The 60013-nt window shown below is 46.3% G+C and overlaps 1 long non-coding RNA gene across 1 annotated transcript; it reads left to right on the forward strand.

Annotated features, from left to right (window-relative positions):
- The first annotated feature begins 6560 nt into the window (after window positions 1-6560).
- Window positions 6561-11797, forward strand: LOC146041755 (uncharacterized). The gene is made up of 3 exons (XR_014463576.1): window positions 6561-6630; window positions 9142-9441; window positions 11753-11797. It is a non-coding gene; the product is annotated as an uncharacterized LOC146041755 (long non-coding RNA).
- Window positions 11798-60013: the final 48216 nt, after the last annotated feature.

A 60013-nucleotide genomic window follows, 5' to 3' on the forward strand; every position in this document is an offset into this window, starting at 1 on the left:
TTGGACACTAGGGGGCAGCAGAGACAAAATTATACACAGAACACAGAAAACGCTGCAATTGGCTGTCCACATTTGAACAGCCAATCGCAGCGATCGCCGATGGGGACGGGCATCGCTGCCCCCCCTGGGCCACGAGGGAAGATGTCTGCTGTCAGGGACAGCAGCCATCGTCCCTCTGTCACCGCGTCTATAGACGCGGTGACACTTTAAAGTCATGACGTACATTTATGTCATGCGTCGGGAAGTACATCCCGACCATGACGTAAATGTACGTCAAATGTCGGGAAGGGGTTAATATTCTCATGGACTCCAACTGGGAAGTGTAAAGAGCATTTTTGTTTTTAGAAACAAAGGGATACATTGTTTATACCTCCAACAGCATAAATTGTGTCCCTTTGTTTCTAAAAACTACAACCGATTACTTTATTTACAGAGGAACCTTAGCCCGGTGGCTCAATCCCATCCCCCGCACCCTCTTGAAGTTTTTTTTTTTCAACTGTAACTGACACCAGTGCTTGAAGTGCCAGTTTGAGCAGTATGGTAATGTTCAGTGTCCTCCAATGGTGCACACAGGCATCGGCACCATTAGCAGCCGCGCCTGCACCTTCACCTCCGGCAGCCAGAATACCAGGCAGCAGCCCCATTCCACTCCTTCACCAGTGGCAGCTGGGACCTTGGGCAGTAGCCATCCCGCACCTTCACCGCCGGCAGCTAGGACCCTGGGCAGAAGCCATCTTGCACCTTCACCGCTGGCAGCTGGTACCCCAAGCAGCAACCATGCCCTGCACTGCCGGGGCAAGAGCACACCAGCAGCAGGGCAGCAGCAGGTGAGTCTCCAGTCTCAAGCGCAGTCACTCCTGGGGCTTTATGTTTGTTATCAGTGCCAGGTCACCAGTTGCGCCAATCCCCATAGTCATATATATATAGACTGGCAGACACTCAGTTAGTTTAGTGATATCACTCAGGTGTATGAAAGGGGGGGGGGTTGATACTGAGTAAGGGAAAAACACCTGGTTTCCCCCAGCACATAAAATTACATCAGGGCCCAGATGTAAAGACTACAGTACATGGTAATAGACTTCAGAGATCTTGGTTACTGCACCTAGCACCTAGATATAGCAATAGGGACACCCAATACACAGAGAAGCCTTGAAAATGGCTAGGTGGCTTGTTCATATAATTTGCCCAAGGGGATAGGAAAGGTTTATGAGGTGTAGAGCACGTGAGGGGTACAGGTGTGATATGGGGAAGGAGAGGTGGATGGGGTGTAGCGCAGAGGAAGGGAGAGGTGTAGGGTGATAGGGGAAGAAGAGGTGTATGAGGTATAGAGCAGAGGAAGGGAGAGGTGCAGGGTGATAGGGGGATGAAGAGGTGTAGAGTAGAGGAAGTGAGAGGTGCAGGGGTGATAGGGGGAAGGAGAGGTGTAGAGCACAGGAAGTGAGAGGTGCAGGGGTGATAGGGGGAAAGAGAGGTGTATGAGGTGTAGAGCACAGGAAGTGAGATGTTAAGGATGATAGGGGTAAGGAGAGGTGTATGAGGTGTACAGCAGAGGAAGAGAGAGGTGCAGGGGTGATAGGGGTAAGGAGGGGTGTATGAGGTGTAGAGCACAGGAAGTGAGATGTTCAGGGTGATAGGGGGAAGGAGAGGTTTATGAGGTGTACAGCAGAGGAAGAGAGAGGTGCAGGGGTGATAGGGGGAAGGAGACGTGTAGAGCACAGGAAGTGAGAAGTGCAGGAGTGATAGGGGGAAAGAGAGGTGTATAAGGTGTAGAGCACAGGAAGTGAGATGTTAAGGATGATAGGGGTAAGGAGAGGTGTATGAGGTGTACAGCAGAGGAAGAGAGAGGTGCAGGGGTGATCGGGGGAAGGAGAGGTGTATGAGGTGTAGAGCAGAGGAAGAGAGAGGTGCAGGGGTGATAGGGTTAAGGAGAGGTGTAGAGCACAGGAAGTGAGATGTTCAGGGTGATAGGGGTAAGGAGAGGAGTATGAGGTGTAGAGCAGAGGAAGTGAGAGTTGCAGGGGTGATAGGGGGAAGGAGAGGTGTATGAGGTGTAGAGCAGAGGAAGTGAGAGGTGCAGAGTGATAGGGGGAAGGAGAGGTGTAGAGCAGAGGAAGTGAGAGGTGCAGGGTGATAGGGGGAAGGAGAGGTGTTTGAGGTGTAGAGCAGAGGAAGTGAGAGGTGCAGGGGTGATAGGGGAAAGGAGAGGTGTATGAGGTGTAGAGCACATGAAGTGAGAGGTGCAGGGTGATAGGGGGAAGGAGAGGTGTTTGAGATGTAGAGCAGAGGAAGTGAGAGGTGCAGGGTGATAGGGGGAAGGAGAAGTGTTTGAGGTGTAGAGCACAGGAAGTGAGAGGTGCAAGGGTGATAGGGAAAGGAGAGGAAGTGAGAGGTGCAGGTGGAGGAAAGAAAGGTGTATGGGGTGTAGTGAAGGATACAAACCTTTCTCATTCATGGCCAATGGTGGACGTTTGACCAAGACAAGAGGTAAGAACATGGGGGTGATAACCTGGGAGTATATTCATCTGATTTGATGAGCTGCTTTTATGGCAGTAAAGATATAAAGTGTGACTTTATGAATAAACAGGAGATCCGGAAGGGATAGGAAGCAATTCTGCATCTTTCACAGTGAATCACAGACATAGGTTGTTCTGTAGCACTGGCCATGGTTGTTTGGTCATTTGCCTCTGACATACCTCCCAACACTCACGATTTCAGCGGGACAGTCCCGATTACCGGGTCCTGTCCCGCTGTCCCACCCGCGGCCGGACCCGCGAGTGTCCTTATTTCTGCAGCTACAAAGTTGGGAGGTATGCTCTGATAGTGTCCTACTTCCTCAGTACACATTGGATAGTGTTATGTACATAAGATGTGAGTTATTGGCAGAGCTACCAGGAAGCTGTGTATAATATTACACTGCATTATCCCTGTAATCTGCTTTTTAATTAATATCTCTAAGAATTCCCTTCAGAAGAAGTGATCCAGACCTGGTGAAAGGTTCCAGTTTGGGGCACAGAGGCAGAGACAGCAGCACCAGACCCAGACAGGAGGCATCGCCAATGGGTCTCTATACGTGTATCCTCCCCTGTATGCTGCTGCTGGGAGCAGTAATTCCAGGTAACATTCACGTAGTTCTCCTGTGTTAACCTATAATTGTCTTACAGTATATGTGACATGGTTCTGTCAGTGTATTACTGGGAACTAAACAAACATCAGCAAATGAATATGTTATGTGAGCTTGTGACAATCATATGGACACAGTCATTTGATTTATTTGTGTAAGCGCAGTGATGCTGATGTGCTGCATTATCCCCTGCAGGTGCTGCCGCTGATCAGGTGGTGGACGGAGCTCTCGGGGATCGGTTATCTTTCATGTGATTATACCATTCCAACCATATACAATAATATGGAATACTGTCAGTGCTGCTGGAGGCAATGTCCTAGTAGCTAACCTGGTTCCTAATGGAGATCCTCGGTGTTATGGTCAGTATGTGGGAAGATGCGAGATGTATAGGAATGGAAGCCTGAGACTGGATAGTATCACATACGCTGATCAGGGGATGTACACACTGACTGCTCAAAATGCCGAATTTACCCAGAGTTACACACAACAGATTCAGCTGAACATCTATGGTGAGTACTATGGACTATAGGTTCATTGGGGAAGATGTATTAACAATAAAAAATGCAAGGGTGATAAGGAGAGATAATCGACCAGCCAATCAGCTACTTACTGACTTTTTTAAAACACAGCCTGTAACATGGCCGTTAGCAGGTGATTGGCTGGATGTTTATCTCTCCTTATCACACTTGCATTTATCTCTTGTTAAGGCTTAATACATCTGCCCCATTATTCCTCATGTTACAGTCGAGATAGCCTTCACAATTGAACCCTAGGAGGCTTAGCGTTTATGGTATAGATGATAGACAATGTCTAGCTCATTAGGTCCACGTCCACCTAAAGCTTGAGCCAACCTACTGTCAATGTCAACCTACAGTATGTCGACCATTCTTAGGTGCCTACATAAGTGGTCAACCTAGTGATTGTCAACCTAGAAGTTGTCTTTCATCTATACCCTAACCCTTTGCCCTGTAGTATCTCCAGCACATGTGTCCCTGTTTGGGTGCCAAATGTGACAAGGTTTAGATAGCAAGAATAAAAGGTTGAAAACAAAACTTTTATTTTTCCAGCGGTTGTTTGGGCAGGCACAGATTTTCCAGCAGGAGCAGGTTACAGCGTTCTCTTTCACAATCAAAATAACAATTTAGATAACATATCGTAATCTTGGACCCCAGCCTATCACCTGGGCAGCTAGGTAACCTTCAGGAGCATTTCACCTGTCTACAGAAACCATTTCTAAAGGCAGCTCACTGGTGCAACTCATCAGCTTAGCTTCAGTTGATTTCTGAGCTGCAACCAAACGCTGAAGAGTAGTGCTAATAATAATTTGAAAATGAATCAATGGAATATTGGTAATCTAATTTATTCATACATGATATAAAAAACTTAATAAAAATAATGAGAATATGGTTCTATAATGGGACACATAGAACCATAACAACTTGCTGGTGACCAACTGATCCACACCCCTTTGAGTGAAGAGTATATATGTAATTCCTTGTATTTCTAGGGTGTAGCCAACTTTATATATGGTAAGTTTTACTCATTGTGAATAATATTTCCTGCAGTTGTGCTTCCTAATACCATTGCCTTATTAGACTTTGTTAAAAAAAGAAATCAACGCATCAATAATTCTATGCTTTTATTACACTACGTTTTCTTAAATACTGTTATTTTTGATAATTTTATAAATTCTATAGACTTGAGTTGTGTGTGCTTGCAGAAGCGTGATCAGTACCACAGATCCAGGTAAAGATTCTGGAGGATTCGGCCAAAGGACACCCCAAGCACAGAATGGATCTTGCTTATGCACAAAGTTCCAGTAATCGGTACTTTGCAACGGATGTCTGAACTCACCAATTAAACACCCCCTACTGCCCTTTCCCTTGAGAATCTCATTCATTGCTATATTTTAATGTTTTTTGTAGAAATTAAATCAGAATTAATTAGCATAACATTTTGTCTGATATCATTGTCCGATGGGAGAACCAATGTAATGTCCGATGGGAGAACCAGGTTTTCTTGTACCCCAGAAGAACAGATCAGAGGCTTCAGCAACCACCACTGATGTTCTTTTGTGTTCCAGCTGCCCTCACTGATCCACCAGTTCTCGGGGTCAATGCACCAGATGGTTGTATCGCCGGCAGGGATTTGACCCTCCGCTGTGACTCTGGCAGACAGGATGTAACCAGCTACACTTTTCATAGCGACAAAGAGGACGTCTGCTCTAAGCCCCATGTGACCTGCAGGGGGTCATTCCTGGACTTCCAGCCAATCACAGGGGGGGACACTGGTACCTACACCTGCACCATCCAGAACCCGGCCAGCACCAGGAGCAGTAACTCTGTGTATATGTATGTAATAGGTAAGAGTCTGATGAATGAGGAACATAATAAGGGGATTTATGTCTTACCTGTAGAATCCTTTATTCTGAAGCCATGACTGGGACCGTGAGGTGGGATTAGAGGACTGCAGCAGAGATTTCCGTTAAGCGCAGGCTAGAATTCCCATAGGGGAGCCACACCAACTGCCACTGAGTCCTAGCCGATGGCTGTCAGTGTTAGAGGTGTCAGTAGGTTTGACTTCTCTATTTGAACTGCAGCTTCTGGAGCCTCCACTGGCAAAGTCCAGCAACAAAGCCTTTTGTCTGTCCTGGAATGGGTCATGTTGGGAGGTATGGTTACATAACAATTCTAGGTAGAGTGGGGGTTATTCAGACCTGATTGCTTTTGTGCAAATTCGCAATCCTATCAATTATGGAACGACTGCACATGCGTACAGATTGTTGTACGCATGTGCGACCAAAAACAGCGCCAGAAATATTGAAAATATCTCATTGCGATCCCTTAGCAATTTGATGGACAGGAAGCCGCCATTTGTGGTGGACACCAGCCATTTTCTGGGAGTGTTAAGCTTTTTAAGGGAGGGTGTGTGACATCAGCGCCGGGCTGGATCAGCCGGTCTCTGTCGCAGAGTTGTGTAAGGGTAGGAGTTACTGGGAATGCTGCAGACTGGGAAAATCATTAGATGGTGAGAGAATTGCATGGGGATGCGCGACAAGATAGCGCATTGCTAAATTATTGCAATCCACTCGCAGAATTGCACAGGGTGAGTTTTCTTTCTATATGAAAGGCGGACATCTGCAAATATTCAGATAGCAATCAGGTCTGAATTAGGTTCAATGTGTTATTCTTTGTGCAATGTGACCTTTGTGATGTCATCACCAGTGCCGGTCTCCGGGGTGATCCTGACCAGTAACGCATCAGACTCGCTGGTCTGGCCAGGAATTAATTCAACTTTGCTGCACTGTTCTAGTGCCGGTACAAACGTCAGCTTCTCCTGGAGCCTACAGGGGGCAGCACTGCCTCAGGACCCCCGATACCTTCTCATCCAGGATAACTCCACCCTCATTATCAGCCCTGTCTCAGCCAATGATAATGGAAACTTCACCTGCACAGCTACAAACCCTGCAAACAGCGTTACCAGCAATGGCGTGCAGCTCAGCCTGGCCGGTGAGTGATACATGGAAATGGAGAATGTTAGTAAATAGAGGACATTACTTTACGATGTCTCTCTGCTTTGTGGCTACAGTGTTTGCTGTTAGGTAACTGCATCTATGCACAAACTACTCTATACAATGATGCAAGAATTATATCATAAATCCCCTTCCCGCCACAGAATAACCAATGCCGGTATACCAATAATACACTTCCACCCTGATGCAGAACTGGAATTAAGTACAATTACTGCATACTGTATATTAATTTGGATACAGATGTATATCAGTGCTGCACAAGGGTAAGTGCATACACTGAGTGAGATGCATCTCTCCAGGGCCGAAACTAGGGTTTCCGGCGCCCGGGGCAAGGCAGTCTTTTGGTGCCCCCCCCCCCACCCTAGTGATGCTGCGCGCCGGAGGCGCGTCGAAATTTTCGGGGGCGTGGCCTAATTTGGGGGCGTGGCCTATAATCGCTGCTCCCCCGCGAGGCCACGCCCCCATTTTGCCGCTATGGGGGCATGACCCAGAGGCTCTGTGAGCCTCTAGCCATGCCCCCAGCCCCCATGCCCCCAGCCACACCGTAATGCCCATTACATACTATACAACACTGCAATGCCCATTACATACTATATAACACTACGCAATGCCCATGACATACTATATAACACCGCAATGCCCATTACAAATAAATACTCCGTAATGCCCATGTCATACTTTATAACACTAAGCAATGCCCATGTCATACTATATAACACGACGCAATGCCCATGACATACTGTATAACACACCATACACATTTGACACATAAGTGCCACTTACCTATATGCTCAATGCCAGGGGCTTCATGCCGATGCCAAGGTGGACTGAATTTGCTTGTTGCCGAGGGGGATAGATCTGTGCCTCTGTGCTCGTTGCCGAGGGGGATAGATCTGTGCCTCTGCTCGTTGCCAAGGGGGATAGATATGTGCCAGTGTGCTCGTTGCCAAGGGGGATAGAATGCCAGTGTGCTCGTTGCCAAGGGGGATAGAACCCCCCCCTCCCCCGCCTGCGGGAGGCAGACAGGCAGGCAGGCTTGTCAGTGTGCCTGTGCCTGCCTGCCCGTCCCCTCACGTCTCCCCCGCTGTATTCGCGGGAGAGACGTGCTGCTGCTGTGCTGTATGATTTTAACATTTCTAACTCCCGCTGCTGGACCGCTAGCCAATGGCCGTTCGCGGTCCAGCAGCCAATCAACTGGTGGCTGCTGGACTGCGAGCGGCCATTGGCTAGCGGTCCAGCAGCATATGCAATACCGCAGCAGCACGTCTCTCCCGCATACACAGCGGGGGAGACGTGAGGGGACGGGAGCAGGGCAGCGGGGAAGCGGGGAGACGAGGGGGCGGCGGCGGGCGGCCATCTTTGATGTGGCAGCGGCTGCGGCGCTAGCTCCCCGCTGCTGCCGCTGGTCACACCAGCGTCCCCCTGCCTCCAGCGTCCCCCTGCCTCCAGCGTCCCCCTGCCTCCAGCGCCCCCTGCCTCCAGCGCCCGGTGCGCGTGCCCCCCCAGCCCCCCCCTAGTTACGGCCCTGATCTCTCACACTTAAGATGACCATAGACTTATGCGATTTGGGCCGATTTCACCTGATTCTGATACATTGGGCAGAGAAATCGGGTGAAATCAGGCAAAATCACGTGTTTTAGATCTGATCTAATGCATGGTCCCATGCGCATAGGAACTGAGCCCCCAAATCCCAAGAAACACAAAGGGTTTCAGAAATACCCCTTTTACATCCTACAAATAACCCAGGTCCAACCCGGGTTGTTGCTGAGTTGAACCTATTGCGGTGTGAATGGGCCTTCTCATAATAGCTGGGTCCAGTAACCGGCATTCTAACCCGGGATAAAAGAAGGGTTAAACCTGGGTCGGACCTGGGTTGCTGTGCAGTGTGATGAGGTAACCCGAGTCGGGGGATCTGGGTCCCGTTCACACTTTAGGGAGTAGGCAGTGTCTGCTCCAAGTGCTGCCTCTTCCCCCATCCCCCCCGATGACACGTTGCCGCTCCGTCCCATGTTGTAAGCCAAGTCGCTAACGGGGACCCGTGTCCAAATCCTGGATGAGACCTGACATTCGTGATGTGAAAAGGGGTATAAAAGACACATATTAATGCTGAAAGCAGCGGACAGCAACGTAGAGAAGTCACAACGCAAATTACTTAATTACAGCCAGTCATTCTAACCAGAGCAGCTGCACTCTGATTGGACGGCTCCGTAGAGAAGTCACAATGCAAATACAGCCAGCCATTCTAACCAGAGCAGCTGCACTCTGATTGGACGGCTCCGTAGAGAAGTCACAATGCAATTACAGCCAGTCATTCTAACCAGAGCAGCTGCACTCTGATTGGACAGCTGAACATGGGGTTTGTCTCCTATGAAGTACATGATACATTATACTACACTCATGTACTGAATAAAGTACATATTATGTATAAATTATTTACCTATTAGTTATCTACTTTGTTCTGCCATCTTATTCTGTCTCTGGATTGCAGCTGCGGTCTCCGCGGTGACGCTGCGCAGTAACACATCAGACCTGCTCTGGGAGGGAGAGGATTCTGTGTCTCTGCATTGCTCCGCCCAAGGCTCAGCCGTCACATTCTCCTGGCGACAGAATGGAGAACTATTGGATGGGACCCAGCATCCATCATATACCATTACACAGAGCGTCTCTCCCCCGAACTCCAATCTCACTATCAGCCCTGTCTCCAGGAAGGACAGTGGACAATTCACTTGTACAGGATCTAACTTGTCAAACAATGAGACCAGTCCTGCAGTGACATTGGACCTGGCTTGTGAGTATTGCTGCATGCTGCAAGGTGCGTCTAGTCCAGTGGTGGGCAATAAGCGTCCCTCCAGCTATTAATGAACTACACATCCCAGCATACCTTGCATCAGTTTCAGCATGGCTAAATAGCAAAACTAAGGCAAGGCATACTGGGATGTGTAGTACATCAACAGCTGAAGGGCCGCTCATTGCCCACCTCTGGTCTAGTCTATCAATGGCTTATTGATATTTGGGGTATTAGGAACAGTAATCAGAAGCTTCAACTTCAAGGCGGGCAGCTGACATCCGCGGAGCGTTCCCATGTGCGCGACTACCCGCCACCACCCATGCCCCTCATCTGCAGTGTTGGGTCTGTGCGCCAAGTGGACACCCTGTTCGTCGTGGCCGCAGGCACCCAGCATGTGCACATGCACAGAAATGCGCATACGCACTTCACAACCATCGAGCTAGCATGCGAATTCGCATGTGAAACTTATGTCGACCTTTTTGCGTGTTTACTTTTTTATGGTCGTCTTTTGCTTGCGTTGACCTTTTGACCCTTTAGACCGATTGCATGCCGACCTTTTGTCAACATCGACCTATTGTATGTCGATCTTTTGGTGTGTACCTTTTTACTGTCTATCTTGCACCGAGCACATGCATGCCGGTCACCCGTGCACGCACCTTCCCTTGAGCGCCAGATCCCTCCCCCTAGCTCAGTTTTTTCTTTAGCGCTGACAGGATCAGGACCGCCGATAGGGGGGTGCTATGGGTACAACTGACCAGGCCTGGCCGCTCTGACAGAGGGTAGGGCCCGGGCAGCAGCCCGCCAGTACCCCCATTCACTGCAGACACCTTCACCCATTCACTGCAGACACCTTCACGCATTCACTGCAGACACCCTCTCCCACTACACAGCGGCAGGCCGCAGGTCCTTTGCAGCTCGCCACACCTAGACATGGCTTACAGTGTGGGCGCTCAGCATGCCAGATGCTGGAGGAGGACAAGCCTGAGAAGCTGCTGCCACCATCGCAGGTATCATTTTAATACACAGCAGGGGAGGGGCTTGGTAGGGGCAGAGGGGCGGGATTTTGTCAGTCCCGGGCCCTACAATATCTAATGGCAGCCCTGGACAGGATGGAGGACTGTGTGTCTGTTTCTATATAGGACTTTTAGGACAGTTCCTCCTCAGAGGAATTAATTATAAAATGCAAAAAAGAGCTTAGTCTCTATCTGCTCTGAGGAGAGCAGGGTCAGCTCACAGTCTGAGAGGCAGCCATCTTGTCTCACTCAAACTTTCCTCAGAACAAAGTGAGGAAACATACCACAAAAAACAAACGTTCCGACCAAGTTGCTCACAAGAGGACAAGATGGACAAAGAGGACAAGATGGTTTTAAGAAACCATACTGGTATACCTGCTATACCAGCTCTCTTTGCTCCAGAATTTGTCCCAGCACTTAGCTCTAGTTGGGGAAAGAACCCAAAGTGATGCTACTGATAAGTTGGACTGCCACTAGGAATTTTGGGGCCCGGGACTAATTTCCAGCCAGTGCCCCTCTGGGCCCCACCATATCTTCCCCCACCCCCACCACCTCATTTCACCTCCCTCCCTTCACTTACAGCCCAACTTCTGCTCCCTTATTCCCTCCTGCTGAACACAGCAGGTCCTGAAGCACAGGCTTCTTTAATGCCTGATGAGTGCGGCCGATTAAAATGCAGCACCGGCTGGTGAGCCAATTAGAGCTTGTGTACCGGCAGTCGCTCTGATTGGCTAATGGTACACAAGCTCTGATGTAGCATTTTAATTGGCAGCCGGCGACCTTTATTGAAGAAGCCTGTACTTCATTTAGTGTGCCGAACACAGCACAGGCAGCACAGTGGAGGGAGTTGGGGGGGGGGGTTCTGTGGTGGGAAAAAATGAGCTGCCCGGGCCCTTCCAGAGGCTGGGACCCGGGACAGCTGTACCCACTGCAACCCCTATCGGTGGCCCTGCTTATAAGCTTCTGAGGAAAATACAGCTGAAGGTATCAATTGCAGCTGGTCCCCTCCCTTTTGTCCTGGATAAAGCTGAAAAACAGGGGGGCGTATGGTGGTTCCTTAGATTCCTTAATACCATCTAAGAACGCTTTCTTAAAGGCTATTAGAGCCACTTTAATGATTGGCCAATCTTTGGATTTTATATCAAATAATCGCAGCGTATGCTGGCTCGCAAGAGCAGGTTTACCTAACCTCGCTCCTAAACCCATAGAGGTATCTATCCTAGTAGATATTTGGCCCTGAATTAATCAACAAGGTTAAGATATGCTATAAGGCCCATACATCCTTCTCGCATCTCAAGGGTCCCCAATTCTGAGACCACAGTGGCGCCACCAGAGGATCAAGAGGAGACTCCTACAAGAGAAGGCTCACAAGAGGCGGACTGTCCTTAAACAGGAATCTCTCAATGAGAAACACAGGCTATGGTAAGTCACTTATACATAACCCCCACCTTGGCCTCTTTCAAGCTATAGCAGTTTGGAGACAGATCACCACAGACAGGTGGACTTTAAAAATTATAGAGAAAGATATATCCCTATCTCTTATCCATTTTCCACGTCAAACATTTATATGTACAACAAATTGCAGCCCTCTGCTAGATGAAGTGTTGTCCCCAGCACTATCTCAGGGCAGAATATAATCAGCAGACAAAACCAAGAAAGGTTGGACCAGTCATCTTTTCCCAGTACAGAAACTATATGGCTCTTACAGGCCCGTTTTGAATGTAAAAGCCCTAAACCTGTTCATAAAAAGAGGCCTTTCATTAAATACAAAAATCTACAAAAATCACAGAAGATTCAAAAGATTCTTCTGGAAGGACACAGTTTACCAATGGACGGTGATGGTCTTCGGACCTTTGAACGCACCATACATGTTTACTCGCCTGATGAAAGTGGTAGTGACTCACCTTCATCAGAAAGGGATTCGTTGCCTCATATATCCCTATGATCTACTAATAGTTCACCCAGACAGAGAGACTCTCCTCTCACAATGGAATCTCATTACAAATCTTCTCCTCGACCTACAGATGGAGCACGGCTCATCCTTTCAGGGGCTGGTGATTCCCTCGCCAGCCGCCACAAGGGGGCGTGTGCGCACGAGCTGCTCGTGCGCCCCCTTCCGATGGAGCTTCCCCCGGGTCCTCGACGCATTGCCTCTGGTCCCCAACACTTGCTATTACCTCCCCGCACCCCCCCCCCCTAACCCTGCCTGTCTCCCTGAGGCAGGGACGGGCAGGGTCCTGACGCCCAGCCACCAACTGACTGGGACACGCGTGCATGTGAGATGCTCGCGCTTCCCAGTCTAATGGAGTACCTCTCCACCAGCGCTCGCCAGCGGTGAGGTTATGGTGAGCGCCGGCAATGAAAGAGAGGGGCTCCAGGCATTTCACGTGAGCGGGGGGAATGCTGGGTTAATATTTATTGTATTTTGAATGTGTAAGAGTGGTGCGTCCATCTGTAACTGCAAGCCACAGAGGTTTGCAGGTCACTACCCAGTGACGGCATACGCTGTCACAGGCAGCAGTGCGCATAGGGACATACGGGGAGGTTGATCTGACCTCACTCAGCACACTAATTAGGCATCTGATAGTGAACTATTTAGCCCATTAATTACACTGAGATTTAGGACGTATTGTCCTCCCAGGATCTAACGGCACATTGAGCACGGTATATCTGCCTACATTACACTTATGTAAGACGTGACAGGTGCGGCCTGGACGCTGCCCTGTCTCCTAACACTGTATCCTTTTGAATGGTGTGGCAAACTCAGGGACTGGTATCAACTGCCAACCACTTATTGGATATTCCATTACTCACATTTGATGAGGGTTATGAGTGTATAAACATTCATTATTTATAACAACTGGCACGCACTACACATTCTTGCAAACATTGATTATGATAAGACCATACGTGTTCACCTCCGGTCAGGAATGGTATTTCCTTTTTAGAAAATGTCACTAGTCTTTTTACATTGCATGTTTGTTTTTTTGTTATCATTTTTTTTTTATGGAGACACTGTAGACATGATAACAGACATATTTGAAAATGTACAGTATACAGAATTTTCAGTAGCATACATCTGTAATATATAGTCAATCCTTGCGTTGAGTCCAATCATCATTCAAATCGTGATATTAACAGCAAATAAAGATTAGTTGTCACTTTAAAGAAAAAAAAATTCTCCGTCCAAAGGCACAGGTGGATCCTGAGCAGCTGCCCTAGTGAGATACCATGTAGTAGATTTTAGGCTTTCATGTATCATCTGTCTTGTGTTAAGTGGAAGGGTTGGTATATATGAATCCCATAGTAGAATTTTTTTTTCCACACTCGCACTTTTACCCCTATCAATAATTGCTTCCACTCAGTCCATCCTAAATAGGAAATTAAATTTAGTTAGGAATAAGGGAAATTGTGGGAGGGTAGGGTCAATTCAGCCGTGAAGGATGGTTTTCCTGCCCCCTGCACTCAAAGCTAGTATTAGTTTTTTACTTTCTCTTGTCATGCGTAGATCGGGATCAAAGATGCCCAATATTGCCCATTCCGGGTAAAGGGGACAAATGTAATTAGTTTGGCTTCCTCAAAATGTTTTACAAGGAGCCAAAAGGATGATTGGACAAGCCCATAGGCAATGGTAGGTATCTGCATTGTCAAGATGACATTTTGGGCAGGTATGGGCATCAGAGGTTCCCAAATGAAAACGTCTGATGGGAGACAAGTATGAGTTATGGTAAACATTGAGAAAGAGTTCCGTGTACATACTAGCCTTGAGTGTTTGTCGGGAATATAAGAGGCCCTTTTGTAATTGTGGAACAGTCAATGAGGGGAAGTGGTCTAACCATGTATTTATTCCTTCTTTAATTGTAGTATAATCGAGGATTTGCCTCAAAAAGGTGTAATGTATAGATACTGTATAGCCCTAGAGGTTGGAACTGGGTAAGAGAGCATGGTGTCTAGCGTGTTATTCCAGTCCATGTCTGAAAAATGAGAGAGCACATGAAAAACATAAAAACTAGCTGGTATAAATGCTAAGGGATATGGGATAATCATAGAGTATTGTGCAGATAATTCAGAAAAGCGTAGAAGATGCATTTCCTCTTTCATAACTAGTGAACTAATAGAGGTAACTCCCGCTGAATTCCAAGCTGAGAAGGGATGAGCAGCCATGCCGTTGAGAAAAGCCGGATTTTGAAGAAGAGGTAAATATAAGGAGTGGTATTGATTTAGACCAGTTGAATGTAGTAACATATGCCACATCTTTCTTGTTGACCATAAAAGAGGATTAAGTTTTGAATTTTCTGGCATTTCCTGGTCATGTTGGTGCAAAAAAACAATTAGACTGATATTGCCCAAAAAACCCTGGTCTACTAAAGTATCAATATAGGCCAAACTGGCGTGTAGCCAATCACGCAAATGTCTAAAGAGAGCAGCATGGTTGTAAGTAACTACATCCGGAAAGTTGATGCCGCCATTAAATATCGGCTACATAAGTTTCCTCATTGCAATTTAAGCACGTCCCCCTCTCCAAATAAATTTACGGAAAAGCTTTGTGATTTGTTGGGTGTCTTTTTTAGTTACTAAAACAGGGAGTATTTGTTAGGGGTATAATAGTCTGGGGATTGCCACCACTTTAAGCAGATTAGCTGTCCATGAATAAGATAACGGAAGAGGCTCCCAACGGGTAACATCATTAGTCAAAGAAACAATAGCTCTAATTATATTGAGAGTATATAAAGTAGCGGGATTGCGGGTTATTAAGATTCCTAGGTATGAGATATGTGAGGTCTGCCATTTCAACTTATATTGGGATGTCCATTGAGGGGAGGTGGTAGAACCATAAAGAAGCATGGCTTTTGATTTATCCATGTTTATGCTTCAGCCTGTTATGGATTCGAAGGAGGTTATCTTATCCAAAATTAGTGGTAATGTACGTTCAGGATCAGTCATATAAAGAAGAACATAGGTCGGGAAAGGTCGATAATTTCAATTCCTGAGTGCCTACTTTAATACCTTTAAATTCTGGCCAATTATGTAAAGTACGTAATATCGGGTCCAATGCGATATTGAACAAGAGTGATGATAGAGGGCATCCCTGTCAAGTTCCCTTTTCTAAGTAAAAACGCTGTCCCCTTGACCCATTAATCAATAATGATGAGGATGGATTATGATAAATATTGCGAATGAAAGCAATAAAATCCGAATCAAATTCCATATTTTCTAATACAGAGAATAAATGGGGCCATAGGATCATGTCAAATGCCTTATTTGCGTCTAAGCTTAGCAGCATGTTTTGAGAATGAGGGGAATTATGAGAGGAGATAACTGCTGCTAGCGCGGCCCATACCGCTTTAACAGAGTGCCTTCCCTGCACAAACCCCAATTGTGAATTGGATTGGAGCCGCAGGGCCACTTATTTTGTTAATAGTTTGTAATCAGCGTTTAATGGGCTGATGGGCCTGTACAAGGACAAAGGCAAGGATCCCTGTCAGGTTTAGGAAGGAGTGTGATAAAAGCCTCATTAAAAAGAGGGGATTGGATTCCATTCTCATAAACTTTTTGAAATAGTTCTAATAAAGTTGGGGCAAGATGGGACTGGAGCATACAGTAATCACCAGAGAATCGATCTTGTCCCGGAGACTTGCCATGTGGCAATTTAGAGATGGCCAAATTGATTTCCTCTATTGTGATTTTCCCGGATAGGGCTGATTTTTGATCCGGAGAAGGGGCATGGCTCCCTCATTAAATACAGTATTTTGAATTTAGAATCCACAGGTGAAGAAGCAAAGAGATTCTCAAAATAAGTTTGAAATTGAGCAGCAATTTCAGAGGATTTGGTTATAGCCCCACCCGAAGTCAGATGTTTCAGTAGAGTGATGATATTACGTTTTCTGGAAGGCTTAGCTATCATCGCCAACAATTTGCCAGCTTTGCCTCCCCACCTGTAGAACCTGTGTTTGGTATAGTCCAATGACCATTTTTCTTGGGTGGCTAAATACATCTCAAACAATTTTCTAACCTGTTTATATGTTTGCAAAGTATGTTCAGAAGGGTTAGCAGAGTAGTCTTGAAAGGCTGTTGACATTGCACCATTAAGATTGTCATGTTTAATCCTGGCCTCCTTTTCTTTTTTGAGACATATCCAATAATATGTCCTCGCTTTACTGCTTTAGATGCCTCCCAGAAATTTTTTGGGCGATCCCAATATGTTTTCATCGACATAATTAGTCCATTGATATACAAAATATAACTTGAAGTCTATAGAGGAAGATAAATAGGGGGAAATCTCCAAATGTTATCCGTAGGATGCATAAAAGAGTGGTTAATAGCAACCATAACCGGTGCATGGTCCGAGATCACAATGTCAAAAATATCAACCCTGCAGACCTCAGTCATTAGTTCATCAGCTATTAAAATGTTATCAATACGGGAAAAGGATCTATGAGCCATCGACAGATGTGTATGCGTTTTGTCTGTTGGATTTAACAACCTCCATGGGTCGGTAAGGCCCAATGTAGCTCAAGGGCAATAGGAAACGGCTTTCAAAATCAGAAGCTCTAGATACACATGGGATCTATCGATAGGAGGATCCTCCACCATATTGAAATCACCTCCCAAAATTAAAGAATAATTGGCTCTACTTTGAAGTACATATTCAAAATCCTAAATATATGTGTGCCTGTTAGTATTAGGGGCATATAGATTGACTAAGATATATTTAGTGTTATATAATTCAATGTCAAGGATAATGTAATGAACCTCAGACACTGGGAGGTCCCTACGGAACAGTATAGCCACACCCCTTGACTTTCTATGAAAGGAAGCAGAAAGATATTGACCTATCCAAGGGACTTTTAAAGAATTTTGTTCGCTAGAGGCCATTGAGTTTCTTGTAAGAAAATTATATCCTGGTTAAATCGATTAAGACGTGTTAAAATCCTTTTCCTATTTATTGGTCTATTTAGTCCACCAACATTCCAGGAAATAAAAGTCAAAGGCCTAGGGGGACGTGTAGTGGGGGGATTAGAAGACAGCATGACTACTCACCCTACCAGGATCAGACAGGCCAAGAGTTTTCCAAAAAGCATGTGTCTGAAGAAGGGATATTTCCTGTATCTGTGGTCTCTCACAAAGGGCAAAAGAAGTCAGTGAGCATGGGTAGTAAATCAATATTTGACAATTGGACAACAACTCAAAGAATACACATAATGCAAAGTAAATTATAGATCCACAATGTCTCACATTAACATTTTCAAACTTTTCCCTTAACACCAAAAAAAGAACTGTGGGCACCATCTTTTAACAGAGGCGAAGAGAGAATAATATTAGTAATACACTTAGAACAATAAAGTGGTCAATGACCATAACATTTCCGCCTGGCGGTATAATGTTAAACTTCAATTAGTGCCTGTAGTGTGGAGGCGGTTCACCTATTAGGGGATCTCCTATGTGATCTTTCAGACATAAAAAGAGTTTTCCCCTCTTCTGGGTCAGTGAAGATTAAAGAGGTGCCATTTTCCATTACCCTCAATTTTGCAGGGTATAGAAGAGCAAACCGTATGTTATGCCTGTATAGGTAAGTACATATTTCAGAGAATTATTTTTGTTTTTGGGCAACTGGTACTGAGAAATCTTGGAATATCAAGATTCTATGTTCCCCTACCGTGAAATGTCTGGTTTTACGGTATGCAGTCAATATACTCTCCCTCGTCCTATAATCTAGATATTTAGCAATCACAGGCCGGGAGCGAGCATATACGCCTTCACGTGTTCCTCCCAATCTATGTGCCCCTTCAATATAGGGCAGGTCAATGTTATCTATTATGCCTAGGGCCCTAAGTAGGTCTGTGCTTAAGAAAGAGAGGAGGGCAGTGCCGAGATAGATTCTGGGATGTTATAAATCGTAGGTTATTTCTGCGTGACCTGTTCTCAAGGTCGTCAAGCTTCTCTTGATGCTGTTGTATGATCCCCTCCTGAGCAGTGACCTCATCACAGTGAGTATGTGGTTGTGGCTAGAGTTCCAGGGTGACATTCTATGGAATGCGAGAAAAGCGCATATATTTATCGCACTCCACATCGCCGAACTTCGCACTTTCTGAATTCGCACTTTTTAGTCATAATTCGCATATTTAATGGGATGCGCATTAGAGGCTAAAAAGTGCGATTGAGTGCGATAATGGGCGAATTTTCGGCATGAAAATGTGCGATTTTTAGCCATGAAAATGTGCGCATTTGAACTTATGTGCGATTTTGGGTTTGTATAAAAAAAAATCCAGCCCCGGGCTCATTGAGCCAGACCTGGTTCCAAAAATACAGGGGACAAAAAGCGTAGGGGTCCCCCGTATTTCTGAAACCAGCCCCGGACTCTTGGACCGGTCCTGGTTCCAAAAATACGGGGGACAAATAATCTGGGGGTCCCCCGTATTTTGAAACCAGCACCGGGCTCCAACAGCCCGCAGTGTCATGCCACAGCCGGGGAACACTTTTTACATAAGGTCCCCCGGCCGTACCATGAGCACCGTGGCTGGTCAGCCTTGGGGGGGGGGGTACCTGGAGGAGTGGGGACCCCCCAATAAAGGGGTCCCCCCCCAAGGCTTCACCCGTCCGGGGCTGAAGCCCGGGGCTGCCACCGGCATCCCTGGCCAGTGGATGCCAGCCTGATGGTGTAAAATCTTTCAATCCTAGCATTGCTTTATACAGGAGAACTACAAGTCCCAGCAGACCTCCCCCACAGGCTGGGACTTGGAGAACCACAAGTCCCAGCATGTGGGGCATTAATGGGCCCGCTGGGACTTGTAGTCCACCTGTAAAAAGAATGTTAAAAGAAAACACACACACAGAAAAGTAAAACTTTATTACATACACATCCACACACCTCACTTTTACAACCACATACTCACCGATCCAGGATCCAGCGCTGGTCTCCCTTCTGCTGCAGAGCCGGCTACCCCCGCACTGACAGCAGGGACAACCGGCTGTCTCCAATGCAGCTAACAGCTTCTGTCGCGTTGTCCCAGTGCGACACAGGCTGAGAGTGTGATTGGGCGATGCGTCTCCATAGAGACGCATAGCTCAGCCCTCATTGGCTGAGCTATGCGTCTCCATGGAGACGCATAAGCCGAAGACGCTCTTAGCCTGTGTCGCGCTGGGACAACGCGATAGAAGCTGTTAGCTGCATCGGAGACAGCCGGTTGTCCCCGCTGTCAGTGCGGGGGTAGCCGGCTCTGCAGCAGAAGGGAGACCAGCGCTGGATCCTGGATCGGTGAGTATGTGGTTGTAAAAGTGAGGTGTGTGGATGTGTATGTTAAAGTTTTACTTTTCTGTGTGTGTGTTTTCTTTTAACATTCTTTTTACAGGTGGACTACAAGTCCCAGCGGGCCCATTAATGCCCCACATGCTGGGACTTGTGGTTCTCCAAGTCCCAGCCTGTGGGGGAGGTCTGCTGGGACTTGTAGTTCTCCTGTATAAAGCAATGTTAGGATTGAAAGGTTTTACACCATCAGGCCAGCGTCCACTGGCCAGGGACGCCGGTGACAGCCCGGGCTTCAGCCCTGGACGGGTGAAGCCTTGGGGGGGGACCCCTTTATTGGGGGGGGTCCCCACTCCTCCAGGTACCCCGTCCAAGGCTGACCAGCCACAGTGCTCATGGTACGGCTGGGGGATCTTATGTAAAAAGTGTCCCCCGGCTGTGGCATGACACTGCGGGCTGTTGGAACCCGGTGCTCGTTTCAAAATACGGGGGACCCCCAGATTTTTTGTTCCCCGTATTTTTGGAACCAGGACCGGTCCAAGAGTACGGGGCTGGTTTCAGAAATACGGGGGACCCCTATGCTTTTTGTCCCCCATATTTTTGGAACCAGGTCCGGCTCTATGAGCCCGGGGCTGGTTATGCTCAGGAGGGGGGACCCCACGCAATTTTTTTCTAAAAAAACACATTTTTTACCGCAGAACCCTGCACAGATCTCAATGATCTGTGCAGGGTTCTGGCCAACTCGCATATCAGAACCTGGTCTGAAAAAATGGCGATTATTAGACACCTTAAAAGTGCGATTTGCGAAATCCCATTCCATTAAATAAGCGAATTGTATACTTTTCTATTGGGAAACATCTGGATGCGATAAAAGTGCGAATTTTTACCGCACTTTCAGTACGCATGACTTATCGCAAAAAAAATGCGATTTAGGGACATTTTCGCATCATATTAAATATGCGAATACAAGGAAAAATGCGAATTAGCCGTTTTTTGAAGAAAAATGCGCAAAAAAAACAAAATCGCATTCCATAGAATGTCATCCCCAGTATCCAAAATAAGTAGATTCAAACCCCATTGAGAGTGATTTAATGAACAGTCTCCTCAGCTCAATCTAGCAAAGATCCAAAAGCAATGGGGGATCCACAAATTTTCTATTTAGCTTTTCAATATGTAACCTTTTCAGATGATGCCCCAACCAGACCCCAAATGCATGGAGGATTATATATATATACACAGCAGCAGTATACTAAGTAGCAACCCCATAATAAGTGAGTCAGTGGTTAGGAGGGGTTCACAATCATGCTGCACAGATCTTATCCCAATGGGACCTGCCTAAACGCAGGCAGGCAAGCAGGCCTTTCAATCAAAGGCCAGAGTCCGGCGAAAAATTGCTCCCCCTGACTCCAAAAGGGCATCGATGTGACCAGCAGAGTTTCAGATTCCTCATGGGGTAGTTTAGATGTAGCCAGGGTGCAGCTGAGTGTCGATGGTAGCAGATTTTATCCACTGCTGCAGGGATCCTTCCTAAAACGCGGCTGCACTAGGCACCCCGCCCACCGGAAGTCTCTCTGTATGTTTGTGTTTATATTTTCGCAGTAATTTTAGATGCAAACATTAAAAGTTACATTTTATATCTCTATCCTTTTGTGCACCACAAAAGAGACTTTCTGTTGTTTCCCTGGATTTACTCTCCCACTGTCTTGAATTTTGATATTGACAAGGAGGTCATTTGAATCTACTAATTTAATTTCCAGTGCAATCGATAACCCTTTTGTCTAGTGTCTTTTTAAAAGCAATAGAGATTTGGAATTGAGCTGTCCAGAGGAAAATTCTCCTCTCAGCCATTTTTTATACCAGGGGAGTTAAACGAACTAGTAGACTCTTTATCCCAAGAACACATCATTTTAGAGAGAGTAAGCCCCAGACCAGGTTTTCCAGAACATTACAAAAACTTTTGGAATTCCAGGTCTAGACCTCTTTGCGATCCAATGCACAGGTTCCAACCTTTGTTTCCAGAGTATGGACGAAGGACGCCGTGTCATTCCAATGGACAGATCTTACCCGCCAGTATGCATTTCCCCCTCCAGCTCTACTCCACAAGATCAAGTTGGACAAAGTATCTCACTTAATCCTAGTTTACCTAGTGTGGCCCTCATGGATTTGGTTCCAATTAGTCAATAAATTGTGCAAGGGGCCCAAGATCCCTCTGGGCTTATCCAGGGACTGCTTCCAAGGGACCCCAGACCTACTCCAGAAACTCCCATGGTCCATATGGAAGGCAAAAGTACTCGGTTGTTAGCCAATGCTAATCTATCAACTGCATCAGTGGCACTCATCAATGCCTCTCTGTGACCCAAACAAGAACCAGATACGAGCTATTATTAAAGAGTACAGTACATGAGTAGCTACTAGGTTACATGCTTCTTCTTACAATACCCTCAAATTAGCATTAGATTTCCTAATGGCTAAATTCCTCTGTCTTCAAGTGTAATTCAATTAGGGGTGCAGGTGTTGCTTCAGCCACAGCCGAGGGCTTACCACTGCAATCAATAATGCAAGCTGGCAGTTGGTAATCCAGCCGTACCTTTGTTAAACATTACTGGAGACCTACTGATCCTCCGAGGATCCAATTTATCAGATCAACCACCAGGTATGTGGTAGTCTACCCCCCAGCTGTTGCTAGGTGGCAAGCCTCCCGAAGAACATAGGAATCTATGACCTGCAAACTTTCTTTGTTCTAGGTAATAGGATTGCCATCTAGCAACAGCTCCCACCTAATCCACCCTAGACCTTGCTAGGTCCGTTGTTTTCTCTAATTACACTACTGTAATCCTGTAATAATTTCTTTGTCCTTTCAGACACACCAAAAGGCCAGAAGAAACAACAGGCACAGCCACCTAACAAGTAGATTCATCCAGCTTGTACATAATCCTCCAAGTTGACCAGTTGGTCCCACTTATCGGATTTATCCATTATAAACAGAATCTCTCAGTTCCAGTCAGTTCTTCCTAGTTCTTGTTTCACTAAAATGGTTTAAGATTTCAGTAAAAATCTTCATGTTGCACCTACAGTAACTGTTCTCTGTCATTACTCCTTACAAGAAGGACAAAGGTGTTTTCTACCTATTGTTCTATTTTGGGATTGTCATCTGCAAGCTTCCGAAAAAACAGAGCTAAGGGGTTGGATCTGGTGCTTGTGCAAATGACCGGCACTCCGGACCCGCTCCCTATAGTTGTGGGAAAGGTAAATGAAAATTGTCACTTTCACTTCCCTGCGCCATCAGGAGGCTTGACCAGAGACCAGAATGACCTCCTTGACCAGAGACCAGAATGACCTCCTTAGAGTATAATCACCAGATGTCTTGAACCTCTGCATGATCGAGTGTTCTGTGATGTAAAGCCCAATATTAATATGAAACAACTTCATGCTTAAACTCTTATTAGATGCCACATTGTTATCCAAAAGACACAAAATAAATAGTATCTTACAAAAAAATGTAGCAAAATGGAAGAGGAGAGCGAGATTTTGTGTTTCCTCTGGCTGTGTCCCATGGTGGGATGTCCCCTGTGTCCCTCTGGGCCTTGTGTGGCAACCCACGCCGATTCCACGCTGCATGGGCGCGTCCATGACACCTGCGATCAGCTGACAGGCTGAACCAATCGCGCTGCCCGCTGACCCAAACTCTGACCTGCACACCTGAGCCCTTGACCAAAGTATTCACAGGCTCTTCCTGGTTATGATTGATGCTGTGACTTTCAGCCAGTCACAGACAGGAAGGGGGGATATAGGTCAGGCCTCTGGCACTTCCTCCTTGCCTTGACAACTGTTCTGTTCCCTGTGTGCTTGTCTCCAGTGTCAGAAGTTCCTAGGCTCCAGGCTATCCTGTGCTCCATTGTTATCTCCACCTGTGTCCTGCTGCTACAGCCTTGTTGCTGGTTAACCCATCTCAGCGGTTGAGTCACATGTAGCAATCACTAAGCATTGATGGCTGAATACCCATGGATAGTTACCCTTTTACTAAAACAAATGATAGATTCCTGAAGTTACACCTTTACTTCAAAACATACAATTGGAAAAATAAATTGGAATATAGATATAAAGGTGCAGTGAATACTTATTACTTTGTGCCAAATGTCCTTTTTGATGGAATATGGTCTTTTCCCAAAGTTGTTAGTCTCAAACAGCAATATTCAAGATGTGAACTAGTGTCTCCACATGTGCTCGAAAGAAGAGAAAAAAACATCTCATGTGTGGTACATCGGTGAAAGATTTGTTGTTTGTTGGTGATTGAGGGGCTGACAAAAATTAATATGTTTGACAGCGTACCTCACTTACCCTAATACAAGTGGTAAAAACTTATAAAGGTTTCTTTAGATAATGGGCATACCCCCACTCATGGTGTTATCTGTAGTTTTCAAACCTATAAAGGTTTCTTTACATGTGTTGTAAATGGGGCAGTAAATGGGGCTGTTCACTCTCCTCTGACAGGATCCTGTCAGAGGAGAGTGAACAGCCCCATTTTTTTCGGATGTATGTATCACATTTTTTTACTGTTTGTGACTTGTATTTTATTATGGATTTTTAAACTGTCCCTATAGTGATTTATGTGGGACATGTGTAGCATTTTTTTGGGATTAAAATCAGTTGGAGCTTTTTATCAAGCCTGGCTCCCTAAACTTTTTGGGAATGTTTTTTACCTCTGGTAAACCCTGGGAAAGATAAAGAAACCTTTATGGGCATTGGCCCCTATTCAAAAGGGTTGAGTAAGTCATCAGATCACAAGTGCACTTGGATATTCGTATGATCATAATTACACAAAGTTACTTTTGGACAATACATGTATAGAAACCTTTATAGGTTTGAAAACGACAGATAACACCGTGAGTGGGGGTATGCCTATTATCTAAAGAAACCTTTATACATATGGAATATGTATAGTATGTAATGGGCATCATGTGGGGCCTTATGTGTAATTGGCATTACGGTATGTGGCTTTATGTGTAATGGGTATTACAAAGATCGCTAAAACGTGCAATGGGCATTACTGTGTGTGGAATAATGTTAGGTCGCGCCTCCTTTTCGCCGCGCAATCACCCCGCCTACTACAAATGGGGGGGGGGGGCAGGAAACATGCCCTTGATCCGGGCACCATGGCACCTAGCTATACCACTTAGGGTACCATATATATCCCAAGCTGTGAATATGAATAAATACTTTGGACTGGACTAGGCTATCAAGAAGTTTGTCATAGGAAACTTATGCACTTTTCATTAAGTCATTGAGTCATTAAGGGGAAGAAACTCAACATAATAGTTTTTTAGTCATCATGAATACATACTATACTGTATCTCCCAGTATGGCTACAAAGCTTCAGGGCAGCCGCATTCCTTACCCATCCCACACCTCTTATTTGACCATTCCTCTAGTCCATCAATCTATATCATTTGCCTGCAGGAATTAGGTTACCTACAGGAAATCAGGGTGGCTGTACAACGGAATTATGTCAGTGTGTGGAAAGAAATGTATATACAGTATGTATCAGCTACTCCACAGTGTGGCCAATGACATGTAGTTATAGACTGAAATAGAAACGGTGTCTTGAGGCTAAGGGCAGTGATAGGGGTCAAACCTTCCCATTCATGGCCATTGGTGTACACAAGAGATGAGAACATGGGGTGATAACCTGGGAGGATTCATGTTCTTATTCATTTGATGGGAAGATCTGGGTGTTTATGACAAGTGCCATATGAATTTATAAGAGAACTAGAAGGGACAGAAAACAAATATGGGTTTATCACATGGAATCAGACACAGAGAGAAACTATTCTGCAGTACTGGTCACCAAGGCCCATAGTAGTTTTGCTGTGATAGCTTCTACTTATATTATTATAATCATTTTTATAATCAAATCATAAATGTGTGTATGCGTACCTCCCAAACATTGGAATACGCTGGCCGGGACATGTGCGCGGCCTGGCAGTCAGGGGGCGTGACCTGTGTTCCCTCTAATTTTACGAAGTCTGTGTGCGGCAAAATATTTTGGCTGTGCAACTTTGGAAGAAAATGTAAATTTTTGTGCGTCATTTATATATAACTGGAAAATGACGTTCAGCCTTTGTGTTAACTTAACTTCAAAATGATATTGAACATTTAAACATTCAAAACACAGCACACAATGTAGTTAATGGGTGAAACACATAAATTGAGTCCACAACTGCAAAAAGGGACCACTGCTGCTTTGTGCACTCTGTTGTAATGTATGTGCGCACGCTCGTCGAGTTGTGTGCGCGCGCACAAGCGCACAGCTTAGAGGGAACACTGGGCGTGACCTACAAACCATGTAACTCCTGTGAGGCCAGTGCCTCCCCAGCCATTACCTCACCGCACTTCACTGTAACCACTCCTGTGTATGTAGATGTGGCTCTGATACCAGCCAGTGCCTCCCCAGCCATTAGCTCACCGCACCTCACTGTAACCACTCGTGTGTATGTAGACATGGCTCGGATACCAGCCAGGGCCTCCCCAGCCATTACCTCACCGCACCTCACTGTAAGCACTCGTGTGTATGTAGACGTGGCTCGGATACCAGCCAGGGCCTCCCCAGCCATTACCTCACCGCACCTCACTGTAACCACTCGTGTGTATGTAGATGTGGCTCGGATACCAGCCAGGGCCTCCCCAGCCATTACCTCACCGCACCTCACTGTAACCACTCGTGTGTATGTAGACGTGGCTCTGATACCAGCCAGGGCCTCCCCAGCCATCCAGCCATTAACTCACCGCACCTCACTGTAACCACTCGTGTATATGTAGACGTGGCTCTGATACCAGCCAGGGCCTCCCCAGCCATTACCTCACCGCACCTCACTGTAAGCACTCGTGTGTATGTAGACGTGGCTCGGATACCAGCCAGTGCCTCCACAGCCATTACCTCACTGCACCTCACTGTAAGCACTCGTGTGTATGTAGACGTGGCTCGGATACCAGCCAGTGCCTCCCCATTAATTACCTCACCGCACCTCACTGTAACCTGACAGGGTATTGTCTAATCGCTGTGCCCAACTATCCCCCCACAAATGACATAACTCTCTTGTTGGATAAAATTGGCCACAGCAGCCATCTTTATTGAAACAATACAATTTTAAACAATAATCCAAAAACATTCCCACGGAAGGTGGTCCCCGAGGCCCTCAATAAATATATATCCACACCTCTAAGCACTTCCAGGAGCTCTTACCCCCAGCCGATAGCGATTGGCTCGAGGGCACCAATTGTACACACCCAGTGCTCATTAATTAACCTCACCCAGGGGAGTCCAGCCCCCTCATGGGGCCCTCCCCGCCGCATAATTAAGCCTCAATGCCACCAACCTCGAGGACCCCCCTCCGCACAGGCCACTGTGACAAAAAGACATCCTATCAAATATTCCACCTAAACTATAAAAAATAGGGAAGGGTGGGTGGGAGCTGTTGAGAAAATCTCCCAGTGACCCCTATTTCCTGCCTGAACCCTGCTTATATACCCCTCCAACACCCCGTTAAGCCCCTCCCCCTATGACCCTCTCCTTAAGCACTCCTCCTATGACAAACTGCTAGTCAGCTCCCTACAAACCCTGTCAGGGGAGCCTACCCCCAGGCTTTGCCTCCAGTCCGGCTCCTACATGACAGGGTATTGTCTAATCGCTGTGCCCAACTATCCCCCCACAAATGACATAACTCTCTTGTTGGATAAAATTGGCCACAGCAGCCATCTTTATTGAAACAATACAATTTTAAACAATAATCCAAAAACATTCCCACGGAAGGTGGTCCCCGAGGCCCTCAATAAATATATATCCACACCTCTAAGCACTTCCAGGAGCTCTTACCCCCAGCCGATAGCGATTGGCTCGAGGGCACCAATTGTACACACCCAGTGCTCATTAATTAACCTCACCCAGGGGAGTCCAGCCCCCTCATGGGGCCCTCCCCGCCGCATAATTAAGCCTCAATGCCACCAACCTCGAGGACCCCCCTCCGCCACAAAGCACGAGGTTAAACCCTTAACCCCGTGCGCCCCCCCCCACATCCGGAACGCTGTTTCTATTCCCTCTTGTAGTCCCAAAGACCAAACATCTATCCCCACAGCATTCAGGTGCACACCGTCACCTCTCCAAAATGCCCCGGCACCAGACTCAAGTTCCCTGTGCCTCACCACAACAGCCCCGTTCCTGGCCATAAAACGCCCAATCGCCCTGTTAACTTTAATCCGTGCCTTATTGAGCTTGTCAGCCGACCTCGCATCCCTCCAATAATGGCGTGGCACGATGTCTGACCAAACCGTGATTAATTCCGGAAACATTGCCCATAACCGTAGGAGATCAAACTTGATATCCCGTATCAACTCCCTAAATGGTCTGCTCCCAAGGTCATTCCCGCCCACATGCAGAACTAATATGTCGGGAACCCTATCGAGCCGAACAAAACGGTGAAATTCCTGCAGCACTCCACTCCATACCATACCGCGTTTTCCCAGCCAGCGAACCACTGCCTCCTCTCTATCCAAACCCAGCTGGCAGCCGTTCGGTCTGACATCAGCCCGTAAAGCTCCCCAAAAGACATATGAATGTCCTAAAATCCAAATCAGGCACGGAGGCTGCCCTAAAACAGAAAAAACACGGTCAACCTCAACAATCCCCTAAACGAACATAAGACCGAAAGCGAGACGATTCCCACCGCCCAATACGCTTAATCAACTCATCCCCAAATCCCATTCTAGCAGCCTCAGTTGCGGCCCCAATGCGGAAAGAGTGACCCGCGTATTCCTCCCCCTTGAGGCCCAACGTCCGCAGGACTGCTCTAAACACACTTGTGAACTGAAACCGTGATAAAAAGGATCCATTCGCATGCATCAGCAAAGGATCCCTTTCCCTGCCCACTCTGACCTCCTTAAATATCCTCAGCCGTGCCACCGGGCACATATCTGAGCCTGGTACAGAGAAGAGAACTACCTTCTTCCCCCTCCCTAACTGATCCGTCTTAGACCTCCTCACCACTAGCTCCACCCTATCCGAGTATAAATCCACATCCTCTCCTAACAAACCTCCCGGCCTGGACACGCTTGGACTAACGAGCTCCCCAATCCGCAGTGCCCCGAAGAAGGCAAGCGAAAAAGCTACCCCAAACAACCTTTCCTCAAAATTGGAACTACAGACCTCCCCTAACTTCATGCCCATATTCTGTAACAACTGGAAAGACACCGGCCTTCTCTGATCCTGTACGACATGACCTCTCCTCCAACCTTTTAAAGCCTGCGCAATCAGGAAATTCTTAGTGACGTCAGGCCTGCCGCCTGCACGAAACCCAAAAGCCAAGCCCGTCATGCAGCGCGTGATTTTTGCCACTGACCAACCAATCTCCTTACAATGGCCTATATATAGCAAGACAGCCAACTCGTCATCATCCTCCTTCAGACCTACTACCTCACGCCATTCTAACCAGCTCCGCCATTCCTGATTGTATGCCGACCATGTATTCGGGGCCAAGGATTCCCTGATGAGCTGATCGACTACCCGTCCAGCAGAGCCCAGAGCCGACTCAGGAACCCGGTCCCCTCCCCGTCCGCCTCTGGTGCCAACTCCCGAAAACGCTCCCACTGTGAACGAGATAAAGCATCCGCAATGCCGTTAGAGACACCGGGAACGTGCCTAGCCACAACCCACAAATTCAAAGCCAGACATTCCAATACCAACTGCTGCAAAATAGTGACCACTGACGGTGAAGATGCCGACAATTGGTTAATAGCCATGACAACACCCAAATTATCGCAGTGAAAACAAATCTTCCTATTGCGGAATAACTTCCCCCAAACCACTACTGCTACCAAGATAGGAAACAACTCCAACAACGCCAAGTTTTTTAACCATGCCTCTCTGCACCCAAGACTCCGGCCACCGGCCTACACACCAATGTCCCTGGCAATATGCCCCGAACCCACCACTCCCGGCCGCGTCTGTGAAAAGGTCTAGCTCAGTAGCGACGCATGTGTCAGACATCCACAAAGCTCTGCCGTTAAAAGCTTCCAAAAAGGTTGCCCACACCCGCAAGTCCCCTTTCAACTCACTCCCTAATCTGACAAAATGATGAGGAAGAACCACCCCTGCTGTCGCTGATGCCAGCCTCCTGCTGAAAATGCGGCCCATAGGCATAATGCGACACGCAAAATTCAATTTGCCCAGCAAGGATTGCAATTCCCGCAATCTAATCTTCTTCAACGGCAATGCCCTCCCTACCTCGGCCTTCAAACCCAGCAATTTCTCCTCGGGCAAGCGGCACTCCATATTCTCGGTATCAATGACAATACCCAAAAAACTGATCACAGTCGCAGGGCCCTCCGTCTTACCTGGAGCAAGCGGGACCCCAAAGTCTGCCGACACCCTTTCAACAGTCCTCAACAATACGTCACATACTCCGGTCCCCCCAGGACCGATACATAAGAAGTCATCTAGGTAATGAATAACTGAACTACACCCAGAGACATCCTTAACCACCCACTCCAAAAAAGAACTAAAAGCCTCAAAATAAGCACATGACAAAGAACAACCCATCGGTAAACAACGATCAACAAAAAATTCCCCGTCCCAACAACAACCCAACAAACGCAAACTGGTTGGGTGAACCGGCAGCAAACGGAATGCCGATTCAATATCCGTCTTTGCCAATCTGGCCCCTTTCCCAAACCGCTTCACCCACTGAACAGCCGCGTCAAACGATGTATAAACCACCGAGCATATGTCAGGGTCAATGCCATCATTGACCGACGCCCCTTTTGGAAAAGATAAATGGTGTATAAGACGAAACTTGTTCGCCTCCTTTTTTGGCACCACCCCCAATGGAGAGACTATCAAATCTGGCCATGGTGCCGACCCAAAAGGTCCAGCCATACGACCCAGCTGCACCTCCTTACGCAGTTTATCCTGCACCACCTCTGGATGCTCCCTTGCAGACTTCAAATTCCTCCTCAAGCCCCCTGAAACCTGCACGTCGGAAGGTATCTTAAAACCTTCCCTAAACCCCTCCTCCAACAACACGGCTGTCTGCTGGTCAGGATACCTACGCAGATAGCCCAGCATCCTTTCCAGCCGAACCGGTGTCTCCCCCTTTTGAATTACCGTCCCGTGACTTCCCTCTGAAGCATTTATTTGCACCATGGGTCCCTCCACACGAGGAACATTCATGTTTAAATTTGCATTTTGCCCCAAAACGACATGACCCGTCATTAAAGGCAAAGCAGAGTCCCTTCTGCATGGCCGTCCCATTTGTGGCCTCCCTCGGCCCCCCCCCCCGTCCCCACGAAAGGGCTGCCCACTTTTTGTGGGAGCCGTCACCTTTAACCATAAAGCAATATCCTTATGGTCCCAACGTATGTTAGGGCGAACAGCCTTCCTCTGCCTAAACTGCTCATCGTACCTGAGCCAAGCCAAGCCCCCATACACACGGTATGCCTCTCCTATCGCATCCATGTAACAAAACAAGCCTGAACAATTGTCAGGTGCCTTCTCCCCAATCACACTGGCTAAAATAGCAAATGCTTGGAGCCAGTTCGTGAATGACCGCGGTATCAGCCGATACCGCCGCCGTTCCTCCTCCTCCTTCTTCTCCTCCTTACGGGGCCTATCCAGATTAAAACGCTCTAAAGGGAGCAATGAAAATATATCAACGTATTCCCCTTTCCAAATCTTCTCCCTCACCTCCTGCTTCAGGTGGGCCCCCAATGGCCCCTCAAAGCATACATACACCTCCCCTTTTGCAGTGTCACTGAGCCTACCACTCTCCTCCTGCATCCCAACACTGCCCCCTTCTGCCCCTGCACTACTGCTACTTTGCTCACCGCCGGATACCGGCACCCCGCTGCTCACCGGCACCCCACTGCTAACCGGCACCCCACTGCTAACCGGCACACTATTACTGACTGGCACACTAATGGTAGCTGGTGTGCCCGAATTCTGCGGCGCCCATGCTGCCGCCGGGGACGGCCCCGCCCCCTGCCGCAAACCTACCAACCAATCTGCAAAACCACTCAATAATTCAGTAAAGCCCCTACTCATTTCCCCTTGGAGGGCTAACCCTCCCCCCCTGACTCTGTGCTAAAGCATTAACAGACATAGAGACAGACTCACCAGGCTGCCTGGGGGCTGTGAACCCAGCAGCCGCAGGTCCAGTGTCCTGACGAGACCCAGCCAATGAAGAGGGACCAGGTATTTCTCCATCATCTGCTGACGCTGTCATCTCTCTTCTCCTGTCCTCCCGACCCTCAGGTATAGCACCAGCCGGCGTGACCTCGTTGGAGGCGGAGCCAGCTGTGCGTCTCTCGCTCCGTGTACCAGGCCTGCGGTCCTCAGCCTGTACTTCTGCCCCCCTGGCACGACTTACCCCGCGCTGGGCAGCAGCATGCCCCGCATGCCCCGCCGCTCCAGGTCCAGTACCACGCACCGCCGGATCTTCTTGCACGTGGGGGGGGGGTCCCCCCCGCGCAGAGGGTTCCGCCTGCTGGTTGGATTCCTCCCAGACCTGGTCCTGCGGGCGGAAGGTGCCCGGCCCGCAGCCTGGCCTGGAGGGTCCCTGACGGGGCTCCTTGAACGGCGCTGAACCCTGGGGGACACAGATGGGCTGAAGCGCTCCGGAGGCCTGGACCTCCGAGGCCGTGCGCCCGCTGGAGCAGCCTCCTGCGTTGCTGCTCCCAGTCCCCCCAGCAGACCTGACATCTGCTGCTGCAGCCACTCAGCCCCTCTGGTGCCTGCTGCCTCCCTGAGGGCAGCCAGCGCCGCAGATACCTCAGCATCAGCGTTTGGGGAAGCCATGGGAGATGCAGTGCTGCTTAGCTGTTGAGAACATCTCCCAGTGACCCCTATTTCCTGCCTGAACCCTGCTTATATACCCCTCCAACACCCCGTTAAGCCCCTCCCCCTATGACCCTCTCCTTAAGCACTCCTCCTATGACAAACTGCTAGTCAGCTCCCTACAAACCCTGTCAGGGGAGCCTACCCCCAGGCTTTGCCTCCAGTCCGGCTCCTACAATACGTGTGTATGGAGATGTGGCTGTGATACCAGCCAGTGCCTCCCCAGCCATTACCTCACCGCACCTCACTGTAACCACTCGTGTGTATGTAGACGTGGCTCGGATACCAGCCAGTGCCTCCCCATTAATTACCTCACCGCACCTCACTGTAACCATACGTGTGTATGTAGATGTGGCTGTGATACCAGCCAGTGCCTCCCCAGCCATTTCCCCACCGCACTTCACTGTAACCACTCGTGTGTATGTAGACGTGGCTCTGATACCAGCCAGTGCCTCCCCAGCCATTACCGCACTTCACTGTAACCACTCGTGTGTATGTAGACGTGGCTCTGATACCAGCCAGGGCCTCCCCAGCCATTACCTCACCGCACCTCACTGTAACCACTCGTGTGTATGTAGACGTGGCTCTGATACCAGCCAGTGCCTCCCCAGCCATTACCTCACCGCACCTCACTGTAACCACTCGTGTGTATGTAGACGTGGCTCTGATACCAGCCAGTGCCTCCCCAGCCATTACCTCACCGCACCTCACTGTAACCACTCGTGTGTATGTAGATGTGGCTGTGATACCAGCCAGGGCCTCCCCAGCCATTACCCCACCGCACCTCACTGTAACCACTCGTGTGTATGTAGACGTGGCTCTGATACCAGCCAGTGCCTTCCCAGCCATTACCCCACCGCACTTCACTGTAACCACTCGTGTGTATGTAGACGTGGCTCTGATACAGGCCAGTGCCTCCTCAGACATTACCTCACCGCACCTCACTGTAAGCACTCGTGTGTCTGTAGACGTGGCTGTGATACCAGCCAGTGCCTCCCAAGCCATTACCCCACCGCACTTCACTGTAACCACTCGTGTGTATGTAGACGTGGCTCTGATACCAGCCAGGGCCTCCCCAGCCATTACCTCACCGCACCTCACTGTAACCACTCGTGTGTATGTAGACATGGCTCTGATACCAGCCAGGGCCTCCCCAGCCATTACCTCACCGCACCTCACTGTAAGCACTCGTGTGTATGTAGACGTGGCTCTGATACCAGCCAGGGCCTCCCCAGCCATTACCTCACCGCACCTCACTGTAACCACTCGTGTGTATGTAGACGTGGCTCGGATACCAACCAGGGCCTCCCCAGCCATTACCTCACCGCACCTCACTGTAACCACTCGTGTGTATTTAGACGTGGCTCTGATACCAGCCAGGGCCTCCCCAGCCATTACCTCACCGCACCTCACTGTAAGCACTCGTGTGTATGTAGACGTGGCTCGGATACCAGCCAGGGCCTCCCCAGCCATTACCTCACCGCACCTCACTGTAACCACTCGTGTGTATGTAGACGTGGCTCTGATACCAGCCAGGGCCTCCCCAGCCATCCAGCCATTAACTCACCGCACCTCACTGTAACCACTCGTGTGTATGTAGACGTGGCTCTGATACCAGCCAGGGCCTCCCCAGCCATTACCTCACCGCACCTCACTGTAAGCACTCGTGTGTATGTAGACGTGGCTCGGATACCAGCCAGTGCCTCCACAGCCATTACCTCACCGCACCTCACTGTAAGCACTCGTGTGTATGTAGACGTGGCTCGGATACCAGCCAGTGCTTCCCCAGCCATTACCTCACCGCACCTCACTGTAACCACACGTGTGTATGGAGATGTGGCTCTGATACCAGCCAGTGCCTCCCCAGCCATTACCTCACCGCACCTCACTGTAACCACTCGTGTGAATGTAGATGTGGCTCTGATACCAGCCAGTGCCTCCCCAGCCATTACCTCACCGCACCTCACTGTAACCACTCGTGTGTATGTAGACGTGGCTCTGATACCAGCCAGTGCCTCCCCAGCCATTACCCCACCGCACTTCACTGTAACCACTCGTGTGTATGTAGATGTGGCTCTGATACCGGCCAGTGCCTCCCCAGCCATTACCCCACCGCACTTCACTGTAACCACTCGTGTGTATGTAGATGTGGCTCTGATACCAGCCAGTGCCTCCCCAGCCATTACCTCACCGCACCTCACTGTAAGCACTCGTGTGTATGTAGACGTGGCTCGGATACCAGCCAGTGCCTCCACAGCCATTACCTCACCGCACCTCACTGTAACCACTCGTGTGTATGTAGACGTGGCTCTGATACCAGCAAGTGCCTCCCCAGCCATTACCCCACCGCACTTCACTGTAACCACTCGTGTGTATGTAGATGTGGCTCTGATACCGGCCAGTGCCTCCCCAGCCATTACCCCACCGCACTTCACTGTAACAACTCGTGTGTATGTAGACGTGGCTCTGATACCTTTATACAAAACGGGGGGGTATGAGATAATCTGCGCCCACAGACCGCAGCACTGAAAAACGCCAGGGACTACCAATCCCAAAGAACAATCCAGGAAGTACACAGGGGCGAATACACTTGCGCTGTCTGGGATCAATATTCTACTGCTTGCCAAATGAGTAGTACTTCACCACAAAATGGAAAGACAGAAGAGGGGCATAGGCAAAGGGTCAAGATAATTAAATCCGGGGGTGTCGCCCCCTGCAACTGACCTCTCTGCTGTGCCCTATAGGCATGTAAAGGTATCTTTAATCCACACGGTATTCAATCTCTAATTTTCAATTGGATCAGAGCTCACCTTATAGTGGTGCCCTATGGGCATGGAAAGGTTTCTTTTCCTGTCCCTTCAGTTCGGAATGGTCCAAATCATCACCAGTCTCAGGTCAATGAAAAAAGGTGCTTTTATTCCAATCACGAACAAATAACAATAACAAATCAGTATTTAAAAAGGGAGTTTAAAAAAGGCACTGGATGGGATCCAACGGAACTTGGTCCGATCACCTCCACCTCACCCGGGTTTGGAGAAGAAGGTGAGTGTCTGAAGATGGAAAAAATGACACTGGAATTCCAAACAGGTGCCTGGGCTCAGTTCCTCCAGCCAACGCGTTTCGGGCCTCACCTAGGGCCCTTTTTCAAGGTATGGAGGAAGGAGAGTAGGTACAGGTATATATACCTGTCTTAATTAGCATAAAAACAAGTTGCAGTAAAAACCAGTTCTGGATCCAATACAAAGATATTCCTATATAATACAATACGCCAGTGCTGATCGCTAGTATTCAATTAATACAGTAAGACAGAGCAAATATACATACATTTAACACCAATAACCATATAGCCTTAAGCCCATAGTGATTATGAAGTTAATGTCCGTTTGCCAGTTTTTCTAGTTTTCTTTCTTCGCAATTACATGCGAGCGCCGGATGTGACATATCGCTACTTCACCACATCCCATCAAGCGGCCGGATATGACGTTCCGTTGTCAATGGAACGCAAGGCGGAAGAGATCTGATGTTATTCTTCCGTCTCAATGAAGCGCACCACGCATTGATCAGCTGCCTGGAACGCAAACGGAAGTGATATGATGGTATTCTTCCGTTTATTGCCGGACATGCTCTGCTCATATTCAGCGTCTCCATCACCATGGTAACGCTTGCGCGTTAGAAACAATAGATGTTGTCATTTGAAAGAGACATAAAAAAGAAAACAGGCTGTTAATAATCACGCAGTTTTTAGGCACATAGACATAACCTATACATCCATAGAAGTATATTATACGTGGGCAAACAATTACAGAAAGCATTTTAACTCGAAGTCTACGTTAATCCCTCTAGGTTCGAGGGTCTTTAACTCATAGATAGATTTTTCATTTCGAGTTGTGACAATCTCAAGTCTCTATTATTAACCCGCCAGTGGGTTTTCACTGTGCGGATCCCACAGAATGATTTAAGTTGTGCTATGTCACATCCATGCAGATGTTTAAAGTGGGCTGACACGTTATGGGATTCAAGACCCTTTTTTATATTGCGGACGTGTTCAGCCATCCTTACTTTAAGGACCCGCTTCGTTTTGCCCACATATTGCTTAGAACAATTACATTCCAACAAGTAAATACAGTAATTACTGTTACAAGAAATAAATTCATCTATACTGTAGGTTTTGCCTGTAGCTTTAGATTGGTATTCATGGATTACAGAAGTAGGGCTTTTACATAAACGGCAAAGGCTGCAAGTGCCACACCGATAAAATCCCTTTGATTTAATGGGATTGTAGGGTGCTGGAGTGTTTATGGCACTGCTGACTATTTTGTCCTTTAAGTTTCTTGCCCTTCTGTAAACAAATTTCGGATTGCTGTTAATGTATTTTTTCAGGAGGGGGTCGTTCGTAAGAATTTGCCAGTGCCTCTTAATTATACTTTCCAATTGTTTATACTGGCTAGTGTATTGAGTGATAAAGGCTACATCCATATTACTCTCTTTAGATCTTTGTGATATGGGATGTCCCTCTCTCCCAGAGAGAAGGGCTCTGCCTCTATTTTTTGCCTTAGTAACCATGGATCCATCATATCCTTTACTTAAAAATTGATCCTCCAGACCCTGTGCCTGGACATCATATATTTCCAGATCAGTACAATTACGGCTGATCCGCTGAAATTGGCTGTTGGGCACACTTTTTAGCCAATTAAGATGGTGGTTGCTATCGGCCCCTATAAAAGAGTTGCAATCCGTTGCCTTAATGAAATTTTTAGACTTCAGTATGTCACCTTCCACATAAAATGTGACGTCCAAAAAATCAATAGATTGTTTGCTTACATTAAATGACAATTTAATATTATATTGGTTGTCATTAAGATGGTCACAAAACAGTTTTAACGATTCATTGTCCCCCTGCCACACCATCACCACGTCGTCAATGTAGCGACGCCAGAGCACCAGACTGGCACCATATGGATGTCCTGTCCATACAGATTGTGCCTCCCACCATGCCATAAATAAATTGGCATAGCTTGGTGCCAGTCTGGTGCCCATAGCGGTGCCCGTGAGTTGCAGGTAATAAGTGTCCTCGAACCAAAAGTAATTATTAGTAAGGATGAGGGAGATCCCATCCAACACAAATTTCTTTTTGTCATCAGAGACTTCCTCTTTTTCAAGAAAGTATGCCACCGCTTTTAAACCCAATTCGTGGCTGATAATAGTATATAATGAAGTCACATCTGAGGTTACCAGAGTAAAATCTGGTTGCCACACCACCTCCTTCATAATATCCAGGGTGGCTATGGTATCCTTCAGATATGACTTGTTAGCCTGTGCTAGAGGCTGTAATATGTTGTCCAGATAGTGGGATAGGTTTGACAGTATGGAATTGGTGCCTGCCACAATAGGGCGGCCAGGTGGCTTCTCTTGGCACTTATGCACCTTAGGTAAAATGTATATTACCGGCTTAGATGGATTGTCAATGCGAATATACTCTTTCACCTTTTCATCAATCACCCCTTTGCTGGTATACAATTGCAAGAATACATCTAATTTCTTTGCTATTGTTTCAGTGGGGTCACCCCTTAGTTTTTTGTATGTGGACCTATCTTCCAGCTGTCTAATGATCTCCCCATTATAATCTGTGGTGTTAAGGATAACAATACTGCCCCCTTTGTCAGCGGGTTTCACTACAATATCCGCATTCTCTTTGAGGGATTTTATTGCCATTCTCTCATTTTTAGTAGTGTTGGTTCTTTTATTAAATTTAAATTCACTTTTCTCGAGGTCTTCTTTGACCAAACGCTCAAAGGTTTCCACGAAGCATCCCTTCTTATGCTTCGGGAAAAATGTGGATTTCTTTCGAAATACTGAGAAATTCTCATTGCTGGATTCAGAAATTGGGGGATCTACATTTTCTTTATCCTCAAAAAATCTTTTTAATGTCAGTTTCCTGATAAATTTCTGTAGATCAATGAAGACCTCGAAATCATTTATTTTATTGTCCGGGGCGAATTTAAGTCCCTTTTCCAGGATCTTTTTCTCATCCTCACTGAGGGTATAATCACTAAGGTTGTAAATTTTATTTTTCCCCAGGGATTCCTCCGAGGGATTAATTTCACTATCATCTGGTTCCGCTAATAAATTTTTCTGTTTTTCTTTCTTTTTTTCTTTTCTAGCGGTTCTTGAGGCCTCTGATTTACCAGAGCCTCTTTTACCCCTCTTTTTCTTTTTAATGATAGTGATAGGGGGCACTACCACCTGTTTGATGGATGTTCGCCTCTCTCTAAAAAATGATGTTGATCCTTATTCCTATTTTGTGGGGTTCCTTCATAATGATAGGGGTTCCTCTTATTGGTTGGATTGTCCCCCCGATTGTTAAAACGCCAATCATTAGTCTCGCCTCTCTCGTGATAAGGGCGATATCTCCCCCTATTGTGCGGTGTATAAGGGCCACTATACTCCTGTTTGTTTTTATATCTGGGAGGTGACCCTTGGTTCCTCATCTGATAAGGAGGGGCTCTATAATTGGGTCTGGAGTGATATGTTGTTTTAACTACATTTCTCCTGTGATTGAATTTAGGGGTGGATTTGATAGTCTCTATGGGAGGTTCCCTAGGGACAATCAATTTTTTTGTATGGTTGTGTTGGGTACCAGCTTTATAATCCTCAACATCCCTTAGGTATTTTTTCTTCTTTTTATTCCTAAGGTCCCTCTCATTTTTTTCTATTTTATTAGTGATCCTCTCCTCTATTTCTTTATATTCTTTAGTTTTAGAATGGGGATCTACCAACGATTTGTATGCTGAGATTTCCTCCTCATTTGTTTTGAGTTCCTTATTTTTATATCTAATTATTAGTTCCATAAGTTTCAAAGAGCAGGAGTCTAGGATATTCAGCCATTCCTTTTTAAAGTCTTCTGACTCTGTTTCAAAGGAGGGAGACTTATCGATACGTAAACCTCTGGGTATTAGTCTCTCAGAGCAGTATTTTTCTAGGGAGGTTATCTCCCACCAAAGTCTCCCCTCTTTCAACAGGGCTTTCTCCAATTTGAACATGGCTCCCTCCATGTTTTCATCAATTAGATCACAACCCTCATTGACATTAAACATGTCTTTCACCAAAATGCATCTTTGTCCAGCTATGCCAATTTATTTATGGCATGGTGGGAGGCACAATCTGTATGGACAGGACATCCATATGGTGCCAGTCTGGTGCTCTGGCGTCGCTACATTGACGACGTGGTGATGGTGTGGCAGGGGGACAATGAATCGTTAAAACTGTTTTGTGACCATCTTAATGACAACCAATATAATATTAAATTGTCATTTAATGTAAGCAAACAATCTATTGATTTTTTGGACGTCACATTTTATGTGGAAGGTGACATACTGAAGTCTAAAAATTTCATTAAGGCAACGGATTGCAACTCTTTTATAGGGGCCGATAGCAACCACCATCTTAATTGGCTAAAAAGTGTGCCCAACAGCCAATTTCAGCGGATCAGCCGTAATTGTACTGATCTGGAAATATATGATGTCCAGGCACAGGGTCTGGAGGATCAATTTTTAAGTAAAGGATATGATGGATCCATGGTTACTAAGGCAAAAAATAGAGGCAGAGCCCTTCTCTCTGGGAGAGAGGGACATCCCATATCACAAAGATCTAAAGAGAGTAATATGGATGTAGCCTTTATCACTCAATACACTAGCCAGTATAAACAATTGGAAAGTATAATTAAGAGGCACTGGCAAATTCTTACGAACGACCCCCTCCTGAAAAAATACATTAACAGCAATCCGAAATTTGTTTACAGAAGGGCAAGAAACTTAAAGGACAAAATAGTCAGCAGTGCCATAAACACTCCAGCACCCTACAATCCCATTAAATCAAAGGGATTTTATCGGTGTGGCACTTGCAGCCTTTGCCGTTTATGTAAAAGCCCTACTTCTGTAATCCATGAATACCAATCTAAAGCTACAGGCAAAACCTACAGTATAGATGAATTTATTTCTTGTAACAGTAATTACTGTATTTACTTGTTGGAATGTAATTGTTCTAAGCAATATGTGGGCAAAACGAAGCGGGTCCTTAAAGTAAGGATGGCTGAACACGTCCGCAATATAAAAAAGGGTCTTGAATCCCATAACGTGTCAGCCCACTTTAAACATCTGCATGGATGTGACATAGCACAACTTAAATCATTCTGTGGGATCCGCACAGTGAAAACCCACTGGCGGGTTAATAATAGAGACTTGAGATTGTCACAACTCGAAATGAAAAATCTATCTATGAGTTAAAGACCCTCGAACCTAGAGGGATTAACGTAGACTTCGAGTTAAAATGCTTTCTGTAATTGTTTGCCCACGTATAATATACTTCTATGGATGTATAGGTTATGTCTATGTGCCTAAAAACTGCGTGATTATTAACAGCCTGTTTTCTTTTTTATGTCTCTTTCAAATGACAACATCTATTGTTTCTAACGCGCAAGCGTTACCATGGTGATGGAGACGCTGAATATGAGCAGAGCATGTCCGGCAATAAACGGAAGAATACCATCATATCACTTCCGTTTGCGTTCCAGGCAGCTGATCAATGCGTGGTGCGCTTCATTGAGACGGAAGAATAACATCAGATCTCTTCCGCCTTGCGTTCCATTGACAACGGAACGTCATATCCGGCCGCTTGATGGGATGTGGTGAAGTAGCGATATGTCACATCCGGCGCTCGCATGTAATTGCGAAGAAAGAAAACTAGAAAAACTGGCAAACGGACATTAACTTCATAATCACTATGGGCTTAAGGCTATATGGTTATTGGTGTTAAATGTATGTATATTTGCTCTGTCTTACTGTATTAATTGAATACTAGCGATCAGCACTGGCGTATTGTATTATATAGGAATATTTTTGTATTGGATCCAGAACTGGTTTTTACTGCAACTTGTTTTTATGCTAATTAAGACAGGTATATATACCTGTACCTACTCTCCTTCCTCCATACCTTGAAAAAGGGCCCTAGGTGAGGCCCGAAACGCGTTGGCTGGAGGAACTGAGCCCAGGCACCTGTTTGGAATTCCAGTGTCATTTTTTCCATCTTCAGACACTCACCTTCTTCTCCAAACCCGGGTGAGGTGGAGGTGATCGGACCAAGTTCCGTTGGATCCCATCCAGTGCCTTTTTTAAACTCCCTTTTTAAATACTGATTTTTTATTGTTATTTGTTCGTGATTGGAATAAAAGCACCTTTTTTCATTGACCTGAGACTGGTGATGATTTGGACCATTCCGAACTGAAGGGACAGGAAAAGAAACCTTTCCATGCCCATAGGGCACCACTATAAGGTGAGCTCTGATCCAATTGAAAATTAGAGATTGAATACCGTGTGGATTAAAGATACCTTTACATGCCTATAGGGCACAGCAGAGAGGTCAGTTGCAGGGGGCGACACCCCCGGATTTAATTATCTTGACCCTTTGCCTATGCCCCTCTTCTGTCTTTCCATTTTGTGGTGAAGTACTACTCATTTGGCAAGCAGTAGAATATTGATCCCAGACAGCGCAAGTGTAATCGCCCCTGTGTACTTCCTGGATTGTTCTTTGGGATTGGTAGTCCCTGGCGTTTTTCAGTGCTGCGGTCTGTGGGCGCAGATTATCTCATACCCCCCCGTTTTGTATAAAAGTGTTGTTACCATTTTTTGGATATCTGCTGCCTAAATAATGTTTGCCCATAGGGGACAAAGATGCATTTTGGTGAAAGACATGTTTAATGTCAATGAGGGTTGTGATCTAATTGATGAAAACATGGAGGGAGCCATGTTCAAATTGGAGAAAGCCCTGTTGAAAGAGGGGAGACTTTGGTGGGAGATAACCTCCCTAGAAAAATACTGCTCTGAGAGACTAATACCCAGAGGTTTACGTATCGATAAGTCTCCCTCCTTTGAAACAGAGTCAGAAGACTTTAAAAAGGAATGGCTGAATATCCTAGACTCCTGCTCTTTGAAACTTATGGAACTAATAATTAGATATAAAAATAAGGAACTCAAAACAAATGAGGAGGAAATCTCAGCATACAAATCGTTGGTAGATCCCCATTCTAAAACTAAAGAATATAAAGAAATAGAGGAGAGGATCACTAATAAAATAGAAAAAAATGAGAGGGACCTTAGGAATAAAAAGAAGAAAAAATACCTAAGGGATGTTGAGGATTATAAAGCTGGTACCCAACACAACCATACAAAAAAATTGATTGTCCCTAGGGAACCTCCCATAGAGACTATCAAATCCACCCCTAAATTCAATCACAGGAGAAATGTAGTTAAAACAACATATCACTCCAGACCCAATTATAGAGCCCCTCCTTATCAGATGAGGAACCAAGGGTCACCTCCCAGATATAAAAACAAACAGGAGTATAGTGGCCCTTATACACCGCACAATAGGGGGAGATATCGCCCTTATCACGAGAGAGGCGAGACTAATGATTGGCGTTTTAACAATCGGGGGGACAATCCAACCAATAAGAGGAACCCCTATCATTATGAAGGAACCCCACAAAATAGGAATAAGGATCAACATCATTTTTTAGAGAGAGGCGAACATCCATCAAACAGGTGGTAGTGCCCCCTATCACTATCATTAAAAAGAAAAAGAGGGGTAAAAGAGGCTCTGGTAAATCAGAGGCCTCAAGAACCGCTAGAAAAGAAAAAAAGAAAGAAAAACAGAAAAATTTATTAGCGGAACCAGATGATAGTGAAATTAATCCCTCGGAGGAATCCCTGGGGAAAAATAAAATTTACAACCTTAGTGATTATACCCTCAGTGAGGATGAGAAAAAGATCCTGGAAAAGGGACTTAAATTCGCCCCGGACAATAAAATAAATGATTTCGAGGTCTTCATTGATCTACAGAAATTTATCAGGAAACTGACATTAAAAAGATTTTTTGAGGATAAAGAAAATGTAGATCCCCCAATTTCTGAATCCAGCAATGAGAATTTCTCAGTATTTCGAAAGAAATCCACATTTTTCCCGAAGCATAAGAAGGGATGCTTCGTGGAAACCTTTGAGCGTTTGGTCAAAGAAGACCTCGAGAAAAGTGAATTTAAATTTAATAAAAGAACCAACACTACTAAAAATGAGAGAATGGCAATAAAATCCCTCAAAGAGAATGCGGATATTGTAGTGAAACCCGCTGACAAAGGGGGCAGTATTGTTATCCTTAACACCACAGATTATAATGGGGAGATCATTAGACAGCTGGAAGATAGGTCCACATACAAAAAACTAAGGGGTGACCCCACTGAAACAATAGCAAAGAAATTAGATGTATTCTTGCAATTGTATACCAGCAAAGGGGTGATTGATGAAAAGGTGAAAGAGTATATTCGCATTGACAATCCATCTAAGCCGGTAATATACATTTTACCTAAGGTGCATAAGTGCCAAGAGAAGCCACCTGGCCGCCCTATTGTGGCAGGCACCAATTCCATACTGTCAAACCTATCCCACTATCTGGACAACATATTACAGCCTCTAGCACAGGCTAACAAGTCATATCTGAAGGATACCATAGCCACCCTGGATATTATGAAGGAGGTGGTGTGGCAACCAGATTTTACTCTGGTAACCTCAGATGTGACTTCATTATATACTATTATCAGCCACGAATTGGGTTTAAAAGCGGTGGCATACTTTCTTGAAAAAGAGGAAGTCTCTGATGACAAAAAGAAATTTGTGTTGGATGGGATCTCCCTCATCCTTACTAATAATTACTTTTGGTTCGAGGACACTTATTACCTGCAACTCACGGGCACCGCTATGGGCACCAGACTGGCACCAAGCTATGCCAATTTATTTATGGCATGGTGGGAGGCACAATCTGTATGGACAGGACATCCATATGGTGCCAGTCTGGTGCTCTGGCGTCGCTACATTGACGACGTGGTGATGGTGTGGCAGGGGGACAATGAATCGTTAAAACTGTTTTGTGACCATCTTAATGACAACCAATATAATATTAAATTGTCATTTAATGTAAGCAAACAATCTATTGATTTTTTGGACGTCACATTTTATGTGGAAGGTGACATACTGAAGTCTAAAAATTTCATTAAGGCAACGGATTGCAACTCTTTTATAGGGGCCGATAGCAACCACCATCTTAATTGGCTAAAAAGTGTGCCCAACAGCCAATTTCAGCGGATCAGCCGTAATTGTACTGATCTGGAAATATATGATGTCCAGGCACAGGGTCTGGAGGATCAATTTTTAAGTAAAGGATATGATGGATCCATGGTTACTAAGGCAAAAAATAGAGGCAGAGCCCTTCTCTCTGGGAGAGAGGGACATCCCATATCACAAAGATCTAAAGAGAGTAATATGGATGTAGCCTTTATCACTCAATACACTAGCCAGTATAAACAATTGGAAAGTATAATTAAGAGGCACTGGCAAATTCTTACGAACGACCCCCTCCTGAAAAAATACATTAACAGCAATCCGAAATTTGTTTACAGAAGGGCAAGAAACTTAAAGGACAAAATAGTCAGCAGTGCCATAAACACTCCAGCACCCTACAATCCCATTAAATCAAAGGGATTTTATCGGTGTGGCACTTGCAGCCTTTGCCGTTTATGTAAAAGCCCTACTTCTGTAATCCATGAATACCAATCTAAAGCTACAGGCAAAACCTACAGTATAGATGAATTTATTTCTTGTAACAGTAATTACTGTATTTACTTGTTGGAATGTAATTGTTCTAAGCAATATGTGGGCAAAACGAAGCGGGTCCTTAAAGTAAGGATGGCTGAACACGTCCGCAATATAAAAAAGGGTCTTGAATCCCATAACGTGTCAGCCCACTTTAAACATCTGCATGGATGTGACATAGCACAACTTAAATCATTCTGTGGGATCCGCACAGTGAAAACCCACTGGCGGGTTAATAATAGAGACTTGAGATTGTCACAACTCGAAATGAAAAATCTATCTATGAGTTAAAGACCCTCGAACCTAGAGGGATTAACGTAGACTTCGAGTTAAAATGCTTTCTGTAATTGTTTGCCCACGTATAATATACTTCTATGGATGTATAGGTTATGTCTATGTGCCTAAAAACTGCGTGATTATTAACAGCCTGTTTTCTTTTTTATGTCTCTTTCAAATGACAACATCTATTGTTTCTAACGCGCAAGCGTTACCATGGTGATGGAGACGCTGAATATGAGCAGAGCATGTCCGGCAATAAACGGAAGAATACCATCATATCACTTCCGTTTGCGTTCCAGGCAGCTGATCAATGCGTGGTGCGCTTCATTGAGACGGAAGAATAACATCAGATCTCTTCCGCCTTGCGTTCCATCGACAACGGAACGTCATATCCGGCCGCTTGATGGGATGTGGTGAAGTAGCGATATGTCACATCCGGCGCTCGCATGTAATTGCGAAGAAAGAAAACTAGAAAAACTGGCAAACGGACATTAACTTCATAATCACTATGGGCTTAAGGCTATATGGTTATTGGTGTTAAATGTATGTATATTTGCTCTGTCTTACTGTATTAATTGAATACTAGCGATCAGCACTGGCGTATTGTATTATATAGGAATATCTTTGTATTGGATCCAGAACTGGTTTTTACGGCAACTTGTTTTTATGCTAATTAAGACAGGTATATATACCTGTACCTACTCTCCTTCCTCCATACCTTGAAAAAGGGCCCTAGGTGAGGCCCGAAACGCGTTGGCTGGAGGAACTGAGCCCAGGCACCTGTTTGGAATTCCAGTGTCATTTTTTCCATCTTCAGACACTCACCTTCTTCTCCAAACCCGGGTGAGGTGGAGGTGATCGGACCAAGTTCCGTTGGATCCCATCCAGTGCCTTTTTTAAACTCCCTTTTTAAATACTGATTTTTTATTGTTATTTGTTCGTGATTGGAATAAAAGCACCTTTTTTCATTGACCTGAGACTGGTGATGATTTGGACCATTCCGAACTGAAGGGACAGGAAAAGAAACCTTTCCATGCCCATAGGGCACCACTATAAGGTGAGCTCTGATCCAATTGAAAATTAGAGATTGAATACCGTGTGGATTAAAGATACCTTTACATGCCTATAGGGCACAGCAGAGAGGTCAGTTGCAGGGGGCGACACCCCCGGATTTAATTATCTTGACCCTTTGCCTATGCCCCTCTTCTGTCTTTCCATTTTGTGGTGAAGTACTACTCATTTGGCAAGCAGTAGAATATTGATCCCAGACAGCGCAAGTGTATTCGCCCCTGTGTACTTCCTGGGTGGCTCTGATACCAGCCAGTGCCTCCCCAGCCATTACCCCACCGCACTTCACTGTAACCACTCGTGTGTATGTAGACGTGGCTCTGATACAGGCCAGTGCCTCCCCAGCCATTACCCCACCGCACTTCACTGTAACCACTCGTGTGTATGTAGACGTGGCTCTGATACAGGCCAGTGCCTCCCCAGCCATTACCTCACCGCACCTCTCTGTAAGCACTCGTGTGTATGTAGACGTGGCTCGGATACCAGCCAGGGCCTCCCCAGCCATTACCTCACCGCACCTCACTGTAACCACTCGTGTGTATGTAGACGTGGCTCTGATACCAGCCAGGGCCTCCCCAGCCATTACCTCACCGCACCTCACTGTAAGCACTCGTGTGTATGTAGACGTGGCTCGGATACCAGCCAGGGCCTCCCCAGCCATTACCTCACCGCACCTCACTGTAACCACTCGTGTGTATGTAGACGTGGCTCTGATACCAGCCAGGGCCTCCCCAGCCATTACCTCACCGCACCTCACTGTAAGCACTCGTGTGTATGTAGACGTGGCTCGGATACCAGCCAGTGCCTCCACAGCCATTACCTCACCGCACCTCACTGTAAGCACTCGTGTGTATGTAGACGTGGCTCGGATACCAGCCAGTGCCTCCCCAGCCATTACCTCACCGCACCTAACTGTAACCACACGTGTGTATGGAGATGTGGCTGTGATACCAGCCAGTGCCTCCCCAGCCATTACCTCACCGCACCTCACTGTAACCACTCATGTGAATGTAGATGTGGCTCTGATACCAGCCAGTGCCTCCCCAGCCATTACCCCACCGCACCTCACTGTAACCACTCGTGTGTATGTAGACGTGGCTCTGGACCAGCCAGGGCCTCCCCGGCCATTACCTCACCGCACCTCACTGTAACCACTCGTGTGTATGTAGACGTGGCTCTGATACCAGCCAGTTCCTCCCCAGCCATTACCTCACCGCACCTCACTGTAACCACTCGTGTGTATGTAGATGTGGCTCTGATACCAGCCAGTGCCTCCCCAGCCATTACCTCACCGCACCTCACTGTAAGCACACGTGTGTATGTAGATGTGGCCCTGATACCAGCCAGTGCCTCCCCAGCCATTTCCTCACCGCACCTCACTGTAACCACTCGTGTGTATGTAGACGTGGCTCTGATACCAGCCAGTTCCTCCCCAGCCATTACCTCACCGCACCTCACTGTAACCGCTCGTGTGTATGTAGATGGGGCTGTGATACCAGCCAGTACCTCACTGCACCTCACGGTCACCATGCTAATGACGTAGAAGGTAACAAAGCAAACTACTCTGCCTCTGGCGCCAGCCAAAATCACACATCACTGTGTGATTACTGTTATGTACATAGGATGTGAGTTATTGGCAGAGCTACCAGGAAGCTGTGTACGATATTACCCAGCATTATCCACAGAATCTGGTTATTAATTAATATCTCACAGATTTCCCTTTAGAGAAAGTGAAGCCGGCTGGGACCTGGAGAGTAGAGGACAAAGGTTCCAGTTTGGGGCACAGAGGCAGAGACTGCAGCACCAGACCCAGACAGGAGGCATCGCTAATGGGTGTCTATATGTGTATCCTCCCCTGTATGCTGCTACTGCTGGCGGCTCCAGGTAATGTTTACTTAGTTCTCTTGTGTTAACCTACAATTGTCTGAGACATGTTTATTACAGTGTTACAATGGGAACTAAATAAACATCAGCAAATTCAGTATCAACCCAATATTTATATTTAAGCTTGTGACAATCACATCAGGCTGGACAATAATCCAGTTATTTGTTTTATTTGTGTAAGCGCAGTGATGCTGATGTGCTGCATTAACTAATGCAGGTGCTGCCGCTGCTCAGGTGGTGGATGGAGCTCTCTGGGGATCTGTTACCTTTGATATGGTTTATCCATTCCAACCATATACAATGATATGGAATACTCTCAGTGGTACTGGTGTCAATGTCCCAGTAGCTAACCTTGTTCCTGGTGGAGATCCTCAATGTTATGGTCGGTATCTGGGAAGATGTGAGATGTATAGGAATGGAAGCCTGAGACTGGATAATATCACATACACCAGAGGTGGCCAAACAGTCGATCCCGATTTACCGATCAATCACAGACCTTCGTTACCTCAGCATTCCTTCTGAAGCCTCTTCTGGCTTCAGAGTTCCCAGCAGTGCATTGCGTGGGTGCACGGGTGATGTTTCAGCGCACTGGCGCAATGTAGGACTGAGGAGCTTTCGTTTGGTGTGAAAACTGTACGGAGGAGGCGGGAGAGCTGAACAGAGGAGGCGGGAAGGGAGAGTGGCAGCGGTGGCCAGAATAAAGTGTGAGAATGACTTTATTTTATAATGTGCTGGTTATGGTGGGGTTGGAAGGTTAAGCGGCAGCCACGGCCAGATTAAACATTAAAGTATGCAATGTGGTTGGTATGGTGCAGTGGGGAGGGGGGGTTACACAACAGGGACAGGTTCTCTGTTGATCCCAGTTGAATAGGATGTTGTTTTATAACTCCCTGTGTCAGTATGTGAATTTCAGCTCATTCTGTGTGGCATAATGTGAATTTCTGGAGCATTCTGTGTGGCATAATGTGAATTCCTGGAGCATTCTGTGTGGCATAATGTGACTTTTAGCTGATCATGTGTGGCATACTGTAATGTGAAGTTTGGCTCATTCTGTGTGGCATAATGTGTAAGGGATGTATTGCATTTGGAGGTGTATATTTTACACAGGAGGAGATGCCAGTAGATCCCTATTAAGTAAGTGTACAAAAAGCATATCCCATGTTGCAAAAGTCCGGCCACCCCGTTATACACTGATCAGGGGACGTACTCACTGAATGCTCGAAATGAAGACTTTTCACACAGTTTCAGCTCAATATCTACAGTGAGTACTAACCATGGACTATATGATCATTATTCCTCATGTTACGTTGCAGTATTATTACATACTAGGGTTTGCCTGCATCCTCCGTGTTGATTTCTGTTATTGCTCAGCGGAACTCATTTTGCAAACACAGCAGTGTCTCTTATATTGTGATATATATTTTATGTTGTGCACATTAATCACAAATGGACAAATTTACTAAGACAGGAGTTGTATTTCAGATGGGATGTTGCCCATAGCAACCAATAACAATCTACTTATTTATCTAGAAGATAATAGATTGGTTGCCCTTAGCAAGATTCCATATTCAATACCAGTGGCGTGACTATAGCCCCAGAGACCCCGGGGTCTCTGGGGAGGCGCTGAGTAAGTGTGGGCGCCAGGGGTTTTCGGGGCTGTTGATGCTGCTCCTGAGGCCCGGGACCGACCTTACTTCTCTGCTTGCCACCGCCAGGACCCGCAGATTTACTTGTCTGCGGTCCCGGCTCTCTTGGCTGGCTCCTGCTGATGAAAAATAGCCCATACAAAATGTCCGCCTCCTTACAGCAGACACTTTTTGAGGATACTAGAGAAGGTGACGGCCTCCTCTAGCATCCTCAAAAATGGTCTGCTGTTAGGGGCAGCCAGTTTGTGAGGGTCATTTTCATTAGCACTGCAGGAGCCAGCCAGAAGGAGAGCAGGGACCGCAGACAAGTAGATCTATGGGTTCCGGCCACAGACTCAGCGGCAGAGGTAAGCAGCTGGGTAAGGCAGGGTGGCGGGGCTTTATTTTACCGGTGGCAGAAGGGCAGGCTTTATTTTATGGTGAGGTTGGGCTTTATTTTATAGTTACGCCACTGTTCAACACAACTCCCATCTTAGTAAATTTACACCAAAATTTATTTTTAAACTATGGGGGTGATTCAGACGGATCACTCTAGTCCGAAGTTAACCCCTGGTCCCGATGGTGAAGTTTTGCGCATTTGTCTTGGCATTCGTTCAATGGTGGGTGGGAAGGGAACAGGAAGGGGGCAGATGGAGGGTGAGTGCACCCATAAAAAAATGCTGGGCGGACACCTGTGAATGCAGGGGTGCCCATGCATCCTCGGGGGGGGGGGGTGGCTGATGTCACATGAACCCCTAATTCGCATCTGAAAGTATAGACATAAGCTGGCCATCCATCTACAGATGTATTGTCAGATCTGCCTGGCTGGAACAAAAGCCTGGTAGTGGATGACAGCAGATGACAGTTGACCATTTGCTTTAAAATGCTGGAAAACTGCCAAAAGCTGTCAGGCAGATATTACCAGGTGTTTGTTCTAACCAGCCCGATCTGACAATCAATCTGTTGATGTGTGGCCGGCTTTACTTTTCAGAGTGAAGGCTAGAGAAATCATGGGGAGCAACCATTGACTGATTTCTCCTCTTTACGTCCCCATGTGAGCACATTTGTTAGCCTATACATCCCCTCACATCAGGGCCGGATCCACCACAGGGCAACTGGGGCGGTTGCCCTGGGGCCCCCACACATCAGGAGCCCCCACACTTGTCCAGTCCATCCGACCGACTCCCAATGGTGGCTTCCGCCCTCAAGGCTCTCACAAGATATCCCAGCCAAGACCCAGCACCGCTGCCATGGCTGGGATATCTTTGAAGTAGGCAATGCGTCAAGCATAATTGGCAGCCGACCCGAAAGAAGCGTGCCGAGCATCCAGGCTGTGGCCTGCCTACCCCGGCCTGCGGCCTTCACCACTTATATATTATATCATTTTTTTGATAGGGGCCCCCACAAGTTTGTTGTCCAGGGCCCCCACAGACCTTAATCCGGCCTTGCCTCACATGGTAGTGCAGGGCGACATTTACCTTCTCGCTATGCAGTGAATATACGCAGCCTAGCGAGTACGTCCTATGTGTACAGTGTTTCTTTCTGGGATTGACGCAAAGAGTTGCTCTCAGGCAATCAGCATTTTCCCATTGCTTTTAATGAGGTAATGTGAGGAAAATAGAACCACCCCTTCCTCTTGTAACGGAGACAAGGCCGCCGGCACCCTAGCCTTGCCAACATGGCCGCCACCCCCTGCACTACTGACACCTACATATTAAGTACACTGCAGGCACTCCTGCAATGCCGGCACCATAACCATCCACACTGTGTATACCACTGGTTCTCCTGCACTGTCGAAAAAAACGATAGACCTCTACTGCTAACCCAGCCAGTGTTCTTTCTGTACTGCCGACACCTTGCTCTGAGAACACTGCCAGCACCCAGGCACTGCCAACACCGCCTACACCTCCTGTCACAGTAATTGTACTATTGGACAATAATCCAGTAATTTATCTTTTTTGTGTAAGCGCAGTGATGCTGATGTGCTGCATTATCCCCTGCAGGTGCTGCCGCTGCTCAGGTGGTGGACGGAGCTCTCGGGGGATCTGTTATCTTTCATGTGACTTTCCTATTCCAACCATATACGATAATATGGAATACTGTCAGTACTACTGGTGGCTATGTCCTAGTAGCTAACTTTTATCCTGGTGGAGATCCTCTGTGTTATGCAGGGCCAGTGCTAGGGTGTTTAGCGCCTACCTCCAAACTATAAATTTGCGCCCTCTCTACCATAATTAATAAAAGGACAGAACGACAAACAGACAGCTGCTGACACACACACACAAATGGTGACATGCAGACAGCTGCTTACAAACTCACGTATGCTGACAGATGTTTTCTGACACACAAACGATGACTCACACATGTAGACAGCCAATGACACACACGAATGCCGACAGCTGGAATCTGACACAGACATGCAGACATATGCTGACACTAACTTGTATATGTTGACACACAGATGCTGACAAGAAGACACTAAGACAGATGCTGAGAAACGTTAACCTGCTGATACACAGATATGCTGACAAGCTGTCACACAGATGCTGACAAGCTGACACACAGACAATGACACACATACTGATGCCACAGACAGTGACAGACAGTGACACACCGACGCTGACAAACTGACACACACACACACAGATGCTAACACAATGATGTTGACACAATTATGCTGACACTGACAGATCCTTATACAATGATGTTGACACAGAGACATGGACGCTGACACGCAGACATATGCTGACATTAACATGTTGGAGCTGTCACACATGCACTGACAGATGCTTACACACAGATGCAAAGATTAAGCCGACACACAGACGTTGATACATGGATGCTGAGACACTGAGAAACGCACACTGACACACACTCATGATCACACACCGATACACAGAGGTTGACACAGATACACAGCCGCTGCTGGGTGGGAGAGATGTAGCACCCAGGTAGTGGGATAGCAGAAGGAGGGTAGTGAGACACTGCAGTCGGGCTGAAAACAATGGGGTGGCGACAACGGTGGCAGTGTGGGTAAGATGTAGAGACCACGGGGTGGGTGACAGCAGCAACTAGGTGGGAGGAGAGGTAGAGACCACGGGGGCGACAGTGGTGGGTGGTGGGAGAGAGGTAGAGACCACGGGGGCGACAGTGGTGGGTGGTGGGAGAGAGGTAGAGACCACGGGGGTGACAGTGGTGGGTGGTGGGAGAGAGGTAGAGACACAAACTAAAGGCCCCCATACATTAGTCCGACTTGTCCTAAGGACAAGTCGGACCTGATTCCCCCCTGCAGCTCCCTGGGAGGGGGACACACGATTTGGCACTTGATGTGCCAAGTTTTGCAAATGATACATTGCATGCGATGTATCATTTGCAACTCCCGGGGAGCTGCAATGTGAAGGGAGCAGGGGGCCATTGAGGCGGCTGGGGGGACAGACACTGCGAGGGACACAGAGGCGGCAATTACTTACAGCTGAGCCGGGCAGGGGGAGCCGGGAGCTGTCTGTACTGAAGAAAAAAAAAAACCCATACAATGAATGGGCAGCCTGTGATTGGCTGCTGAGCGCTCTCTCAGCCAATTGCTGACTGGCTGAGAGAGCGCTCAGCCAATCACAGGCTGCCCATTCATTGTATGGGCTTTTTTTTTTTTCCTTCCGTACTGACAGTGACAGCTCCCAGCTCCCCCTGCCCGGCTCAGCTGTAAGTAATTGCCGCCTGTGTCCCCCGCAGCGTCCGTCCCCCCAGCCGCCTCGCAGCGTCCCCCCCACCTGCATTGACGGCTTCCTGGGGGAGCGGCAGGCGGCACAGATGGAGACCGGGGGCGCGGCGGGAGAATATAAAGAAATCTTATTCAAAAGACCGGGCGGCCGCTGATTGGCTGAGAGCTCAGCCAATCAGCGGCCGCCCGGTCTTTTGAATAGGATTTCTTCCTATTCTCCCGCCGCGCCCCCGGTCTCCATCTGCGCCGCCTGCGGTCCTCACCTGCCGCTCCCCCAGGTACTCACAGATATATCGGATCTGAACATCGTGGGTGCTAAAAAGCACCCATGATGGGTCAGATTCCGATATATCTGATGTTCAGCAGGTCCGACGCCGTGATCCGATCCGATGTGCGCGGGACCGCGCATCAGATGTCAAACACCTGCGATTTTGGGCCGATTTCACCTGATTTATCGGCCCAAAGGGCCGAAATCAGCCGAAAATCGCATAGTGTATGGGGGCCTTAAAGGCAGAGAAAGAAAAGAAGACTCTGTGCTAGGGGCATTCATTTGGTATGTTAAAGTGTAACCTTACTTTGACTTTGAAAATAGGATTTTTTCTAAATCAAACAACAAATACCACAAAATAAAATCTTGTATAAGACAGTCTTTTTTTTTTTTTTTTTTTGGAATAGACGTTTTTATTGATTTTTGCAGGAAGAAGAACAAATATTTGTGCAAATTGTAGACCAATACATTCTGTAACAGCATGGTTTCAGTAAAAAGATTGTCAAACATTGCATATGTACATTACAATCGAGTAGAAGGAGATCTGCGTTGAACAATTGACCAAAGAGCTCGTACCTGAGCAGGACTAAGTTATTGTTTGATCTCTGACTTCTGGTTAGGGTTAGGCTACACAAATATAACAGTAATTATATTAACCTCGTATGTGGACTTAAATACGCTTGCATATAATGTTCATTTTCTACTTCCTGTTAAAACATAGGGGGGGGGGGGTTAAAGTAGAGCAAATAAGTGTTAGCTGTAAGAATGACGAAAAGGAAGAAAGGAAGAGAGAATTACGAGAAAGAGGGAGAAGTTGGAAGAAAAGAGAGAGGGGGTGGGGGGGGGGGGGAGGTGACTGATAATTTCCTGACAGATTAGCCTTCCGCGGAGCCCCGTGTGTCTCCGGCCCCCCACTCAGCCTCAACTAAGTCTATAGTTGTTTATTCAATTTAGTAGTAGTTATGTTTGGCCTAGCGTTATGTCCAAAGTTTATTGTTTATTGTTCGCCTCTGTGCGAGCTAGATAGTTCTCTTTCCTCTTTAGTCAGAAGCAGGTCTGGTAGTACTATAGATGTTATGTGCTGATGTGATGTAATAGTGACCAATTTTGATGGTCTGAGAAATGGTAGATCTTATCCTGTGTGTCTGCGTCTAGGGCCTGAATATATAGACCCCATTTATTCCGAAATTTTCTTTCACCTGTGGTGGCGTTTCCTGAAAGGTATTTCCTATCATAATACATTTGTTCTAATAGCATCTTTTGTAGTTCACCCACTGAGGGTGCGGCTTTATCTATCCATCTTTTTAGTATCAGCTTTTTGGCTATAGTAAAGATAATAGTGAGCATAGGGAAAAGTTTCTTAATTTTACTCTCATCCGCCCAGTCCGAGAAATTGATACATAAACATGCTTTCGCTTGTGGTGTTAGACGTATTTGAAATGTGGAGTTCACAAAGGTGAATATTTTGTTCCAAAAGCGTCTAATTTTGAAACAGTCCCAGAAAGAGTGGTAGAATGAGGCTCCTTGACCTCTGCATTTAGGGCAGCTTCCATCTTCCTCTGGAATAAAATGTGCTCTGATGTTTGGCAGTAGGTAAGCTCTATGGAGGGTTCTGAGATGCACCTCCTGCAGATATGCAGAGTGAAGGATGCGCATGGTGGACTCATAGGTCCTCGTCAGATCCTCCGCTCTCGCAATCTCATTGACGTCGCGGTGCCATCTGTCTGCATTAAGCCCCATAAGTACTTTAGCTGGCTCATTAACTAGGATAGTGTATATGTGTTTTATCTTGTGTGGGTGGGTTTCCCAATGTCTGATTACCTTTAAAATAGGACAGGAGATTGATTGAGTTTTGCAATGATATAGTAGTGATTGTACATAGTGTCGTGTTTGTAGGTAAACATAGAAGTGAGAGTTTGGTAGATTAAATGTTTCCTTCAGATCGGCAAAGGAGAGTATGGAGCCCCCGGGGTCAAAAATCTGATTTGCCGAGTGCAATCCTTTTTCTCGCCAGTGATGAAGTATTGGGTTTTGAAGTGATGGTGTGAATGTTGGGTTACCCCATAGGTGAACATACAATGTGCTGTTTCTCTCCCCTTTAACTTTTTTGTGAAGTTTAACCCAGCTAGTGTAGGTGTCATGAAATAATGGATGATGTAAAATATCATGGGGTATTAGTCTTTTTTCGGAGTGTAGCAGTGCATTAGGTGAGTAAGGGAAGAAGATCTCCTGATCCAACGAGAGGTCGGTAAATTTACTATGACCCAGAATCCATTCTATGGCGTACCTTGCTAGTATTGCTATAGAGTAGGCCATTATGTCAGGGAGACCCGCTCCACCTTCTTCCTTAGTTAATGTGAGTCTCGAATTCGCTATCTTGGGTTTTTTTCCCTGCCATAAGAAGCGGGTCATAGCTTTTTTCAATTTTTGGTTATCAGAGACTGAAATACAAAATGGAAGTAACTGCATAACATATAATATCTTTGGGAATATGATGGATTTTACTATAGCTATTCTGCCTAATAGTGATATCGGGAGGTTCATCCATCCCTCTAGTTTTGTGGTAATATCCGAGATTGTTCTTGTATAGTTTAATGTGTATATGTCTGGAACTAGTTTTGGTATTAGTATCCCCAGATATTTAAAGTGGTTCTGTGTAATTTTGAGGGATGTGTTGGAGGTCAGGGTGAGGAGGTTTGCCGTTGATATATTTATAGGAAGTAGCTCCGATTTTGTAACATTAATTTTATAACCTGCAATATCCCCAAAAATTCCTATGAGTCTAAGGATTTCTGGGATCGAGTTAAGTGGGTCTGATATGAATAGAAGCATATCATCGGCAAACAAGGCGATTTTTAGCTCTTGCTTGCCTATCGTTATCCCCTTGTAGTTTTGTGAGTTTCTGAGGAGCATTGCTAGGGGTTCTAGGGCGATGGCGAATAGTAGGGGTGATAATGGGCATCCCTGCCTAGTCCCTTTCTGTATCGTGAAGGGGTCAGAGAGTAGGCCGTTACATGAGATTCGTGTCTGGGGGCAATGATATAGTGTTTTTATTGTGTTTATAAATTGATCAGGGAAGTTGAATTTTCGGAGAGTATTATATAGGTGGGGCCATTCTATAAAATCAAAAGCCTTCTCTGCGTCAAGTGAGAGAATTGCTGTTTGCTTTAGGGGTGTGGCTTTTTGTGCAGTGACTAGGGCAGCAATGATTTTTCTGACGTTGACTACCGAATGCCTTCCAGAGATGAACCCTGTTTGATCTGGGTGTATAATATGTGTCATTATTGGTTTTAGTCTATCTGCCACAATTGTGGCAAGAATTTTATAATATAGATTGAGCAAGGATATCGGCCGATAGGAGCCTGGTTGGGTCAGGTCCCTATCAGGTTTGGGGAGAATTTTTAAAATGGCAGAGTTAAAGTGCAGTGGTGGGGAATGTGAGGATATAATATCATTGAAGGCAGCTAGGATCGGTGAGAGTGTTGGGGCCATAAGTTTATAGAATTCCCCACAATACCCGTCGGGTCCGGGGGCTTTGCTCAATTTTAGACGTCGTATGACGGCAGACACCTCTGCTGTTGTTATTTCTTTCTTTAGTGTATCTATCATATTTGAATTTAACCCCTTCCTGACAGAGCCAGTTTTTGCGTTCCTGACAGAGCCCTTTTTTTCAAATCTGACAGGTATCACTTAAGTGGGGATAACTTTTTTTTGCTTTTACTTATCCCAGTGATTTTGAGATTGTTTTTTCGTGACACATTGTACTTCAAGTTAGTGGTAAATTTTCGTCGATACAGTCTGTGTTTTTTTGTGAAAAATACCAAAATGTCGGAAAAAAATGGAAAATTTAGCAATTTGCAAAATGTTAAATTTTCTGCTTGTGAGACAAATAATCATACCACTCAAAATAGTTAATAACTAACATAGACCATATGTCTACTTTATGTTTCCATCATTATTTCAACTTCCTTTTAAATTTTTTGGACACTAGGAGGCTTACAATATGAATAGCAAATTCTCAAATTTTCAAGAAAATTTCAAACACTGATTTTTTTAGGGACCAGTTCAGTTCTGATGTGACTTTGAGGGACTTGTATGTGAGACACCCCCATAAATGATACCATTTCAAAAACTGCACCCCTCACAGTATTCAAAACAGCATTTTGGAAGTTTGTTAACCCTTTAGGTGTTTCACAGGAATTAAAACAAAGTGTAGGTGAAATTTCAAAATTTCATTTTTTTTGCAGATTTGCAATTTTAATACATTTTTCTAAGGAACACAGTACATTTTACTAGAGAAATGTGACTAAAAATTGATTCCCCTAATTCTTTTGTTTTCATAAATATCCTATATGTGGCCCTAGTGTGCACGTTGACCAAACCACAGGCTTCATAATAGAAGGAGCACCTACTTGATTTTGGAGCCTCCTTTTTATGAGATTATTTTTTAGGCACCATGTAGGTTTCTAGGCACCATAAGATGCTAAAATTTAGGAACCCCCCCACAAGTGACCCCATTTTGCAAACTACACCCCTCAGGGAATTCATCTAGGGGTATAGTGTACATTTCAAACCCCCAGGGGTTTCACCAATTGTGGTACAACTGGGCAGTGAAAATGAAAAATTAAATTTTTTACACAAAAATGCAGTTCTGGCTCAAAATTTTTCATTTTCAGAAGGTATGAAGGAGAAAATGCACCCCAAAATCTGTGCCCCAATTTCTCCCGAGTACGGCAATGCCTCACATGTGACCAAAAAATACCATTTGGGTGCATGGCAGGACTCAGAAAGGAAGGAGTGATTTTTGGATTTTGCAGCTCAGATTCTGGTGGAATGTTGGTGGGTGCTATGTTGCATTAGCAAGACCCCCCAAGCACCAATACAGTGGAACCCCCCCACAAGTGACCCCATTTTGCAAACTACACCCCTCAGGGAATTCATCTAGGGGTATAGTGTACATTTCAAACCCCCAGGGGTTTCACCAATTTTGATACAACTGGGCAGTAAAAATGAAAAATTACATTTTTTTACACAAAAATGCAGTTATGGCTCAAAATTTTTCATTTTCAGAAGGTATGAAGGAGAAAAAGCACCCCAAAATCTGTGCCCCAATTTCTCCCGAGTATGGCAATGCCTCATTTGTGACCAAAAAATACCAGTTGGGTGCATGGCAGGACTCAGAAGGGAAGGAGTGATTTTTGGTGGTGGAATGTTGGTGGGTGTTATGTCGCATTAGCAAGACCCCCAAAGCACCAATACAGTGGAACCCCCCACAAGTGACCCCATTTTGCAAACTACACCCCTCAGGGAATTCATCTAGGGGTATAGTGTACATTTCAAACCCCCAGGGGTTTCACCAATTTTGATACAACTGGGCAGTGAAAATGAAAAATTACATTTTTTTACACAAAAATGCAGTTCTGGCTCAAAATTTTTCATTTTCAGAAGGTATGAAGGAGAAAAAGCACCCCAAAATCTGTGCCCCAATTTCTCCCGAGTACGGCAATGCCTCATGTGTGACCAAAAAGTGGCAGGACTCAGAAGGGAAGGAGTGATATTTGGATTTTGCAGCACAAATTCTGGTGGAATGTTGGTGGGTGCTATGTCGCATTAGCAAGACCCCCAAAGCACCAATACAGTGGAACCCCCCCACAAGTGACCCCATTTTGCAAACTACACCCCTCAGGGAATTCATCTAGGGGTATAGTGTACATTTCAAACCCCCAGGGGTTTCACCAATTTTGATACAACTGGGCAGTGAAAATGAAAAATTACATTTTTTTACACAAAAATGCAGTTCTGGCTCAAAATGTTTTATTTTCAGAAGGTATGAAGGAGAAAAAGCACCCCAAAATCTGTGCCCCAATTTCTCCCGAGTACGTCAATGCCTCACATGTGACC

The sequence above is a fragment of the Crinia signifera genome, chromosome 19, assembly GCF_055691185.1.
Source record: "Crinia signifera chromosome 19, ASM5569118v1, whole genome shotgun sequence".
Lineage (NCBI taxonomy): Eukaryota > Metazoa > Chordata > Amphibia > Anura > Myobatrachidae > Crinia > Crinia signifera.